This window comes from Erigeron canadensis, chromosome 5, assembly GCF_010389155.1.
Source record: "Erigeron canadensis isolate Cc75 chromosome 5, C_canadensis_v1, whole genome shotgun sequence".
Taxonomy (NCBI): domain Eukaryota; kingdom Viridiplantae; phylum Streptophyta; class Magnoliopsida; order Asterales; family Asteraceae; genus Erigeron; species Erigeron canadensis.
This window is the reverse complement of record NC_057765.1, coordinates 9,021,323-9,093,411: the sequence shown is the minus strand read 5'-3', so window position 1 is coordinate 9,093,411 and position 72,089 is coordinate 9,021,323. Positions and strand designations below refer to the sequence as shown.

Genomic DNA, 72,089 nt, shown 5'->3' with positions numbered 1-72,089 from the left:
GTTCTGTACATTGATCAAAATCCAAGTCATCTAAAACTGCAACATGTTTATCATTTGAAACAGCTCGAAAACTATACTTTCTATTCAAGCTAAAACGCTTTTCTTGCACTACACAAACACATAAATTCACCATTTGGTTCCCCCTTCGAACCTTTAACCAAACAAAACCATCTGCATTCGTTTTGCTAATCCGTGACAATTGTGACTTAAGCTCGGATTTTCCTTTGGTTGGTACAAACAACTTGTCATCAATGTCTTCAAGTGCACAACCATCAAAAGCAGCAATACCTTCAATAATGTCTCCGGGTAACGGCATTGAATCATTCCATTCTTCAACAGCTTCATGTTTCACTTTTTTCACGCAGACTAATGTTTGCGAAAAGCTCATTTGGTTGGTTTTCATGGCCGAAATTTGGATATAGATAAGTGTATTTGTGGCATGGTGGGAGTGTATATTATATATATGTATATGAATTTAAGTACGGATAATTCAAGGAAATGGATTTTTAGTGATGCTAACAAGATCAAGATGAAGATGATATTGAGGGTGTTTGTTTTTGTTATATGATTATCTATTTTCTTATGTTGGTAATTCTTAGGTTTTAACACAGCCGGCTATCAAACTTCTTGTTTCTTTGTTGAAGTTTGAACTAATTAATTTGAATTATTGAATATGTTAAAAAGCATTGTGAATTTGTGATATGGTTAGAAACATTCTTGGCAAGGTGAAATTATCGAGTTTAAGTTATAACAGGTACCTGGCTAATCCGTACATACAGCCATACATGGATGTCTTTTGTTATTATGTATTTTATTGAGGCCTAAAACTTATGAAAAACGAACAGTTTTTTTCCTTGCATTTCTTTTTGTTTATTTTAAGCTAGCCAGACGCTAAAGTTTAATCGAAGTGACAACACTATATGATCAGCCGAGATTCCTTTGGAGATTTTATAAAAGATTGTTTTTAATAGAAATCAAGTGAGATTCATAATCCAAATGAACAAGATCGATTGCTTTTTCTTGTCTCATATTTCGTTAGAAAATGTGGGTCCATGAAAAACACAGATATCACAAATAGAGTTGAATAAGAGGCGCATAGTAGAATTGTGTTTTACGGAGATTATTTGATTAATTAGTGGATCCAAGAAAATATGGATATCACACACAAATGGTGTAGTGGTGGATAAATTAATAAAAAAAATAAATTAAATTCATGATTTTTCTTAATCTTTTTTATTCTTCTCTAAGTATTTTGAACTTCAAATTTTCATGATTCCCAATTTCCCATATATATAATCAACCCTCTTCTTTTTTTTTTTTTGTCTGGCATTGAACATTTTTATATTTGTCTTCATAAACTTTTTACTGATGTAATTTGACGGGGACAGGACTCAAACATGAAGAGATATACATTTGTATATTGATAAGACCATTCACTATTTCTTGAAGTATAAATCCCGTTTCATATTTTTACATTAAAATATGTAAAAGTTAGCGAGTCGATGTGGTAAAATGTGTCGACGGATCCACGGCTAAAAATTGTGATTATGGGAGCACAAACTTATTCCACATATTGTTATTAATACATCACATTGTACAATTGATATAAAACATAGTATAAGTAGTAATATATAGGTGTGATAGTTTTATCAATTATTAATACATCACTACAATTGATATAACAAATAGTATAAGACTATAAGTACTTAATATATAAGTGAGGTAGTTTTATCAAGATATGTGACACGATTATCAATTATTTGTAATTTTTATTTGTTTAATTTTGTAATATTTAAAAGTGAAAGTGAGTAGGTATAATAGATATAAAATCAATCCTGTGTACGTCATGTTCGTTACTATTAGTTTAGTTGTTTTGCATCGTTTTTAACTTGTAAGTTTTAAATAGAGCCCAAAAAGCCCATGACCAACTGGGCTCAATTCCATACAAAACATATAAATTCAAACCCAAATCCTACTTTTCAACCCCTCATCCCTCGGTCTCACACACAATTTACTGAGAAAAATCCCTTTTCTGAAACAACAAATTTACTAAAAAACTTAACAATCAACCAAACATTGTAAGTTTTTATCATAATTAACAATCTGTAGATTTCCAAAATAAAATATACTTTTCTATATTTCATTTCATGTTGGTGTTTTTTGTTTTTTCTTTTAAGGCCATTCCATTTTAGTGCACTTCTATACTTCTTACAGGTTTGTATGCAAAAATATGTTGATGTGCGGCTTAATAATATTCATTCGAACTCTTGATTAATTGGATGTGTTGTTAGCTTTTCAAATAATTTTACTTTTTTTAAGAAATGCACAAAACTTATACACCATTAATTTATATCTAATACTGTTACTTTTCTTCTAAGAGTATGTAATTAAACATTAGAGTTACTTTTCTGTAATTATTAATTTACTAGTAAACTATCACCAACGTTGTGTTGGTAGTATAATCGAATTAAAAGCTATTACATGTATGTACAATTGATATCTAAGCATTCAATGATGCTTTTGATATAATCTTAAACGTTGAATCTTGAATAAATATTTGTGATTTCCTGTCGAAGCATGTCGATTTCTGCTTGAGCACGACCTCTTTCCACAGGATCAAGTGAAGTTAAATCTCTTGCTCTCATTGATATCTTCTTCTCTATTGAATTTAACTGCATTTCAACAAAAATAAAACATGTTTAGTTACGTCGATCTTTGATCAATACTTATTGATTAAAACGTTGTTGTGAGGAGTTTTGGAGGAATATCGGACCTTTCTGTATGGCCAACGTGACAGGCCACTCTTACGACATATTCTTTTGATCACAGTCGGGCAAACCTGTATCTCTTTTGCAGCCGATTCTATGGGAAGATTGAAGTAGTTGACAAGATCTTTTATCGTAAGTTTTCCTGTTCTTTCCCGCTGTTTCAAAAATCAATAGAATCAAATATATGTGAATAATTAGACATGGACTTAAGGAAGGATGATTAAAATGATAAACGAATAGGTGGCCAAATAGAACCTGGACCGAAAGGGTGATCTTGTTTGGAAGTTTTGCTCTACTGGTCTCCGCATTTGGTTGATTTATTTGATTATCACCTGAATAAAGAAAACGTGTTCATCAGTAAAAAGGGAAATGATATGTACCGTTAGCAGTACGCATTGTGCAGTGCGTACTGCATAACATAAGATCGTCCACAGTTTTATAAATGTAAATATGCGTAGTTCTTTCGTGTCAAGCCCTAAACTTCTTTACAACAATAAATCCTAATGAGGATTATCTTTCTATTTTATTTTTTTTTGAACGGGCCGGATGTTTTACTCTATTTCTCCTATACTACTCCAAATATTACTCTTCGATTCCCAGGATTGAACCTGAGACCTCTTATCAGAAGACAAATTAAGTGTCTTACCTCGCCCTAACCAATTGGGTTAGGGGTCATTGGTTTGATTAGAGGATTATCCAAAATTTCAATCACTAAATTTGATCGTATTGAGTAATATGGAACCGGCCTGAATCGTCCGGGATGAGATCATCCGTGACCAAATTATCGTCCCAATGCAATCCGACACATACCGCCTCATAGAAAGGGGAAAGGGGATCTTGCAGAATTATGTAGCCATTCGTTTTTCGTTCTTTGCAGTATTCCTCAAGGAAATTCTTCACCCTACCCAGACTTTCCTTGGAAAAACTGATGGATGATCACAACATAAATATTGTACATACTACAAAATAATCAAATTCACAAAACTAAACTTGCACTCGAATAATAGAAATACATACTCGAACATCTTGTACTCGTGCCCTTGGTTTTGGTTTGCAGTCAGATCGATATTGTACGCTTCAAGAACAGCGTGACATATCACACCAAGTCTTCCATGAATCTCAAGTTTCGTAATGTCAGCACCTGATTGATATCAAAAATCTTATTTTAAACAATAAACATATATGCATTTTTTTTTAAACAACATTAAAATTTTATTAAAAAAACTCTGGCAGGAAAGTAGGAAACTAACCAAAACAAAAAACAGTCAATCCAATCTAGAACAAAGAACACACACACACATATATATATATACATACAACTAATTAATAATTAAATTAAGAAACAAAAAGAAAACGCACCGTTGGTGTGTGATATTTCTCTAAGATTTTGACAGCAACTACAAGTATATGGAGATGCTTGTAATGGCCAAGAGGAAAGTTGAATAGGGTGTCCAAAATTACTCGATTTAGTATTTGTTTCGTTATGATTGCGAGACGTGTTTGGTGGAATATAGCCCTCTTCAAACTCGCTGCCCAAAAATGGGTCAATATGTGGATCATTGGGGTGCATGATATCAGGGTCGGGTGTAATTGATTGAATTATTGGACGATTGACAGGAAATCGGGTTTGGTGTGAAGAACTTGGCAATTCGGTTGGATTAATTGGTGGGTAATCAATAAAATCGTCACTCATTAGATAGTGTTCGTATGCTTGGAGATTTTCAGAGGGGCTATTATAAGGAATAATTGGGTCGGTTTCTGGCGTTGATTGGGGTGGGATGACGGTGGTTGTGTGGCGGCGCTTGGGGTGGGAACCACCACCAAGCGCCGTTGGAACGCGACTACTCAGGATTCTTATGTGTCGGAGAACAGATAGGGATTGAAGGGATGTTGGAAAGTGAAGCGGTATGATTTGGTAGACACGGAAAAGGGAAGAAAAAAGAAAAGACAATGGCGGGAAGGTAGCGGTTAAATACCGTTATTTTTTTTTTACCCCTATGGTCTAAACAAACATAATTGGTAGAGGATTTCACCGTTTATCTATACTATATTATAAATCAAATTTTTCTAAGTAAATTTTATGTTTTAACATTTATTTTTTTAAAATGTTTTAAAATGTCTTTTATCTATTCAATATTTATCTAAAATAACTGTATTACCTTTTCTCTCTCCTCAAATCTCAACCAATCATTTTTTTTCTCTCTCCTACATAAATCATTTATTCCTCCAATTTATTCAAAATCTTTTATCTCAAAAACCGTACATCGATAAATTATAAAAGTTATATAGGTGTTCTTAAATATTCATGTTCTTTCATTAGAGATGTCATTCGATATACTTTCGACAAATTTTTAAATCCAAAGGCGGAGCCCATACTTCGTATATTAAGACAAACGAGTTAAGACCATAACATTGGCGGCCGATCCAACAGGGAGTTGGGTTTGTGGGGATGGGAGTATGGGACACACTTAAACAAACTTCAAAGTGATTTTTTTGTTAAGCCTAGGCACTAATTCAAAATATACGAAGTATCTCTACAATAAAAAAATGATAAATACAATCTACTAAAAAAAAGCCACAACTCGTTAGAAAACCTTTAGCCTTGATTTTAAGGTAAAAACTTTTTAGACATCATCTTTTACGATTTCTGGATCCACCACTAAAGTCAAGCAACAAGGGTGAAGGGTTGATGCCTTGATGGGCTCGGAGACCTGGTGGTTGGTGGTGTGGGTTTTGGTCGTGAGTATCTGGAAGAAAGAGAAAATTTTCACTGCTTTCGGCGGTTAAAAGTTTTGTTTTTATTTTTTTATATTGATGTTTTAATAAAAGACAAAATTATTTCTTTTGAAAAAATTAAATATGTAATTTTAAATAGTTTGGAATATGTGACAAAGTTCAACTTATGTAATGGGTAGTTTTTCTTACACCAATATGTTAAAAAAGGTTTTAAAAAGTTTAGAAAATTTTTAAAAAATTTACAAAAAAGATTAAAATAATAAATTTAAATTTAAAAGAATAATTACAATAAAGATTAAATTAATATGTTTACGTGGACGACATGTCCTGAATGTCTATATATATATAAAAGGCTATCGCCAAGTGCTTACATGGCGATCTCTGAGCGCGCCACGTCAGCTTTTTCCTACATGTCGTTTCCATATCGTTTTGCTTGACACATCAGCCGCCAACTCATATGTCGTACTGTAACACCCCGACAGCGGCGGAAAACTCGGAATGTAAGATAAAGCACACGCGCACATGGATGTTACATAAAAACAACTAAATGAGTGCATAGGATAAGCATAAATAGTCGATTACATAATCAAATAAGCATAAGAGTAGTCATCACACATAGGTCCAACCAAGCATTCAAATAAATGTATGTTAAGTTCCCACGCAGGGGAAATGGTTAGGCATATTGTCAACAAACATAAACGAAAGCATGCAAACTCCAAAACCTAGCCTGCAGTCTGTTAAGAGTCCCATGCTACCAATCCTAGCCACGATTTGCTTGAATACCTGAAAGGAATACTTAAACGAGTCAACACAAAGGTTGGTGAGTTCGTAGGTTTGAAAACATTAGTAATTTTGTATGAGTATGATTTATGACATCAATAGAATACGAGGATGAATTAGTATGATGTGGCTAGAGACCAACTTTGCACATAAGTATGAGTATGTGTATAATCGTGTACTTACAATACTTGGCTAGAATAAATCAATCGTGCACTCACAGTCATAAACATGACATGGCTAGTATGTATCAATCGTGCACTCACAGTCATAAAAATGACATGGCTAGTATGTCACAAAGTAGTCTAACAGCCATAGAATAACAATGAAAGCAGTTACGGCATATATAAAAGCATATTTTGTATTCCTTTCACCCCAAAACATAAGTAAAGAAAAAGGGGCTACGAAGACTCACAGTGATCTGGTACAAGCACAGTTTGTAAGTACAGAGAACAAGCACAGAGATAAAAAGGTTTTATCTATCGAAACCCAAGTACGTCTTGTTGGAAACCTATATACAAGTGATTGATCATAAATAAGCACACGTATTAGTTCTTGTGATTAATTATCATTGGAGTGTCCTTGATGAACTGGTGATTTGGTCCTTAAAGATCCTTGAACGTTTTGACTCAAAAAGAGTTTGAATGATCACACATACATATGTAGTTATAATGATAATGTGTTGAACATGTCGTTACTAATGATTTTCTTGTCTTAAGGACTTAGTTTTGATCGACCATAGAACTTGTGCTTTTAAATGAATTATGAGTTTTAATGTACTGGTCTAGTGGTTAAGTACAAGATTTAGTTGATTTAAGTTCAAGTATGCCAAGTTATAAAACAAGATCGTTTTGTGTCAAGATCTTCCTGGCAAGATCTTCCTAACGCCAAGAACAATTGTTTGAGCAAAACCAATCTAGAAGATTAGTTACCCAAGAAGTGTCATCACAACATCACAATACAACATTCACACGAGATCAAACGAGCAATCGAGAGAGAACAAAGGCTGCCCTAGGACGATCTTGGCCTCAAGATCGTCCCATCTGGGCCGTTTCAAAAGCAAGAACAAGTACAAGATCAACAACAACAACAACAAGGTCTAGATCGATTTCAGGACATGTTAGAACATGGATCTAGTACTTATATGCACAATAACACTAACCAATAACACTTTTACTGAATACAAGATCAAATATAACCTAAACAAGTCGTGGCACATCAAGAACAAGTTGTACCTTCATATTCAAAAATGGGTTTTGTAGATTAAAGCATGTTATGACTCAAATTTGTTTATAAAAATGTTACTAAACACATTTAGACACAAACCCATTAACTATTAACACGATTTTCATTCAAAAATTGGACCAAATCATCAAGAACATAAACTTGAAAAAGTTCATTTTTAATTTGATCAAAAACCCATAAATTGTTGTTGTTACCTGAGATTTGATTCCAGAAATATGTTTTGATTATCACAAGGATGCTAAAAGTACAAACGATTTTGGCTTAACAACCCAAAATCAAAAGATGATTTTAGTGTGTGTTTATGGTGGCTGCACTATGTGTTTTAGAGAGAGAGAGAAGAAAGATGGAGAAGAGAATGAATAGTGGTTTCTCTCTCAAGGGTTTCCATTCCTTTTCTTTTTATACCTTTCTCATAATTAATGAACTCAATAAATGCAAGGACCATTTGCGAAAATTTTGAACTAGAACTTTTATGAACACAAACGTTTATGAAGCGAACTTTAATATTTCGTTGAACTTAATCATGAACTCGTCCAATAAATCAAGACTTAAGATCAATTTGACTTTCATATAAGCACATATTTTAAGTCTAAAGCACGTCAAAAACTTAGATAAATTGAACTGTTTAATCGTTCTAATGGCGACAGTACAATTCTAGAAACTTATTTAAAACATTTATAAGACGGCAGTACAATTCTAGAAACTTATTTAAAACATTTATAAGACGGTTGTTACACGTACAGCCAAAATAGTTATAGTTTCTTATTTAATAGATAGAAAAAATGTTGGCGTTTGGATTCGAGACCGCGTAGCATGTGTTTTATGCACACCATAATGCCTATCCTTCTAACCAAATTATTGTTAACAGTTTGTCACTCCACACTTCTTATAGTTGTAATTATGGATGGCTACAACTATTAACCTTATTTAATTTTATTACCTTATCTGGTAATATATCTATTATATTAATTCATAATATCCTATCTCTCAAAAAAAAAAAAAAAAAAATTCTTTATGTACTCATAAATCTTATGATGAATTATCATTTTTTTCTTTTAATATAAAATAATAACTCCATGTATTTTGAAAAAGATATTAAATAAATTTTACCACTTAGACTATAATTCCATTAATTGAATTATCGGAGTATTTTATTAACTAGATTATTTTTCTTGTAACGCACGGATTAAACATATTAACTTTTCGCTATAACTTATATTAAATCATTAGTTATGGATGAAACACGTTAAGATTTGATGATACTATTATTTTAAATGATATTTCGTATCATAAATTATTAATAGGATTGTTAATTACATCTCTCTCCCTAATAAAACAAGGTTCCCTAACTAAAAATTCTTTCAAAATTTGCCACGTGTCAGCCTCCCCCACTTCTTCTAAAAAAATCCCGCTTCGCGTAAAATTCAAAGACAATTCATACTAACGAATTCCAGTTCCCTAATTACTCTTCCACTTTTTAACAAAGCTTTCTCTTATACTCCGATGAAGATCTTTGCTCTGAACCAAATATGCCAACTTTACAATTCTTCTTCTATCTATTCAAATCTTTTTTTCTCTCTCTTTTCAATTCATTAATGCTCTGTGAAATTAGTCTCCAGTCAATGATAAAAGAGGTATTCGTTCTCTATACACTTCTTTTCCATGTTCTTAGATTTCTATTTTAATTTTGTGTTACACTTCTCGCCGGAAGGATTTTGGCCGGAAAAAACAAATATCAACAATGACTCAGAACCAGGTATTAACACTTTCGATTGAGGGTTTTAGAATGATTTTCGATTTTTAAAGATGCTCCAGTTTAGGGTTTTCGCCGGATAAGCCTCTATCAACACCTACTTAAAAATCAGGTATCTCCAACTTTCAGTTTAGGGTTTTAATCTGTATTTTTTCCTTCAAGGTGTCTCATAAATCTGATTTATATAGATTGAAAACAAAGATTTGAGATAAAGATATTTGTTTTGGTTGTTATTGATTTGATTCATTGTTATTGATTTATATGAAACGCGGTTTTAAAGATATATAGAAATCAAAATATAAAACATGGTTTTATATTTTATTTGTAAAGTAAGTTGTATCATGTGTTTCTTCCTTAGATAATGTTACTGCTCATTCTTTACGGTTCAAAAATGTCATTTGTTTGGTAAGGGTCGGGTTGGGTAACGCCCAACCTAATTCATATGGAAACGCTCTAGAGCCGTTATCTGAAGCTTTTTTAACAACTATAAATTTAGATTAATTTCTATAGTAAGCCGTTGTATGGGTATCTTTTGTTATGAATGTATGTGGTAGTGTAGGGTGCTAGAGTTCTGAAACAATAAAGACGAGATAAGCAAAAAGTTTCCCATGAATAATTAACTCACTATCTAAGTAAGAAATAATTCAAGTCACTATTACATATTGTTTGTGGGAGTGTGCTATTGTTTCAGTTCATCTTAATTACAGGTTTTTATTTTTAAGACCTAATTCAAGTCACTATATATGGCACCGCCAAAAAACTCAAGGTTGATAGAAAAGAAAAAGCAACCAACAGTTATCGTCGATTATAGAATGATATAGTCGATTTCAAAATCATATCAAACCAACACTTATGAATCACCTTTTTCAATGGTGTGAAGATTGGTGAAACTCAGAGGAATGTGAAATCTTAATTCAAGGAATACGTTCTCGCCATGTTCTAAGTTCCACTTAAATTTTTATAATCGGTAAAAGCTAACATCATATTCTTGCTTCAGACTTAGATCGATTGTCTTTCATATAAAGAAGACATATAAGTCAATAATGAACACTATATCCAGAGGTTTGCTTTTCGTTTTCTTTACGATGAAATATTTATCAGTAGCTGAGTAGTTGAGTTTGGAAGTGACAAATTAACCGGGTGGGTTGAATAAGAGTTCATAACAGTTTTGTCTCAAAATGGAGGAGTCTAAAGTGTTGGTCAAAATGGGCAGCAAACAATCCATTTTTTTAGCTTTACTAATAAACAAGGTGCTAAATATATTTGGTGAACTACGCTATTACAAAAATAATCCGAACTTTTAATGTAAAGTAATTTAAAGTAGAGGTATCTTTACAAATACACTCATCGTTTAATTTTAACATTCATATGACCAATTTAAGAAGAAGTTGGATATTATTCTACCGAGTAGTTATTATCATTGTTTTAGGAATAGCATTTATCTATCATGTTACTACTCATTTACCTTTATAAGGTTTCCGATATCAAGTGTGCTTGGGACTGCATATTTTAAGTACGTATAGATAATAGTGTTATTTGGAAGCCAAAATGCAGTTTGAATTGTTTGGGTACTAGAAGCATCTTTATCAAAACAGAGGTAGCTAAATGGGTGCAGGTGAGTTGGGTGTTGGGTCAAAATAGGTTCACATCAATATGGGGACTTTTTAGTAGACATCGAATATCATGTACATCTACAGGTATAGTTGACAAAACTTGTCGTTCGAGGCTTTACATTAATCCTTATCGTTGTTGCTATTTTGGTTAAAGTTCTAAACAGGAGTGTATTTCAAAAATGACAATCATGTTTATAAGTCATATTTTGACATCTAGAACATATATCAGAAAGAACACAAGGGAATAAATGAAGTCTTCCATGAGGTTGTTGCACTTTTTGACTATCTAAGTGATCTTCTTGACGAGTTCACAAAGTGTTTGCCGTCTTCTGTTGCTATTGCACATCGTGCTTCTTTAGGGAGACATTATTATAACCGTTATGATGAACGAAACTCAACTATCACTCCAATCAAGTAAGCCTAAATCTGCAGGCAAGGTTGAAGACTCTGAGTTTAGATGTGGGCTTTGAAGTCAAGTATATATGGAGTTTTTTTTTTTATTATTATTATTGGGGAAGCTAATTAAGGCACTTTTACAAGTTAGTACCCATGTTAAACGATGTGTTTATGACTACTAATATATTTTTAACTTGAGTGAATACTTTCTACTATGATTGATTAGCTCGGATATGAAGATACGAGACATAAAGGTTGTAATTGGTTTAAGTGTAATCAAATATAGAAATTTTTACTAATATTTTCTTAATCATGCCCGGGTAGTCACCCGGGTTGATTAGCTAGTTGATTATAAAATAAGGATTATGCTCATTTGAACACTAAAATTTTTGTGAAAATTGGTCAAAACACACTGTGATTATAGTTTAACACAATGTGTTTTTAATTTTTTTTTAAAAGCATATTGTGTTAAGTTCATATCATAGTGTGTTTGAACAATTTTCTGATTTTCACACGCTATCAAAAACACACTGTGATTTAAAACTTAACACAATGTGTTTTTAGATTACACAATTAAAACACATTGTGATATTCAGATCAGAGTGTGTTTTTGCCAGTTTTATAGTTTTCACATAAATTTTCGTTTTCAAATGAACATTTCACTATAAAATAATATATAAATATTAGAATAATTTTGAATGTAGATATTAGTTGCTAAAAGTTTTTATAATATAGATAGTCAATGGCATGTTAAATTTGTATAATATCATAATTTAGTAAACATAAATAAAAGATGTTGAAAAATGATGATGTTGTCTTTTTTAAAATAGTTTATTTTTTTAATTAATCTAAGCACCATATACATATTAATATAGTTTATTTAAATATCATAAGATACTAACAAAGTAAAACTAAATACTTATAACATATTTTCACTCATTTACCCTTTACGTTAGATGATAAGAATCTTATATAAAGTCATAACTTGATAGCAATGTACGACATAAAACAAAAGAAAATATTTTAAAGAAATAAAAAGACAAAAAAAAGTGATTTAAAAAATGATAATATAAAAGATAAGGATATTTTTCATATTTATATCATTAAAGTAATTATCTTATATATAATTAAAAAAATTGTAGGAATTAGTTTTCATAATAAATGATTTATTAAATTAGAATTAAAACTATAAAAGTTTTAACAAACTAATATTCTAGGGATTTTTTTTAACGGTTAGAAAATAGCGTTTAATGAATAATATAAAATTTGATTTTTTGGCATTGTCAAATACAAAGTGTAAATTACATTAGGGATTGTTTTCTTTTAGTCATTAACACTGTATTTTCGAGTTTTTATTAAAGGGAAAGAAAAGAGAAGATTGGATAGGAGAAGAAAGGATAAAAAATTATATTTATAAATTGCATTCTTGATTTTTCTCAATTAAAAAAAAAAGAAAGTGAATAAAAAGATTTAAAGGCATTCTTGAGTTAAAAGAAAAGGATAAGAAAGGATAAAAATATATAATATTACATTTATAGCCCCATAGTTATTATAGTTCATATAAAGGTTTGAAGGGTATATTGATAAATTTATAACTTATCCTTCAAAATCATGTCAAATATGGAAGGAAAGTTTTAAGCTTTAAAACTCCTCACTTTTCCTTTCCATCACTTTCTTTTCTTTTAATCAAAAAACTCAAGAATGCAAAAACATAAGTTTTCTTCTCCTTTCCTTTCTTATCCCATAAAATTAAAACTCAAGAATGCGCCCTAAGTGTCAAGTGTACTAAGTGACTAAATGTATAAATAATATTTGTATGTATTAATTAAAATATAGATAATTAACAGTTATTTTTCTGTATTAAGTAAAAAAAACATGAAATTTAAATGAAATTTGTACCAAATTTCACGTTTCATCCTTAGGTTCATGAAACTATCTTTTATGTCCCCAGCTTTGAAACTTCATCAAACGTTTTGGTCCACACGATTAACAGACGTTAAAAAGGTGGTCACGTGACTTGCACGTTGAGGTTATGATGGTCATATTTTTAATAGGACCAAAAGTGTAATTAACTCTTTCAATAATTATTTTTTTACACCTAATAGTACATATATGTTGGTGGATTTGATATGTTGCATTTGGATGGATAGGTAGAAGAAAAAAAAAAGACAACACCTAGGTTGATGTTCCCGGATTTGTTTTGTAAGTATAAATTTGGGTTAGATGTATTGCTAAAAGTAGGCGGAAAAAAGGGATTAATGTAAAATTTGGAAAAAATGTAATGAATTCTTTTGTCTTAATAGCATTTGGTAGTATTTGTTGCACAAATGATGGTGGATGATGATAGTAAATATATGTATTATTAATAATAATATTAATTAAATTATGTAGGGATGAAACGACAAAGATATCCTCGGACCAAAAGTGTAATATTTTTTTAACGCCTGTCAATGACGTGGACCAAACTATTGACGGAGTTTCAAAGCTGGGGATGAAAAACATAATTTAATGAACCTAAGGATGAAACGTGAACTTTGGTATAAACCACAGGGTCGAAGTTTGTAATTTACTCTATTTTATTTATATGGAAGTATAGAAAAAGCATGCTAATTTATATTAGAGTAAACGGTCGAAATCGTCCTTGTGGTTTACCCTAATAATCAAGTTTCATCCTTAACTGATTAGTCAAAATTTATACATGACCGAGTAGTTACCCAAATTGATTAGTCAAAATTTATCTAACTTTTGGTTGTTATATGTAAACTTTCGTTATAACACAGTTTTGCCAAATAAAATTGAAAAGGTCTTGAGTTTGTATGACTCAATGGAAAAGTATAGTTATGTAAAAGAAGTAACACAAGATGTTTTTGTATCATCTACACTCCTGTTATAACTCTTTCTATTTTTATTTCTTAATATTTTTATGACTATCTTCAAGAACCGTCATAATTAAAATTTCAGAAATATATTGCTTTTTTTCATGATTAACAGATTACAGGTGATCGTTAGAACCATTTTTGTTTGTCTTTCATGCAAAAAAACCATAGTTATTGTAATGTAACCGAATATAAAAAATAACAGGTCATGATTCACATAATCATATTCACCCCACCAGTGCTTATAATTTGCTTTTTTTTTTTAACTAATTACATATTCATCGAAGAAAATACATTTTTGGCAATATTACTTTTATTTTATGTCATTTACGATAAATTATGTTAGAAAATAAAAAAGATCATTGCAATGCACGGGTTTCACCTAGTTTTATAATACAAGTTGTAGTGTTTTCTTTTACAATGACTTGACAATGAGTCTGAGAGAGCGAGAGATAGTTGTTGTAGGATTGAGTTGGTTCAAAACAAGTCCATCTCAATTGAATAAAGGCCCATTTTCAAGTCTTCAATATCAAACTGGGCTTGACATAGACCAATTTGCTAACCCAAACTCAAATACTCAACGTCTCAACCTTAACTAAAAAGAAAAATGAGCAACTATATTTTATTTTGGAAAATGACTAATCCTCCTAACAAAATAATCTAAAAAACTTCCTTAACACTTTAAGAAAATGACATGTGGTATCCACTAATTCTCTTTCATAATCTTGTCTCCTGATTTTTCCACATATCATCATCCAATAGTTAGGAGGATTTTTAGGCTATTTTCTTAGGAGGATTAATCATTTCCTTTTTATTTTTATAGGTAAATTTTCCTTCTATGTAAAATTTCCTTTTATGGGAGATTTACATATATATCATATTTTTAATATTACATATCTATTCAAAGCATGCTTTAAAAGCATTGTATTTATGCATTAAAAACTTATATTTTAGATAAAATATGTAATTATGTCTCTTACTTTTCTTCAGCATGAATTGAGTCAATGAAAAGAGAATGCTAATTAATCTAATGTTATTTAAAAAAATTAATCTAAGTCGACTATGTGCTGTTTTTATATTTTTGCATAAAGGAACGAAAATGAATAGTGAATTAAAGAAGGTGGGACAAAAGGTGTTGGCTAGGTAGGAAGGGACAGGAAGACAAGAGGAGTTGAGAGTGTGTCAGAGTCAAAAAAGCAAAAGAAAGATCGAAGAGATCGGATGGAAGAAGATCTGATCATCTGATGCCCGATCAGATGATGGTTTTATTTGGCTGGATTATGCTACTTCTTTTTCAACTTCAAATTTTCTTCAACATATTATTCCCTTCCTTTGGGATCTTCACCTCTCCAACATCTCTTTCATAACCCACTCACTACACTACCTTCTTCTCTTTTGCCTAAATTCTATTACTCCTTTATGACGTTTTTCATAAAGAAATGATTTTTCTTTGTTTCATTCTTTTAAAATATGCTTCGTTAGTCTTTTGAACAGATATAAATCTTTAAAATTTAGATTGGAAGACATAATTAGTGGAGAAGATGTTATAAACTAGTGTAACTAAAAAGAAATTAGGAATATATTTTAAAAGAAAAAGTATAACTCCCCTTTTTTATTTTTCTTTACAAATTTTATAAATGTTTTATTCGTCTTTCGATCAGAAATAAGTCTCTATATTAGTGTCGACTTAATAGTGGGAGGCGAAACAATAGTATTGGTCCCCATAGACTCGATATATTATATGAGCTTAACGTCTAGACTTTAGATTTGGTATCATTATAAAACTTGTATAGGTATAACCTATTAGGCCACAACAAACCCTTGACACTTTCCCCTTCTTCCTTACTGCCACATCAGTTTTTCTCTCTCCTAAATCAGCTCTTCCTCACTTAGGGTACTAGGAGTGGTTGGAAAGATTTTATCAACCCTCTCAAATCTAACCAATAATATCCATCCACCTTACTTTACCTTTTCAACCCTCCCACTCAACCATCCCAACATTTTTTAGTGGCATTCCATAAAATGTTCAACCCTCCCAACTTTTTTTTTCTTTTTTAAATATATCAAATACATAACATTTTATTATTAAAACACAACATATTAATAATAAAAACACAATACTACATTTAAACAACTAAAAAAAACACTTCAACATACTAAAACATACTAAATTAAATTTTCAATCGGTGTTGGCTGAAAAGCCGGGTCATCGAAGGATGCCAAATCTAGACCCGATACATGCTCTGTAAGATCATACCGGAGACGATGATGGACGTTTTCGTCATGCAACTCCGGTAAAACGCTATGATCATACACTATCGGTGTCGGTTGGTCCATTATATGAACCGGTGAAATTTCCCTCCCGTCGTCCTTAATGATCATGTTGTGCAATATACAACACGCTTCAACGACTTTGCCGATCTTGTCTAAATCGTAAAAACGAATCGGGCGCTCCAAAATCTTCCATTTTCCCTTAAGAACACCAAAAACCATTTCAATATGTTTTCTTGCCGCTTCATGTACTCTCTTGAACTTCTTTTCTTTTGGATCGACAGGGTGTGGATAAACTTTAACAAACGTAGACAACCTAGGATAAATCCCATCAATTAGCAAATAGCCACGTTTGTAATAGCGACCGCGAACAATGAATGATGAGTTTGGAGCCGTCCCATTTCGAACTGTGTCATACAAAGGCGACTGATTCAACACATTAATATCGTTATTTGACCTGGGAGGACCAAAAAACAAACGCCATATCCATAAATCTTGTGAAGCGAAAGCCTCAATCATGATCGTAGGGACTTTATGATCCCCACGTGTGTATTGCCCTTTCAAACTCCTTGGACAATACCTCCATTCGACATGCGTACAATCAAGACTACCAAGCATCCCGAGAAGATGATGTCGTGCTTCATGCGCCTATTGGATCATAGCTATGTCATGGGACGTCGGCCTACGTAAAAACTCGCGCCCATATATATTAATGACCGCATCACAAAAGTTGATAAGACATTCGCGTGACGTGCTATCGGCCATGCATAAAAACTCATCGAAGTTATCCGATGGTTTACCGGTCGAGAGTTGCTTGATTGCCGACGTGCATTTCTGTATCAGCGAGAAACCTTGTCTATTCCTTGCGTCCGTATGTTGTTGAAAATACGGGTATTGAGCTTCAATGTCACCAACAATCTTTAAAAACAACCGTTTACTCATGCGATAACGATGATGAAAGAAGCATTCGCCGAATTTTGGCGGTTCCGCGAAATAATAACGCATTAACTTTTCATGGGCTTCTTCTCGATGTCGCTCGATGTATGTGCGGGTGTCATTAGAGGAACCCCAGTCTTCTAGCTCTTCCACCGCCGCTAACGCGTCTTTAAAAAATAAAAACGAACTACCCGTTGATAAGTCGGGTAGCATAGGCGGGAGGACGATTTCGTTGGATGAAGATGAAGTAGACATCTTTATTATGTGAAAGTGTATGTGTTTTGTTGAATATATTGTTGTTGTGTTTGAAATGGAAGAAGAATTGGTTAAATAAAGGTAAAAAGGGAAAAAAAAAATTAATCAAAGCTTCAAACGGCTATATTGTTTGACCAAATACCCCACCCCAACGTTCCAATTTGCACGCTCCTTCCCATTTTCAATATTATGAAGCCCGGTTTGTGAAACCTTCTTTCAACCCTCCAGCCCAGCCCGCTAACACATGGATTGGTGAAATCGGCGGTTTGGGCCCAAGATGCTCCAACCCGTTCCCCCACTCCGTATGCCCTTACTACCAATCCTACCTCTTTCTCACCTCTTCCTCAAATATATATAATATAATCTATATAAAAGCCACACACACATATAATTTATACAAAATTGGACCCACCTCTCCCCGTACTCACAATTCCTCAAACATAGGGCTTTGAGGAAGAGCCCTTGGAAGAGCTTGTTGCCAATGGTGTCCTCGTCGACACGGTTGGGGAAGAGGCTCACGAAGAGCCGTTGGCCAAGGCCTTGGAGTTTGTAATAATTTCAGCACATTTTTTTTTTATAATAATTCAGCAACACAAATCGAGCTATTTTTTTATATTAATTTGTATACTAATGAACTGTCTCTAAAATTCATCTCATTTAAGGTACTAAAAAAATAATTTGACACCGACTACATTTTCCCTGCATTTTTAGATACAAAGGTCTCCTTTGACTTCAACTTTCATCATCGTGATAGTATAATTGTAATGTAATATCAAGTTTTCAGAGATTTGTAGGGTACATTGAGAAAGATTAATTAATGGGAAAAGAGAATATACGTTATTTTGGTATATATAAATTTACTATTATAATATTACAACTAGATTATTACCCGCGTAATACGTGGGAAATATATATAATTAATGACATGTTAAAATTTTTATAATATTATAACTTGATAAATATTTAACCAGGTAAAAATTAAACAACTAAAAAACATGAAGTTACATTAGTGGTCGTTTAAATTTCGGTTGACACCGTCCAGACAGTTGAAAAATGGATACATCATCTATTAGAGATCTCACTAAGTAAGATTTTCGTTTATTTGGATGTCTTTCATTCATCCGGATATGTCCGCATTGTCATTGTATATATGTTTTGATGTTTTGTTCGAATAATTTAGCTATAAACTAAAATTACTAAGCAACTTAATTATCAATATATATATATATATCGCAGGTTGTGTTAATCTAAGTTAAATTTATGCATAATATCATTGCAATTTTTATACAATTATTATTCTGATATATAAATGTGATAGCTTTATTATAGACTCCATATTTGTTTTTAGTCCAAAACATTGATTTAATAAAAATGTTATATGATAAATATTTTATACAAAAATATAACCAAAATTTATTCGTTATATGATAAAAATCCTATACAAAAATACAAATTACTAAGCAACTTAATTATCAATCTATATATCGCATGTTGTGTTAATCTAAGTTAAATTTATGCATAACATCATTGCAATTTTCATACAATTATTTTTCTAATATATAATTGTGATAGCTTATTATAGACTCCATGTTTTTTTATTAGTCCAAAACATTGATTTAATAAAAATGTTACATGACAAAAATTTTATATAAAAGTATAAACAATATTTATTCGTTATATGATAAAATTCCTATACAAAGATACAAATTACTAAGCAACTGAATTATCAATTTATATATCGCATATTGTGTTAATCTAAGTTAAATTTATGCATAATATCATTGCAATTTTCATACAATTATTTTTCTGATATATAATTGTGATACCTTATGATAGACTTCATATTTATTTATTAGTCCAAAACATTGATTTAATAAAAATCTTATATGATAAAAATCTTATACAAAAATATAACCAAATTTTGTTCGTTATATGATAAAAATTCCTATACAAAAATATAATTTAACAAAAACATATTACATTAAAAAAGAAATAAGTTTTATCGTTAAAAATTAAAAATAATTTAAAGATTAAAAATAATGTAAAATATAAAAATATTAGTTTCCAAAATTATATCATTAAAAACATTAATTATTAATGTCTACAAACTTAAAAAAAATAATAATAATAATCTAAAATTATTAAAATAAAATAAAATCTAAAAAGGTTAAATAAGGTGTATGACATCATTATTTGATTTAATGGCTATAATTAAAAGTTGAACTTCATTTAAGGGTCTATACTTTTCTAATTATGAATTAAGGTTTCTCTTTTATATATATATTTAGAGATATATGATTAAAAAGAAAAAAAGAAGATATACTGTATTTCAATATCTCTTATGTTAATAAAACAAAATTGTTTTTTAAAGTTACTATATTTTTAGGAAAAGAATGAAATAGCAAGACCTCATCCTTTGCTAGCACAATTTTTAAAAAGAAATGACATCATAATTTTTTGTATTTTTATTTTCTTCTTTTTTTTTTAACCCTAAACTCAATGTTTACTTTTTTTAGCTATCTGAAACTTTCATTATTTTTTCTATCCCCATATAAATATTCTTAAAACATATATACAATGATAAATAAATAGTCATCAACATTAACATTAAACCTTTTTTTTTAATTAAAATTTTGAATTTTTCAAGTTTTTTTTTTCTAATATTGATTTGAATTTTTTTCCTTGTATATAAACGAAAAATGTCTAGGTTAGAACTGTTTTAACTTAAAAAAACCCGAGTTTGATTAAGTAGTACTAACAGTGTTGTAAAACTCGGTCGACTCGGCCAGGAACTCGGGATCGGAATTGGAATCGGGGGTTAAACAGGTCGAGTTGGCTGGAATCGGGTCAAAACTCGGTCAACAACTTGGTCGCTTGTAAAACTCGGTCAAATTCGCCTGGATCGGTCAAAAATCAGGTGGGTCGGTCAAGAATCGGCCTGATCGGGTCAAAACTCAGGTCAACTTTGGTCAAAGTTTATTTTTTTAAATAAAAAAAATCCTAAATTGGTTTAAGTTTATGATTCTAATGAATGAAGTTCGAACTTTGAAGAATTATATTAAAGTTTTAAACAATTATGTTTTTAGTTTGAAGTTTATTCCATATAATTTTAAAAAATATAAATTTTCTATATAAAAACCTGATTCGGGTTCTCCCTGATTCCGATCCGAGTTTTTAAAAACTTGTGACTCCCCCACTCGCCGATCCGATCCCGAGTCACGAGTTTCCCAACCTTGAGTACTGGTATAAAAATGTAAACTAAACATTCAACAAGATTAGAAATTTTTTATGATAGATAAGAAAAACATATGTGGGACCTTTTGAAACAGATTCGTATCTTCCAATAAATAAAAAAGAGCCCCCTAAATTTCTTTTTGGAAAACCACAACCATTAGATGAAAAGTAAAATTGAAATGTAACCTTTAGATCACTTTGATGACCTTATCTTCCTTTTTTAGATTTTTATCAATTAATAAATATTTTATAATTAGTTGATTAATTTAAATAAATTAATAATCAACTAACTAACTAATACAATATTTGTTCCAAATGAGTACCTAACAACAATGTTCACTTGGGTTCTTATACATTTTTTTTTTCAATCTATTTGTTATTATTTTTTTAAGTTATAACAAACTATATTCTGATGGATTGTTTAGTCTTTTTTTGGTTCTGTTTTTTCATTGTTTATATTGTTTTAAACTTTGCCTTTTTTAATATTTATTTTTTCTTTTCTTTATTTTTTATTAAAAATATAGATTTGATTCATAGTTATTCAACGTTGAATATATTTTGGGTTTTAAATTGATAAGTATATGAATTTAAGTTTACAATTTTTATCAACATGAATTTTAAATTTATCTTTTTTATTTTACCAACTTCTCTAAAGAAGAGTTCATAAAAACACATTATATACAAAAGTCATGGTCATAAGTTCAAATCTTCAAACCGCATGTAAAGTATACAAATTTTAAAATTAACATAATACTCACGCAATATATTAAGATGAATATATTATGTCATACAAAATCGTTTATATTTGTTGAGAAATACATAGCGATAAGTGATATATAGTGGTATGTCATAAAAAATATTAATATTAGCTGAGAAAAAAATATACTCCGTATGATTTAACAAAATATTATAAATATCTTAATAACTCATCAGCCCATGTAATTATGTGTAGTTCTTGATCTATCTTTTTTTAAATAGACACGTTTGTTTTGTTGAAGGATTTGAACAAATCTTTCTATCTTCATATTCAAATTATCACTTAGTACAATTATTTTTAAATAATTTCTTTTGAAACATAAAAACATAAAAACTTAATTTTATTTAAACTAAAAGAGTGTGTGTACGATGTCGCCACAATGACGAGTGATGGTGGTAGCGACAAGCAGTGTAGGTTATTGATGTAAAAAGGCTAATTTAGTTATCTTTAGAGGATAAGAGATGTTGTATACTAATTTCATTAAATATATTATAAGTATTTAAAACATATATTATAAGTATTTCAAGTGAAGATTTTTAATATAATGAATAGAAATGAAAAGTATTTTGAGGTTTTTAATTAGTTAATAAAAAAAAAGGAAAATGTATTTCCATAAAGACATTTGAATCATTAGTGATTTTTTCTTTGATGTAAAAATCCAATAGTTTTTGGTGAAAAAAAATAATTTATAAATTAACCCATTTTAATAGGATAGTTATTAACTCGACATCACCAATACTAAAAATATATATAAATAACGTGTGGTAAATCTTAAAAAGTTATAAATATTCGGTTAATCAAATTTAAAAACAAACTTTGTAAACTTTAATTAGTATATGAAGCAAGTGGTGTGATCGATGATTGATTCACCGACCGTTGACGTAGGATTATTTAATGTACCAAAATATAAAAATTATAATATTTGACAAATTTTGAAAATGAAAGAATTAGGCTAAACAAAAATATAAAAATATTTAAAAGTATAAGTCTCAAAATTCATTTCACAATATAGTATATATAACATCCAATGTTATTTAACACTATAGATTAAGGAAAGTGTATTTCCAAAATTTTACTTTTTGTTATTAGAATAATATTAATTAATTTATATTGATATTAAAATTTTTATACGTCTTTCATAATTATATTAGTTTTTTAAAGGTTAAACAATCTAATTAAAAAATTATACACGCAATTAAGACAATATATGTCAGACATCCTGATATTCATGAAAAATTTACATTTATTAAATAAATATAAAATTATGTAACTAAATAAATATAAAACATATATTTAGTTTTAGTACAAATAAAATTTAAAGGGTTATTACTAAATTGTGATTTTGTGTTAAGCATTTATGATATCACATAATAAATATTTATATTATGCTTTTTGTTCTATATCGTTAATATGTTAAGATATTTAAATAAAATAATACTAACTATTATTATATAGTGGATACAATGATATTTAAAATAATGAAAATATCAACATTTTTAACATTTTTTTTATCTACATCTGTAAATCTTCGATATGTTATTAACTATATATGTTTACTTGCGTATTACGTAGATTAATAATCTAGTATATAGTACAACAAAGTGAACAAGCTAATTTATATCTATACTATCTTATAATAATTATCACTTTCTCTCTCATAAAAGTGTTAGATGGAAAATTATCATTTTACCCTTTATAAATTAATTTACATCATTAATCATTTTTCTTCTAAATTATATCTACTATCACTTTACATCAATTACGTTTACACAAATTACTTACAGAGTTGCACCCACCATGGACATTACCACCACGTCCACCATCACCACCGCCAATCGTCGTCACCACCAAACCGCTGCCGCATCGCGCGGGTACAATGCTAGTCTACTATAATGATTATTCACCCCCTATTTTAGGAAAGGGTTAGAAAATAGTTAGATGAGAAATTACTAGATTGCCCTTAGTAAACAACCCTTAAGGAAAGAGTTATTAGATATTACCAAAATTACCCTTAATGAATTAATTTACACTTTAAACCTTTATCTTCTAAAATATCACTATCACCATTGTATCAACTTACACGGTTAGACCACTCGACACCAATTGTCGATGTCATCGATCACCACCCGTCACCGACACCACTAAACCACCGTCACCGTTACTGCCGCCGCATTACGCGGGTACAATGCTAGTATTAATCAATAATCAGGGACAATAAGTATAAAGTTTTTTTCACCTTAAGTTTGTTTTTTTCAAATTTAACCACCGATTTCTTTTGTTATGTTTTCCTTTTTATTAACTTTTTAACCCCTTAATATTCAACTAATTCCATTTTTTTCAAAACGTTTTCCGCTTTTCATAACATTCGGAGACAGAATTCCACAACAAAGTGTGGGTATTAACTCTCGTTCAACCGTTATGCTACTTGTGGCAATTAAGATCAATTCAACAAACACATGGACCCCAATAGACGTTAGCTTAGCCACCAACAAAATGTAGACATTGTTTGACCAAATCCTAAAACCAACCAAGTATACAAATAGGAAAATGATCCAAAGTGTATAAATCAACCTCTCTCTAACTTAATTAATTAATTAACCAGTCTAATTATTTTCATAAACTTTATATGAGTTGATCCTATTTGCATATAAGTGTTTGTTTTGGAGTTAATGATAGAACTTTTTTTTCTTAAAGTTAATCATGGTCAGCTTAGTTTTTCCTTTCAAATAGTAATGACCCATGTTCAATATATCGTTATATAGGGTATATGTTAGACTTCACCATTATATGGTTAGACTTTTCTGATTTCATATCGCGACTGAATGTTCGGAAAAAAAATCATAAACTTTTAAAAAAACACGAATCGAATTTCATATATGTTTTAGTTCGGTTTAAAAACAAAACATGAACGTACTAAAGATTGAATCGCAAGAACAAAATAAGTTCTAGCTAATGTAATAAAGATACCTATTATTACCCAAAAACTCTCTTTTAACAATTACAAACAGTTAAAAGGAAAAAATTGTAGTCTTCAAACTTGGTAGAGTTGAATAAATAAAAAGACTTCCAATATCATGATCGATTGGAGGACCACTAACAAATAAAAAATAAAACCTACAATTTTTCTTTATCTTACAATTTATAACTTGAAAGAGTTCTAGCTTCTAACTATTACTACGCAAATTAACATGAAACTTCTTAAATCGAACCTAAAGGGCATGGGTGCAGTGCATATGTTTGACATATTGGTAAGAATTAGTTGGTAATGTTGTAAGCCAATGAGAAGATATGATGTCATGTGTCCAGCAGAATAATTTGCTAATTTTTGCTAAAAACTTACTAAAATAGAAGGTGTAGTGCTAAAACCTTGCCAAAGTATCAAAAGTTGACAAACACAAAAAACAAAAAATAAAAAAATAAAATGGTGGGGTCTTGTACTTGAATTTATGAACCAAAAAAAAGTCAATACTTGCCACAATCGGCCGATTGTAGCTGATGAAAGGAGCTAATCTTACTTGTCAATAGAGGGGTCGGCATAATGGAGCCAAGAGCCTATTTTTGCCATCGGAAGGAGCCGATGCAAAATACCGACCGGACATTTGCTTCTGATGCTCAATTAGTTGAGCAAATTGTTGGAGTGTAATCATTTTATTATAAATCGCATGTCCGAGAATAATTTAAGTCTACGGGGTTACACGAAATGACACGGTAACTCGATAATATTAATTGATATATTAAATTAATATATTGATTAGTTTGATCACGAAATGATTAATTAAACATAATTAAAGGGTTAATTATATTTAATTGAGTAAAGAGGAGGATTAAAATGTGAAATTGAAAAATGGATTTGGGCCCTAAGTCTTAAGGGGGGGCCGGTCATATTAGGGCTTTTCTAAGCCTTAATCTAGCTTATTTTCCAAGCAAAGTTAACCCTAATTATGTCCTATAAATAGAGGGTTAAGCTTAAGGTATTACACACTTTTTCACATAAGTTTTCTCTCCTTTTTCTCCCTTTTTCTTTGAAGTGGCCGAAAGCTCTTTTCCTTAAGGGGATTTCGACTTCAAGTTAAGGGTTTGAACAAATGGTTGTTCGGTTAGTGATCGGAGTACTAGCATACATTATTGGGGGTGTTTAGTGTGCGATCGTAGAGGGGTTTTGCTTTAAACCCTCAGCATTAATAATAATCTTATTATTATTATCTTTATTGGAGCTTTGCATAAGGTACACAACTCAATTATATTCTTTGTTAATTAATTTAATTGCATATTTGTTTCGATTTCTTTCGTTGTGTTTATTCGTGATTATGTATGTTTATGTGCTCATATGCACACAAATTAATCAGAGTTTAGTCAATGATCGATTGTAATTTTGTGGCAACAGTTAGGAATGTGCGAGGTTGCAGTTGACGCAAGAGTGACGACGGGTTAACCCACAAAAAGCAGACAAAGTGATGGTTCTGTCACCTTCGATCGATCTGGTCCTTATATTTCTGAAACGACAGCGTTGCATGGCGTGCGCGTGATGATAGAACCATTTCATAGGATATTGTCGTCTTTGCCACGTGGGTATGGCACTGTCGTGTTTATTGCACACGTGAGTTGCAATGTAAGCAAATGTATTCGTTCTATCCTCCTTTATTATTTTTGTCTTTCAACTATATAAAAACAGCCGACATTGATTCAGGGGTTTAATATATAGTTTTACTTATTCTTTTTTGTTAGCAACTTCATTGACTTAACAAAAGAGAAACGATCGAACTAACTTAATTGTATTCTAAGTGATTCAAATTGAACAAATTTTGACTTTTAAGTGATCATCTAACCAAACTGAAAACGATAAACAAAGATTAAATCAATTAATACAAATCAAAACCGTTCTAAGTTAATCCGAATTTACGATGGATGATGGACAAATTAAATTGATGTTTAAAATGGTTCTAACTTCTTTAGGTAATAAGAAGCTGATTAAATTGGTAGTATTTACATTTTAGTGGTTCGTATGGAAGCTTAAGAATGAAGTTATTTCTAAGCATGGTCTGTGGGGAATTTCGCATATATAACTAACAGATAACTGGATACAAACAATCTTTGAAGACACACAATCGTTTTCAGATTGAATCAATTTGGCGATTCACCCAAACTATTCAATCGGATACAATCAAAGATTAAGAATTTTCTTTGTGTATGTTTTTGAGAGAAAAGAACCAGATGAAGAATAAGAGAGAATGATCAAACCTTTCTTACGAGATGTATTCTCTGATTATATTGGCTCATAACTGCCTAAACGGCAGTTAATCATAAAGGTTTTTTGAATTGTCACTTTTAGACCCTCAAGTTTTGAAAATAAATTTTCAGATGGATTTTTACTATAGCAATTTAATGGAAATAACAAAAAACCCTTGGACCTTGCTAGGGGCTGCCGCCCCTTGGACCCCGCTTTCAAGAGCGCTGTCCTCTGACCCCCGTACCTTAGGGACCTAAGGTCATAATAAATTCAAATAGGTGTGCACTCTACACTTCCAATCTATATAATGTATTATTATGACATTATCGATCAAACAAATTAATTCAATTACACTAAAATATCTAACATGGTCAACACAAAATGAGATAATGTTTGACTTGATTTTGGATTAATCATATATAGTGGTTTATGTAAGATGAGTAAAAATGTTAGAATGGCTTCACTACTACTCGTAGTAAATTCAGTATAATTTTTCAAGTAACAAGCTTCCTTGTGAATTATCAAGGAATTTCATACCAAACAGATACAAGATAATGGCCAATTTGTCAGTGATAAAATAATAACAAGGAATTTGTAAGGGAATAGCGACAACATGGATCTCTTGATAATTTCTAGGAATATTAGATGAGATCGAATAAGGCTAAGGGCTTGTTTGTTTATATAGTCATTAAGTGACTGAATAGAAATATAATATATGTATCGATTAAGTAAATATAGTTGTTTTTTTATTTATTAACAAGATACGTTATCCGGGCATTGCCCGGGAGACATTATATTTATTGTATTCCGTACTATGTAAAAATTATTACATGCTTTTAGAAACATTATATAGCTCAAAACCTGAGTTGATATTATTTTTTAATGAGTAAGCAATTATAAATTAGAAAAAATCGACAGTATAACTTTATAACAGATTAATATATTATATAAATTCTAAAAGATAATAAGTATGAACGTAAAATATTTAAAATAAAAAAACAAATTAATAATACAAACATAATTAAAGTTAATTTCCCAAATCATTGAAAATAAAAAGTGAAACAAAAATAATCCATAATAATAAAACATAACCAAAATAAACATTGAAACTAATAAGTATTGCAAACAAATTTTTCGGAGATGGTTAGGTGTATATATTCAAAACATACACCCTATTGTTATGTGTATATATACTATGTAATAGTTCACTTGTAATAAGATGAGATAATCTTAAAAATGTTACAAACTTAAAAAATAATAATATGCAATTAAAATAAGTGATCTTTTGTAAATAAATTGAAAGCAATTTAAAAGATCAAAACATAATTTGTCAAGCCCAAAACATAAGAAAATCAAGTGGCCAATTAAGAAAATGAAAACGGGCCCAAAGAAATAAAATGGCCCGTTACTATTCTTTGCACGCATTTCCGTACCTTTGTTTTTAATATATATATATTACTAAGTGATCTTTTGTAAACAAATTGAAAGCAATTTAAAAGATCAAAACATAATTTGTCAAGCCTAAAACATAAGAAAATCAAGTGGCCCATTAAGAAAATGAAAACGGGTCCAAAAAAATAAAATGACCCGTTACTATTCTTTGCACGTATTTCCGTACCTTTGTTTTTAATATTTATATTAATTAGTCAATAACAAACATATTTGATTGGCTTAATGAATTAATTCAATCAAAATTAAGTCATGACTTTTTAATTAAGTCATTATCAAACACTACCTAAAGACGCTAGTTGTTCCTCCGGTGGTATAGTCGTGTTTGGATTGCTTGGTTTTCAAGTTCGCATGTTTGATGTTTCAAAACTGGCTTGATCAGCAAAAGTTGCATTATTGTATCTATTTCATGTGTTTATTTCCAAGCAGCTTAATTTACTAAGGGGTGTTTGGTAGGAGTGAATCAAAGAGAATGAAAATGTAATAGAGAATGAATATAGTGAGAAAGAGAATGAATATTTGGAAAGAAAATCGATTTTGTCGTTTGGTACAAGCAGAGAATAAATATATAAAAAATATTAAATTTTAAATAATAATTAAATTTAATACATATAACATCACTAAAACAAAAACAAAAAAATTTAAAAATTTTCATTCCCATCAATTCTCTACATTTCATAGAGAATTGAGGGAATGCAGTCGATTCCCTATTCTTGATTCTCTTTCTCATTCTTCATTACAACCAAACATGAGAAGTATTTCTATTTCCATTTCCACCATTTCCATTCCATTGTACCAAATACACCCTTAATATTTTAACGTAGCTACGTTCATCATCCTGGTCGGTGATAGTCACACCCTTAAGGGGGTGTTTGGTATGAGTGAATAAAAGAGAATGGAAATGTAATAGAGAATGAATATAGTGGGAAAGAGAATGAGTATTTGGAAAGAGAATCGATTCCGTCGTTTGGTACAAGCAGATAATGAATATATAAAAAATACTAAATTTTAAATAAAAACCAAATTTATTATATATAACATCACTAAAACAAAAAAAAAAAAAAAAAAAATTCCATTCCCATCAATTCTCTACATTTCATAGAGAATTGAGGGAATGAAATTGATTCTCTATTTTCGATTCTCTTTCCTATTTTCCATTACAACCAAACATGAAAAGTGTTTTTCATTCTATTTTCACCCTTTCCATTCCATTGTACCAAACACCCTCTAGTACCCTTTCATCGGGCTTGTAAAGGGAAAATAAGTCTCAGGAGTAAAAAGTCGTTAAATGAATTGTTATTCATATGTACTCATAGCCTTTTAACGACTTGCAGGCCGGTTTATTTGTTTAGTTGGATAGTAGATGTTAATGTTTTCCATCCTATCCACATAGATTTTTGGATGCACATATAATAAATAATTCGTCAAACACTTGTTGGCAGAACAGGACAACACCAACCCATCACAATGAGGAAACGATGTCCTACAAAGGGGACATACATGAGATCCTAAATGTTGGTTTGACCACCATTTTTGGTAATTTTTAAGTGCAATTAAATTTCTTTTTTATATAATCATTTTCCTCTTTTGACATAAAGTGTACAAAAATAAGAAAGAAAAGAAAGCGTAAACGTGAATTAAGAAGGGAATTTATGTTAACACAAATTAAAAATTAAGTTAAAAGCTCATATGGTTCAAGAATTATATGCATAAAATACAAGTTAATCACATAAAAGACTATTGATGCAATAGATTAATTAATGAAGGTTGAACAATGGAGAAGATCGAGCATGTGATGTTGGCTTGATAAATGGAAGCAAACTTGTCCTACAAAACATATATGCAAGTTAAACAATTAATGCAATGTCTCCTGAGTTGAGTGTCTAAAAACACATATTAAAACACCCTTTTCCATGGGCACACAACTTGATTAACTTTTTCCAAACCAACTTAAGAAAGGGTCATATATATTAATCTTCATTATTATAGCTTAAATTGTTGCCAACAAGTTTTGAATTTCAACTATGATTTGGTTCACTTGATAATAAGAAACTACAACGAATCTTAAAAACATACAAATATGGAATTGTATATGTCAAGAATGTTTTATTATAACTTTTTGTTTGTTTGGATATAGGGTCGATCCATTTTTGAACATGATAAAGTTTCAATAGGTTTACATCGAGCGATAGGTTGTTCTAGAAAACAGGGCATTCACGTATGTCTTTGGGTCACGTTCAAGATTGTCGAAATCTTTTGATCCCCTCTGTCAATAATATAAGTGAATGGGAATATATGGTTTTGGGTTCAGATTCTTGGAACTTCTCTATATTGACATTCTTAACTTTTAACTATGTTATTCTGTTTTGATGTGGATGTGTTACGCATTACTAGTGACAAAGGTATAATTCAACAAAAATTGATAACTTATTTCCAAAAGAATCGGGAATATTTTAAGTCTTAACTCTTGTTGGCATATCGGATAGATATGCTCCTCATAGCTCTTCATTTACAACTCCAAACTAATTTGTTGCACATTTTACATTTTCTCATATTGCAAAACCAAAAACTAAAAAGACGATTATGAGACCTTTTAAATTTTGAAATTTTGACAGTAATTAACTGATTTGTAAAATTGTAACATATTGTATATTTAAACATTGAAGTACAACCAAAATCTGTCTTTTAATGTTTTTTTTGGTGTTAAACACAAAAATAAGTACAGTTGATCCTGGTTGCCAACCCACTAATTTTGCACTTTCCCCAACCAAGATCCTTTACTGTCTTATAAAAACCCCACCTTTCGACCCCATTCAAAGATCAAACTAAATCTAAATTTTCCCCAAAAAATATACTTAGAATATGGAATTTTTGATATGAAAATAATATCAATGGGAACCGAATAACGTAACTTCATTCACATACTCATCAACTAAATATGTACACCCAAACATATGTCCTGTAAAAACCAAAAAAGTTTTATGAGCAAACTATTATTTCTTTTTCATTTATATAATATACATATATTAAATTAATACACCTTTAACACATAAAATATATTATTATTTTGGTAATAAAAACTTACAGAAAAACATAAAATCAAGCACTTAGAAGTTACATACTTACATGTCAAACATACTCACAGTGTTATGCAATTTACTTTTGGTTATGTTGTTCATAAGACTTATCGATATATAAAAATATCCATTTACTTGTTTTAAATTCTTGTATGTTTGAAAAAGGAAAAAGATCTACATGTTCAAATAAAAACCGAACAATGTGCTTCTAAAATACTTTTAGGTAATGAACAAAATCATATAGATGACATAAACATAATGAAAGAATACTAGGTTTAATAACAGAATTTACAAAATTATGTTTATTTTAGTTTAAATATTCGTACAAGACTGATGTATGTCACAAAAGATTAGAGTTGGGGCTGTGGTCAGAGGCTTCGAGCTGCAGCTTATAAATGGAGCTAGGAGCTCAAGCTTTTATTTCAACTTTTCTTCCACCAATTTTTATTTTAAAAATCTTTTAGGACTTTTAGGGCTTTTTGGGACTGAGACTTTTGATTTAAAATGTATATTCAAACAAGGTCACCATTTTAAATGGAGTTTCTTTTTAAAAGTCCGAGGCCTTTAAGCTCTTAAAAGTACCAAAAGCCCTCTGTCAAACAGACACATAGGAAGTTTAATTTTTTAAAAACCAATATCGTTGAGTCTATAACTCTTGAATTTTTTTTATTTTTATTTTTATATATATCTATTTCTTCATTTCAAACACACCTATATTTGTTTGTAAGCATATGATTTGTCAAACATAATAAAGAGTCTTATATTATTAAAAAAAGAAAATGGGTAATTATGTCTTTCTCCATGTGTGGCTTGTTAATCAAATGCGTATCTTAAGCAAAGTGGCACTCACCGTGCACGCGCGCATCTTAACTCTATAAAAGTCTTCCCCCCTTCCCTGTTCATTCTCATTATACATTCTCATTCAAGTTTCAATTTTCTCTCTTTATATTAAATAAATATAAATTATTAAACAAGAAAAATAGCAAAACAAAACCCACATCTCACTTCTTTCTTCTTTTTCTCTCTTTATCCAATATACAATCATACTCAAAGCATATGGCAGAAATGTACAATTGGGATAAATCACATAATGAAGACAAAAAACCAAAGAGAAATACTCAAAACCCATCATTTTCTTCATCTCTTCTTGATGAAATCTACCGTTCTATTGATGGAAGTGATGAGAAATTTGGTGAGTTTAAGCTAAGGAAACCAAAAGTTGTAAAGAAACAAAGTGTCAAAAATGGTGGTGGAGGGAGGTTGAAGAGTGGCAATGTGGTGGAAGATGAAGAAATAGCGAGTTTTCGAAGAGCTTGTTTGGTTGAAAAATGGATGGATATGAAGAGTACTAATGAAAAAGTGGTGACAAGTCGAAGAGGGACTACTTCACTTTCGGAATTTGATAGGAAATTGGTACTTGATAATGACCCAATGTTCTTTAGTTCGGGTTCCAGCTCATCTGACTCCAGCTTCGGATGGCATTCTGAAGCTGAAGTAGTGAAACCAAAGCCTTCCTGTTTCGGCCCATTAAACAGGCCCAAACAGGTTAAGACATCACGTTCTGTTGACAAAAAGCAGCAGAACGAGGTTTATCAGTTTGATGATGATCAAACAGATAAACATGATGATGATAGTGGTTTAATTCGGTCTAAATCACGCGCATTGAAGATTTACACGAGTTTAAAGAAAGTGAAGCAGCCGATCTCGCCAGGAGGCCGGCTCACGACCTTTCTTAATGGTCTTTTCACAAATGGGCATGCCAAGAAATCAAAAGATTCAACTTTAGAAGAACGAATTAGTCAAACAAGGATCGAAAGAACTTCAAAATCAACAAATGTATCTACATGTTCATCAGCCTCTTCATTTTCAAGATCGTGTTTAAACAAAAATGCACCAAGATCAAGAGACCAAATAAACAATGGGACACAAAGATCCGTTCGGTTTTTAGATCATGAAGATCCTCGTCCTCACAGTCAGAAAAATGTGTACAATAAACAACGTTTTGAGAAAATGCCATCTACATTTCCCTGGCCAAGATTGGAGAAACCGGATTTGAAAGAGTACTTGAAAAAGTATGATGATACAAAATTCGATTCTGATGATGAAGACGAAGATATGGCAAGTGATTCGAGCTCGGACTTATTTGAGCTCGACCACTTAGCCATTTTCAAGAAAGAGCAATATTGTGAGGAGCTCCCTGTGTATGAAACTACTCATTTGAGCACTAATCGTGCCATTGCTAGTGGCTTAATTTGCTAGTTTTGTTATAAAAGAGTTACTCGTACCATTTTGATATCTTTGATTTATGATTTTTACTTTTAATTACTTGGTTTTTTAATTGTGATTGATATCTAATACACAAGCTAACTATTTTTTTTTTCCCAATTGTATGTAAGTTAAGTAATTGTGAATTTTCATGACGATATATATCTATGTTTCAAGTATGTTTCCCAAGTTTGCCAAACTAAGTTTAAATCATTTAGCACTTCTTGGATGGATGGGTGAATTTCTCATTTTAGACTAGCTAGCAGTTTGCCAGTTGTAATTGTGTTATTAATGAAGTTAAACTTTCGGAAAAAAAGAAAAAGAAAATAGAAATATTAGTTAACTTGATGGCAATGTTATTTGGCGATTTAAAGCATATTTCAAAAATTGTAAAAAGGAATAAATGGTGATAAAAGGAGATTGGGGGGGTATTGAGAGTGTTTTTTGGTTGATCCCAAGTGGGACTGATGAGATAGTGATAGAATTGAAAAGTAAAATAAAGAGGGGGTGATTGGTAAAAGAAGATAAAAATTAGAGGTAAAAAATGGAGATTGGAGAAAATAGGGGTGTAAAGTGAAAGGCAGATCTTCTTGTTATTCACTTTGGGGTTCGGGAAAGTAGTTTGATGGGAATGGAATTACTTTTGCTTTCTTCAATGTTGTTCTTCTTCGATCGCCCTGTCTCACAACTTCGAATATTTTCATCCTTCACCTTTACCACTATATCTATTTAGCAAATTATATCCATTTAACATGTGTCTAATTGTAATTAAAACGTTTCAAATTTAGACTATGTATTTGCAAATTAATAAGAGTGTTTTCTTTTTTAATTTTTATATACACAGTGTTTTTTTTATTTAAATTATGTATAGTTTTTATATCTTATTTAATGTAATTTGCTTTTGTATATCATAGATTGTTTTGATGTGCGTTATTGTTATATAAACTCTATAATGTGGTGTATGACTGACTTTGTGTATGTTGAAGTTCATGCCTTATTACTTTAGTGCATTTCAAAATTTAATGGTTTTTCATCTTTATGGTATTTGTGATTTCATATTTACTCTTGAGGGAAACCTGTATATGAACTTCGTAGTTTAAATAATGGGTTTGTATATTTAAAGATACACTAAAAAGTACAATTAAACTGAATATAAGTATGGACACACATAAATATTGTAAACACTGTAAAATAAGATATAAAATTTGGAACGGATTTTTTACTTATCGGCTATTTGAAATAGGCATTCTACTTCGAGGGAGCTCACTAGCATAGACCCGATTAAAACAATGTATGATAGACCTTTAACGGTTGTCGTTCAATATATACTTTTAACGGTTGTAAAACCAAGATACACGACATCCTTCTATGCTAGCTTGTAATGCTCGTCAGTAGTCTCAGTATCTATGTTACTATGTAGTTATATACTTATCTATAATATAACTAAAAAAAAGGTTTGGGGTATATTTGACACTTCTAATCCCTTTCTTAAGCCTAAAACTCTCTCTTCATTAATCCTTTATTTTTTAATATTTTTTTAATAAAATCTAGGCCGACTTATTTAATAAAGAAAATCTTTTTTTTAATTGGTTATGTATTTTTCAAATTATATACTCTACACTTTTTGTTTCAAATTATAGTATAAAATTGTTATTTGTGTTTGTCTTTAGTTTAAACTAGAAAATTTTGGACCCCGCGTTGCGGGGTCTCAATTCCTTTGTTGAAACCAATGTTTTGAAAACCGGACCGGACACTGAACCGGACTCACAAAATTTTACTGGTCGGATCGGTCAGACCGTAGTTGGACTGGGTTTTTGACGAAGCATACATATTTCCATGTAATACCTAAAGTCCAAAAGATTTCTAGTTTAAACATAAGATAAGTCCAATACTATTAACTTCAACCATCAATTATCAAATGTCATCCAAAACAAGAAGTGGTAAAACGAGTTCCAAACTGACAAACCAATGTCTAATACAAAACAAATAATTAAACAAGTTCTAATACATGTTCCAAACTCAAATGTCATCCAAATTCCAACATCAATACATAATATCCAGAGCATCTTCTTATCCTTCTTCAAGTTCCAAACTCATGACAAGTATCCAAATCATCATCATCAAGTAAAACGAGTTCATCATCTTCATCACTTAAAACATCAACATACTGACTTTCTTCACCTAAAACAAATAATAAATGGATGTAAACATAATATGAAAGAAAACAAATATGACATTCTAGTATATATTTTAATACTAACCTTGAGTTTGAGAAGTAGACACCTCAACATTAGTTTGGCTCAGCTTCAAGCATGTTTTCTAACTCATCAATATCAAGTTCTCCTTCCGCCTCCTCATCAACTACCCAGAACTCGGTCTTATCAATGCATTCATAATCTACGGGATCACTCGACCGTTTATTATCCTTGAGCCTAGACAAGTATTTATTAAAAAGTCAAATACTTTAATCACTATATCATTCGTTCTTTTATATTCTGTGTATGATCGGCCATATACAGATTGCAACATATAATTTTATAGTATGATACTATGATCAGCCATTTCTATTTCTAACTTTAACATAAATTTTCAGCCCTACATGATCAGCCATATACAGATCAAATTTAGACTTATAATCTAGTCAGATTTAGACTAAGCCTTAACAATAACTTAAAATCTCAAATACTTTAATTAATGACTATACCATACCTATTTTGCAACCGCAAGTTATAATGGACATAAACAAGGTCATTAAGCCTTTGATGCTCCAACCGGTTTCTTTTTTTAGTGTGAATTCTTTCAGAAAAACTCCAATTTCGCTCACAGCCGGATGAAGACGCGGTTTGACATAGAATCCTAATGGCAAACTTTTGCAAATGTGGAGCACTACCACCAAATATCTTCCACCATGCATCTACCAATAATTAAAATGCATACCAATATATTTTAGAAGAATGTAATAAATAATAGATGTCGTACTAAAATAAAGAACACAAATATATATGGTTAGAAATCTTACCTGGACGCATTTTCTTGCGAGTAGTAGCTGCCATTTCCATACCAAATGAATCTTCAGCTTCACCAAACTTGTTTAACTCCATTGTGCAATGATATGCATCACTCGACTTAGAAACCATAGCAAGAACCCCTGCCATCACCTCGGGATCATTCTTAAAGTTCACTTCATCATATTGGAAGACTGGATTAAGCCAATAAGCTGCTGCGTGTAAATTCTTACGCAACATATTATCCCATCGTGTGTCAATTATATCGGTGTAAGGCTTATACAAATCTTTCTTATTGCGAAATAGCTTTTCAATTCCTTGTTTTGCCCTACTTCCCTCATAAACATAGCCTAATGAAGGTTTCTCATCAGAATCACAAATACACAACAACTTCAATAATGGACTCATCACGTTCAAAGTTATAAGACAGTTCTTCCAAAATCCTTGATCTAAACAAATTTGTTTCACATCTCTCGCTTTTTTCAACTTAGACATCATCTTTTGATAATCACTAGAAATGACCAAAGCTTCCAAATCAGATCTATGGTCATACAAGCTTTTGAGTGCAATGAACGAGGTACCAAAACGCGTGGCACCCGGACGAATGATTTCAGACCAACCCTCCCTGTTTCTCAACCAATTTAATGGCCATTTATGATTATATATAAAAACAGTCACTCTCGAGGCAAGTGTAATCAAATTGGAAACATGAGGCATGCCAGAGACATCCTTTAAGATCATATTAATACAATGGGCAGCACATGGAGACCAACAAATTGAAGGATATCTTTCACTTAGCAATCTACCCGCAGCTTTGTAATTAGCAGCATTATCAGTAACGAGATGAACAACATTTTGAGGACCAACAAATTCTACAATCTCTCCAAACAAGTTACATAAATTATGAGCATTGCTCTCGATGCCAGATGCATCCACAGACTTAATGAAAGATACTCCTTAAAAAAGAAAATGCATTCAGATTAAGAAATACATAAACAATATATAAGATTAAAAGAGATACGCTTAAAATGTAAATAAAAGGTATACCTTTCGAGCAATACACCATGAAGTTAATGAGTGGCCTTTGCCTCGCATCTCGCCAACCATCACTCATAATAGTGCAACCTGTTTCTTCCCATTGTTTCCTATAACCAGCAATAATTAGAGAAACTGATGTTTTAGCATCTTTGAGTAATGTGACACGCATGGAATGATAAGACGACCATGTATATCCATGACCCATACTCGCAACTTTGCTCATTGCTATTGGAAAAAGTGGAGAATTCACAACATTCATAGGTATGCACGAATCATAAAACCACAAAGCAATGGCTAAATCAGTATCATGTGTCTTTTCTTTCGTTTGCATGACACATTTAACCGAAGGTTGAGAAGTATCTTGTATGCCTTGTTTGAAGTATGATTTCATGGTTGAAGCAACTTTCTTTTTTTTTTTGAGGCTGCACCGGCACTTGGAACTTCTGCCCTTCTATATTCATCTTCATCAGACCCATATGTCACATAATCACTAGCTAATACAACGATCTTTTCCTTTGTCTTTTCCCTCGTTTCCATTAAATTGGCTATCATTAAATCTTTTACATCAGCTGGCACATTAAGACATGCAACTATGTTGCCTCTTTGATGGGCTAGATGTTGTTTTATTCGATTTATTCCACCACCATGAAATTCGCTCTTACAATAGATACAAGTAAAAGTAGTTTTTCCTTCAGCATCTTTGACCCATGTTACATGCTTCCAACCTATGTCTTTTTTACCTCGATGACTTGTAACTGATGGTGTTGACGATCGTGACGACCCATCGGTTTCCATGTCTTTCACACACTGATCACTGTAACGACAAGTTTCAAACTTTTCATTTGTAGATGTACTAAATATACTAATAACAGATTAAGCATTAGCAACTAAATATACTAAATATACTAACACAAATTTAACAAAAAATAGGCTGCTTAAGCTAATAAATCATCATCATTATACTAATAAATCATCTTCATTATCAGAAATTTATACTAACACAATTTAACAATGGCTGTTTAAATATACTAACACAATCTAACAATGGCAAGCAGTAGCAGAAAATAAGTATACTAATAAACATAATAAATTTATAAATCTGATTGAAATTCACTAAATATACTAATAAACATAATTATTAAGCAATAAATCTGGAAAAAAAAAACAAATTACTAACTGAAAAGGATGAAGTATTACGTTAGATGGGTGGAAGCCGGTGGTGGAGCTGTGGTGGATCTGTGGTGGACTGGTGGTGCATCCACGATAGCCCGGTGGTGGAGATGGCTGGAGGCCGGAGGTGAAGATGGGTGAAGGATGGTGGTGGCTAGGGTTTCTCTGCTGATGGGGGGAAAAAACGTGCCTGGCTTCCTTTGTTCAGAACTTTAGATATGATTTAGGTTAACAAATGGGGAAAAATAAGTATACTTTGACTCTTATTTGACCGGGTCAGTCCGATTCAATACCGATCCGGTTCAGTTCAGTCCGTTTCAGTCCGGTTCACTTGCAGCTATCAAACCGGGGCTGGTCCGATCGGATCACAAAAAAATCCCGGTCAGACCCCGGTCCAATCGGTCAGACTGGCCTGGTTGAAAACATTGGTTGAGACGGTTCGTTATTTTAGTATATATGCCGTGAATTTTTGACAGCTTAATAGAAATAATTTTGTCATTAATATGTTTGTTTAAAAGTATGCAAGAAAACAAAACGTAACCCGTAGTAGAAACCTGAACGGGATGTGATATGACAAAAATATTAATATATTAATTCAGATATCAGGTGAATGCGATATAGCAAGATGCAAGTAGTGGTACGGGGTGTATCACAATAAGGTTGAATGACAATTAAAAAGTGTGAAAAAAACAAAAGAAGTAACCCGTAATAAAAAATCCGAAAAGGAAAAACAAAACTAAAAAAGAAAAAGACGTGACAAAATTCAAACAGGATGCAATGTGGCAAAATCCAAACTATAGGAAACGTGCGATGTGTCACTTTATAACCGATGCGACGTGTCAAGTTTTAATAAGCATGGTGACTATTGATAACCATGCCAAAAAAAACGAAAGAAAAAACTCAAAATGGGATCCGTAATGTCAGAATCTAAATAGTGATACGAGGTATATGATGAACCAATAAAAGAGATCATATAAGCAAAAAAAGGTATAAAAAAACCAAGAGAAACCAAAAGATAAATAACCTTAACGAAAATAGAAATAACAAAGGAAAAATTAAATATTGTGTAAAAGTTATCAATATATTAATTCAGAACACAAAAGCCAAAAAACTATGATGAACATCAAGAAGAAACCCTAAACGGGATCCAAAATGGCAAAATCTAAATAGTGATGGGGGTATACGATGAACCGATAGAAAGAAAACACAAAAGCAAAAAAACTATGTAATAAACCAACAAAAACCGAAAGAAAAATAACCTTAACGGGATCCGATATAGCAAAATCCGAAAAAACGCGGGGTATTGGTGGACCAATAGAAAGAAAACACAAAAGCAAAAAGAAACTATGTAGGAAACCAAGAAAAACCGAACAAAAAATAACCTTAACGGAATCCGATATGGCAAAATCTGAGAAAAACGCGGGATACAGACGAGACCAATAGAACAGTGCCACGTGCCTTGTTCATTGGCCTTGGCATTAATGATATTACAATATAACAAACATCAAATTTTTTATTTAAATAAAGTTGAAAAAAATAGTTAACTAGATTCAATATTTATATGAAGTTAATTTTCATATATTTCCTTCTTTAGTTTTCGTAAATATAGTCTAAAATTATTGTTTGTGTTTGTCTTAAGTTTAGATATAACAAACTGCAAATTTTATATTTAACTAAAGTTAGAAAAAAAAAAGTTAACTGGATAATATTTATATGTAGTTAATTTTCATATGTTTTCTTTTTTAGTTTTCGTAATTATAGTATAAAATTGTTACTTGTGTTTGTTTTAAATTTAAATATAACAAACTGCAAATTTTATAGTTAACTAAAGTTGAAAAACAAAGGTTAACTGAATTCAATATTTATATACATGGAGTTAATTTCCATATATTTTCTTCTTTAGTTTTCGTATTAATTAAGTTGTGATTAAGTGTAACTTTTATATTTAACCAAAGTTGGAAAAAAAAAAGGTTAACTGGATTCAATATTTATATGGAGTTAATTTTCATATGTTTCTTTCTTTAGCTTTCGTATTGATTAAGTTGTGATATTGGTCATACAAATTTTTTCATCTTCTGATGTTGGGGTACACTTGGCATCCCTAATCTCCCTTTTAGGGCCTAAAACTCTCCTTTGGACGCTTTTTCTAGGATTTTTTAAAAACTTTTTTTTGTTAAAATACATGTTTTTGATTATTTTAACCCAATTTCTCTATTCTCTCGATATCACTATTATTTATATTTCACTCCAACTTATAGTCTAGATACTTTGCATTAGTACAGTAATGTCAACTTATAAGTTGATAAAATATGATACTGTTGTTTTGACGATTTATAGATTATTATGATACTGTGTAGTTGAGCTAATGAGGACTCCATTAATTGTAAGTTTGTAACTACATTTATCTTTTGATATTTTTATTATGCCATTTTTTTCATGTTGTTGGATTATTATATAGGGCTAATTGCTTAAAATGTCATTCAATTTGTTACAAATACCTAGTATGGGGTCGAAACAAAAAAGTTCTCTATTGTGTGGAACAAAACCGGCTAAAACGTCCTTAGAGGATCAGTCAAAAGGTAGCCGGTTAACTTTTATTTGTTATTTTTCATTTTTTCAAAATTTTTTTCTTAAATGGAAATTCCATGTCACTATGTTAATTTAAATAATACAAAATAAACTTTAAATTAATGATTGTCCCCTGCATCTATTATACATACATCGATATATGTATGTTTCTTTTAAGTTCTAATCCTCATATACACAATTCATCATATATATAAAATCCAGAGCACATTGGAAAAAACCTATATAAAAATCAAGATATGGTGATGGTGGCCGGTGAATTGCTGGAAGTTGCAAGCTATATATATATATATACACGCCATTCATAAACTTACAAAGATCAAGGATACCCATATGGAAGTAAACCAAAATAGATCTAAAAATAAGATCTTTGACGGAGAGGAAAACTTTTTTCAAGAAGAACTTGCCGAAAAGTTCGCCGGAAAAAACATTAGCCACCAAAAATCAACGAGTCAGAAAACTGAAACCGTGAACATAATCAGAATCATGTTGCAAAGGAAAGTTACAAATTTGTATAATGAATCAGAAAAGGAATTAAGAGATGATGTTAACCCAGAACATGGTGCGAATAGTTGTATGTCAAACATGAAACTTCTATAGTTCTATATACCGCTGGTGTACAGAAACCGCAAGTGTTATATATATATAATTAACAAATACGGTTTAAGTGGGGTCCAAGATATATACATGGAGGCCAAGTAAACAATGACCGGCTCCACGTTATGCTTCAGCCGCTACAGTCTCACAAAAGACCTTTTAGCCGGTTTTGTTTCTCATAATAGATAAGTTTTTTGTTCGGACCCCGGAACAGATATTTCTGACAAATTAAGTGACTTTTTAAACAATTAGTCCTATTACATATGCTATGATTTATGTGTGTAATGCTCTCTTCATTGGAGGCCCACTATATGCCCCAAAATGGCCCGATTTTTTCAACAAGTTTACAATGAGGGCTAGCTATTGGACGATTTGAGCAAGGTTATACTTAAATCAAAAGAATATTTACATTGAACATGGAAAATTTAGATGGGATTTATAAGACATGTCACTTAGGGAGTGTTTGGTTGATTGAATTCTTAGAAATTCTTTGGAATTGGAATTTGAATTCCATACTTTCTAATATTTGGTTGGACAAACCTATAGAATTGGAATTTCAAACTTTCCTTCAAATTCCTCAAAACAAAGAATTTACAATTCCTTCACATATTCAATGGAAAGTTTTGAATTCCGATGGAATTCAAAATATTGACAAATAAACCCTTCTTGAGCAAAGTTACAAACCTCTTGTTTCTTCTTGAAGACTTGAACACCAAACACTTTTGATACGGCGTTGATTCTAACATTTGACAAAACTATAAACTTTTTGTTGTGCCGCCACTCACCACCGTCAACTGAGCACCACCACTGTTGCCATCGCCACTAAACTACTGTGGTCCCTCAACTCACTTCTTCTTTTCATCAATCGACTGAATACCAGAACCCTGTTCACCGGCCACCGCGGTTGAACACCATCCACCACCACCGTGACTGCTGCTTATAAATTCCGGCTATTAACCACCCCGTTGGTGCTGCTTATGAGTGGAATTAAGGTTTTTTATGTGGGTAAAATAAAACTAACAACTTACTGTTAATGAACGTTTTAGTATCAAACTAGATTTTAGATCCGTGTCCAACACTGGACACGAGACTTACGACATTATTAATATTAAATATTAATACATGTAACTCGTAAAAGCTTATAAAGTAAAAGTTAAAGATATAAGTAGATACTGAGTGTTCAATTCAAATACAACCACTACTAAAATCTTAATATATTTACAATAAATTTAATTTATTTTTATACATATGATAAAACGATATATATTAGTTATTATTTTATTGAATAGATATTAGCTATTATTTTATTGGATATATATAAGTTATTATTATTTATTTATTATATTCAAATTATTAGGTAAAAAGTGTAAATTTGTGATGGAAAACAAAAAAGTGTAAATTAAAGTCAAAATTGAAAACAAAAGTCAACATTAAGAAATCGTAATTTATATATATGATAGAACATATTATTGGATATATATTAGTTATTATTTTATTGGATAAATATAAGCTATTATTATTTATTTATTATATTAAAATTATTGGGTAAAAAGTGTAAATTTGTGATGGAAAACAAAAAAGTGTAAATTAAAGTCAAAATTGAAAACAAAAGTCAACATTAAGAAATTGAGAGCTGTGATTGGTCAATAAATTATTAGAACAACTGTGATTTAGTATAATAAAAGATTATTGTTTTTTTTTACTTGTTTTTACTTGGTAATTGAAAGCAAGAATTTGGTAAAGTAATTTTGGAAGACACAAATATGATTCCGATGGGTTTGTTGGGAATAAAGCTGGGGGTAGGTCCGATATAAATCATATTATTATTATTATTATTATTATTATTATTATTATTATTATTATTATTATTATTATTATTATTATTATTATTATTATTAATTTTGTCATTTAACATCATTTATATTTAAAAAAATTTAATTGAATTCCATCGAATTCTGTCAACCAAACATAAGTCAGATTTTAAAACTTTCAAATTCCATTTCCTTTCAATTTCAATTCCTTTAACAAATTTCAATTCCTTTAAAAACATTCTACGAACCAAACTGCCCTTTAGAATAGTCGGTCTTTACTGTATAACTTATTTTGAAACCCATAATAGGTGTATTTGTATATTAATTTTGTCTTAGCCGTTGATTTATATGTATTTGACAAGTTTTTTTTTTTCAATATATATTTATATAAATTTATGTTTAAGCAAAATCTATAAACTAGATAATTTGAAACTACTTGTCCATAGGGCACGTTTGGAGACTAGTATATATGTATGTACGCTAGTATAATAAAACTTTAAGTACAATATAGACTAAAATATAGAGGCTATACATATATTTATATTTTGCTAGGAAAGACCGTGTGTCCCCCATAATATTAGTAAGAGGTATCATAGAAAAAAATTATTAAAGTAATTCAATATAGTTCTTTTTAAAAATGGACATATAATATAAAAAGGGTGATAATCAAATGAGAACGAAATTAAAATGGAAACAAATGAGAATACTTAAAAACTACATTTGATGCATTAAAAGTCCATAAAACTGACATAGTGCATAACTAATTATCATTATTTAAGTGTACACATTGATCCGTCAAAATCGAAAAAATCTCGTTTTTTATTGGATGCATCATATTGATGAATATGCATTCAAGATGGATGCACAAAAAAGAAATGTGATTTTTTCAATTTTGACGGATCAATGTGTTGTTAAACACTTAAATAATGATAATTAGTTAAGCACTATGTTAGTTTTATGGACTTTTAATGCATCAAAATGATGTTTTTAAGTATTCTCACCGTTCTTATTTTAAAAGTGTTCTCACCGGAGTGTCCCAAATGTAAATGTGGACATTTAATTAAATGACTAGAGGGAGTAGTCTTTACAATCCTTATTCCTTAATAGTTAATACTTAGAATTTATATATTAGATGGACATTCAATAAGGGGGTGTTTGGTAGGAGGGAATGAAATGTTAGGAAATGGAATCGATGATGTATCTCTTGTTTGTTTGCAACTAAGAATGGAATGTGAGAATTAAAATTCCATTCCCATTCCGCCTAATTGATTCTTTACAAAATAGAAAAGAATGGAGGTGAATGACAATTTAAGACAAGAGCCACTTGTGCGGTGGAATCAACAGATGGAGCAAAAGGTAATAGGGTATAAATATGCAACGTCATGTGCATTGCACATGATCAAAACTTTAAAAAAATTTAGGAAACCTAACCCCTCTCTGACATTAGGCGGCTCAAATTTTTTTTCCAGAATCTCATCTAATAATCCAATCGTTGCTTCTTCAAATCTATATGATGATGCTCTCACTGATATCTTCATGACACAGGTAAATCATATTTTGTTGTTTTTTCTACAATGTTCGATATATACATCTTTTTGATGGGTTTCAGTTTGTGAAATCTGTGCATGATATTGCTATCAGTGGCAATCTTGGACTTGGTGATAATATTGTTGAGAGGAAATCTTTGCAGCAGAAAAACACGATCTTGGATAAGTTGCTACTAGAGTTTCTCAGTTTCCTTTTCAATAAGATTTAAATTATAAACAAGTCCAAATTTTTTTTTTTTATAAAAAAAGTCATTTCCATTATCTATAATTAACCTGACCAAACAAGAGAAGTGGTTGATTTCTAATTTGTAATAATAATTCTCTAATTATACCAAACAAAAGAATCATTCCATGTTTTCTAATTCCATTCTCTTTCCATTCTCTCTGTTGATTTCATTCTATATCATTCACTCGTACCAAACACCCCATAATGGTGTTTGCTTACATTTTAGTTAAATAAGTTGACTTTAAACATAATTATACGTATGACAAAACATGTATGTGAGTGGTATATATATGCATGTTTGTTTGATTATTGTTTTCGGATTTGGTTTCATAATTTTACACCCAATATTTAATTATAAAAAAGATTTTATCAAATCTCGAATTGGTCGTGGGTTTGTTTTTCTTCAAATTTTTATTTTCTGTTAAAAAACAAGTTTATAAACATATGGGTTAGGTGCGCCAAATGTAACCAACTAATCCTAAAAAGTTATAGTATGTACGAATAGAAATCGATCTTTATTTAATGCACGAACTTAATAAAAATGTTCAAATCGTATAAAAATCTATAAAACCATAATATAGTTTGTTCATTTTAAATTATATTATTTGAACAACGAGTTAGTTGTTAATAGTTAGCATTTGAAAACCACAGTAACACCCCATTGGGTAATATGCGGAGCTTGAATCACGCATGTCTGGAATGAAACTCAGGACTCTAGACCCTCCCCCCCCCCCTTCTCATTAATCCACTACTATAAATATAGGAAGTAAGATTCGAACCTTGATTGATTTTTTCAAAGTATAAGACCTTACCAATGAGCCACCAATTCATTGACAGTTCATTTTAATTTTGATACAAAGTAAACAACAATATAGTAAAAATGTGTAAATCATATAAAAATCAATAAAACAAGATGCTTTGAAAGAAAAATATATTAATTTATATATAAAATAGCAAATTTAATTAATTAGTTGACATCGAATCCAGAATAACAGTGTCAACTTAAACAATAATATAGATTGTTCAGTTATAATTGGATGTTTATTATATAGTTTAACAATAAAAAATAAAAACTATAAGCACAAAAGTTAATGTGATATTAATTCATGAACATAAGCATGATTAGTATATGAGAAGCATGCAAAGATTGTATTGATTTCATTCATGAAATAATAGTAGTGCCCCACAGGCCCACACCAAAGAATCTCTATTTCCCTCATTATTTATGCTAAAAGAATTACAACCGCGGCAACAACCACAACCACAATAATCATACATATAAAAATATAGTATTCTGTAATAATAAGAATTGAGACTTGAGAGTATGCTAATGATCAAACTATGCATAGGACTCAGTTTATAAAGAACTCAAATTATCACGCTTTATAGTGCCAATTTTACGTCACATTATTTTCCACTAAGTTTACTAGAATTTCAACCTAAGAACAAGGAAGTCTCATTCTCACATTATCAACCTTTCACTACCGTATCAACGGTACACAATTTTCATTTATTTTAAGTCACAAAACTAGAAAATAGAATAACCACAACAACAACAATAACTATGATAAAAAAAAGATGCTAAAATATTACGAATCATAAAAATATAACATTACAAATCCTAACAAATTGAGTGTAAAGAGTTTGTGGTGAGTTTATTATGTAAAATGTTTGAAATATGTGTATTTACAAATGAATGAAAAGTGGTTGAGAAAAAAAAAAAAAAGGCAAGTTTTTTTTATTAAAAAAAAAAAACCATATAGGTCCCACGATTACATGAAATTTTCACGTCCTCTTGGAGATAGCTCGCGAGAACGTGAGCCCAGAACACGCGGTGAAACTAAAGTTCCGAGAACATGACACGAAAATGTGCGAGAATTTGATTCAAAACATGTGGTGATTATTCCATATGACGAGAATTTGAGCCCAAAATTTACTTATTCGTACCGGCCAAAAAGTCTAAATATGCCAAACTATATGGTTGTCAACTAAACACTTATCATCAAAGGGATGATCATAAAGGATTTTTATCTAAACATCATCAAATGACATGTCAAATTCTAATTGCATTGGCATACACATGTTGATTTCAGATGTCAATGCTGCATGACACACAATGCCAAAAGGAAAGAAATGATATTACCGCATGCATATATAGTTGTCGACTTGTTTTTAAAGACTTGATTTTTGTCTGTGATTTGGAATGTAAAAGTCAAAATATTAAATCATGTATATATTTATATTTTCATATATTAGTATTTTTATAGCTAAAAGTTCATCAAACTCAGATGACTCTAGAGCAAAGTCAAGTAATCGATCTGCCGATTAAGTCGTCTTGTTTTCATTTTGTTTTGACTCGACTCATACGAGTTGATTTGTGACTCCAATAAATTTGACATAAACTTGACACCAGCTGCTTAGCCTATTGAATGGGGAGATCCTAAATAATTCCTTTAATTGGTAAATTAATTTCCATACAAAATCATATAGTGTAAGAACATGAAAGAGTAAAAGCAACATAATAATGTTGAAAGCATGTGAAATCATAAATTTAGTATGAAGTAGCTAGATTGATTAAATATACTAGGCCAATGAGCTTGTTTATAGTACCCACAATATCCTTATTATTCATCATTTGCTCGTTATTGTTTTGATAACGAGCCAATATCACAAAGGCTGACTCGTAATTATTTTGTAACGAGTCCATTTATTTTTCTGATAACAACTGAAACATAACGATTTCTTTTAGTTTTTGTTGAGCGAGGATGTGATGGATCCTAAACTAGTGATGGGTTGTTATGAATTAAAAATGCTATTAGGGGTTATTAATGATAGATGAGGCGTGAATTTTTTTAATGTGATACAAGATTTTAGGAGTGAAACATAATCCCTTTTAATGACATTGGAAGATGAAGATTCAGATTGGTGACCACAAATCTTAATCAAATTTAGAACAAGTATGCTTCTAGTTAGGGCAACGATTTTTCTTAGAAATAGATAACCTCGAGTAATCGAACGTTACATTTTATTAAACTTTAAACAAAATTAAATTTAATGGACAAAAAAGAAAAATGTTGAAAGTGGAAGTGAAAATATATAAAGACAAAGTTGAAAGAGAAGGAAGGGAGAGGGTGTTATGTTTGGTGATCCCGAGGTGAGTTTCCATGAGATTGTTTGCAGCTTTAACTTTCCCAAATTCACACTACAATAAAGTAAAAGCAACATGATCATGTTTCTACTCTATCTTCGATCATCAATAAAGCAGTAAATTTTTGTCATTTCAATAAAAGAACAAAAAAACAGTACAATATCAAAAGACAAGAAGTGAATGGAGAAGACCACTGTTTTGTATATAGTAAGAAAAAGGTTAAAACAAACAATTACAATTTATAAGATGATAATTGTTTTTCTTTTGTAGTTGAATACATGTTATATATGTTTAGAGTGACAAACTGATAAGGGTAAAATGATTTCCGATGATTTCTTGGATTTTTGGTAGATTTGAATAGTCTCTCGTTAGTCGTATAGACAGCGATGATATAAGATAAAAAGATATCGTGATTTGATAACGCATATAGAAGAATACGGCCAGGTAGGAGCCTTTGCCTCTTGTAAACATATGTTATGGGTTTGATCATCATACTTAGTAAGACTGCAGGTTCTTATTTACATTTTGTAGATACTGAAAGCAGTCTCTCTAACTTTGGTAGAGATACGTTTATCTACATATCAGCCTCTCCATACACCGTCGAAGACGGTATTGGGACCCAAAACCGGTGGAAGACGGCATTTTAGGTGGTCGGTGCAAAAAGTTATCTATACTACTATATAAATCAAATTGTCCTTGTCCTTCACTGATTAACTCAGTGGTTGGACACCTGGAATTTTGTCCAAGAGGTCACAGATTCGATACTCTCGGCCTGTGATTGCCCGTCAGGATTTTGTCTTGGTTTTCGTGGAGCTTTTACCGGGTGGGGCGGGCAGGGGGGAGGGGATCGGGTAGGTCCACAGTATCCAGTCAGGATATCGGTGATCCGGCCCTTGCTGTTCTAAAAAATAAAATCAAATTGTCCTCTTTTTGTAATTAAGACTTTAAAAATGACCATATCACCTCTCTTCTTTATTCACTAATTTAAACATCTTTATCTATATACCCATAATACCCTTATTGAAATCACTGTTGTAAAACTCACCGAGTAGCGCCGAGTACTTTCCGAGTACTCGCTACAAGGTAGGTTGTCGAGTAAGCCGATTACTCCGAGTACTCCCCGACTTGGCCACTTTGACCCCGAGTACTCACCGCATACACCCGAGTACTCCCAACTTGCTTGTCAACCGACCTGGGAACGATTAGCGACTTCCAGAACCTTGATTGAAATAACTTACAACATAGATCCTTCAACCCTTAAATAACCATATTAACCCTTCTTACATCAATTAATTTAGATCCACTACACATTGTCGTCGCCACTACTGTCATCGTCACACCGTCGTCGCTACCGTCATCGTCGCTACATCGTGCAAACATCTGTCTATATTAGTTTAAGCTAATGGATTTTAAAATTTAAGGTTATATAATGCATATAATTCCCAAGAACTTATGTAAAATTTCTATGAACTTATGTAAAGAGGGAGTTGATTGAACCTAGTTAACATAGTTTTTTAACAGTTCAAGTTTGGAAAGACCAAATGAGATTTTAGCTATTTCTCGCTTATCTATATCTATACTATATTATAAAGTAAATAACTCATGTCTAAATTATAAGTTTCAACAATTACTTCTTTAAAATGTTCTTTTATCTGTTATATATTTACCTAAAATAATTATAATACTCTTTCTCTCTTCTAAAAGTTCAGCTACTAATTTTTTTATCTCTCCTTCATAAATCATTTTATTCTTCTAATTCATTCAAAATCTTTTATCTAAAAAATTAAACATCGATAAATTATAAAAGTTATATGGATGTATTTAAAGTTTCATGCTCTTTTATTAGAGAGATCATTCGATATACTTTCGACGAAATTTCAAACCCGAGGGCGGAGCCCGTCAGATAGATCACCTCATCACCGCCACCTCCATTACATCACCACCCCGCAATCACCCCATCACCGCCGAAACGCACAGTAAGCTTCTCTCGTATTAATAATATGATAAGTTTGCATTCTAGTTATTTTGAAAAAAGACTTAATCTTGATTATTAGACTTCTCCTAACGGCCTGTCATTTAATTAACCAACGAGGCTCAGTTTTTAGAACCATTGCTAGTGGCTTGTTGGATGCATCGGTTAGGCGACGCTGAAGACTGAATTGGATGGGACTGGCTTCGAGGAGTGTACAATATAAAATGAGAACTGATTGATAATAATAATAATAATAATAATAACTAGTAAAATTAGGTTTTGCTTTAACTGTCCAGCTGAAACACTTATTATTCTAGTGTAATTAAGTTAAATTTTCATCCGTTTAATTAAAAAATATTATCTCAAAGATAGATATGTTTCAAGTATGTATATATATATATATACATGGGCAAAACCACGTTAAGTTAGCTGTGCAAGAAAAACCAAAAAGGGTTGCGACGTGGTAAAATTCAAAAGGTAATATGGAGTAAGACAAAAAACAAAAATTATTAAAAATATGGATAAGCCAAATCAAAAATTGAGATAGACGAAATCTTCAAAAATCTTAAATAAAAACAATATGATAATTAAACCCGCAAAAACGCTTGACATATATATATATATATATTTTAACGGCTAAGTTTTATTGATAAAAGCTAGCAAGAAACTAGTAGTACAAAGATATAAAAATTAAAAATCAAAAGAATACCATTTTTCTCAGTCTAAGCCCGCTATTTTTGCTCTAGATGATATCTAAAGAAAACTAGTGGCTATGATCTCTTCCATAATCCATCTTGGGCATGTCGGCTTGTTGGAGAAAACGACGTCATTTCTTGCCTTCCATATAATCCAACACGTTGTGAGAATTAAAAAGTTAACAAATTTTTTAGAAGTGTTTGGACCCACTTGTTTGTCTCAAATAGGTCTTTAGTTCTAAAGACAAAGATGGGTGGTATTCGGCACTAATTACTAATGAAGTGCCATACTTACGTAACCATGTAGCACGTAGTGAAGAGATGATCATTTGTTTCTTCACACTCGTTACATTAAATATATACGTTAAAAAAAAAATTTTAAGCAGGTTAGCAGGCAGCTACACTGCTATCTGCCAACCTGTTTCACTATTCATGAATTTTACCGTTCATCATTCATTACCTCTTAATAATAATAATAATAATAATAATAATAATAATAATAATAATAATAATAATAATAATAATAATAATAATTAGAGTTAATTACACTTTTGGTCCTTGTCGAGGGTTAAAAATTACCGTTTTCATCCCTACCTTTCATATATTACCGTTTTGGTCCAAAAAACTTTGCAGCGTCAACGCTTTTAGTCCAAATCACAAACGGAAATTAACTTGCTCATCACGTGACATGCATGTGATGGGTATTTTAGTCCTTCCCTTAAACCAGGGACCACAAGCGTAATTATCTAGGTAATAAGAGACTTATCTATATATGTATTAATATTAAGTATTAAAAACTAATAATAGTTTATCATAATCATCATTACCATCATCTGATCTTCTACATATAAAAAACAATAAAATTTCAAGATATTATAAACATCTATTCATACAAAAAGCTTTCCTATTTACAATATATATACTGATATACATAAAGGAGAGATCAAAAAACTCTCAGATCAAAATCTTCCATACATATAGATACAATAAAAAATACATGAACATACATATATACAAACAACTTCAATATCTCATAAAAAATAGCCACTGGATCCGGTCGAATTCCGACAAATCGAGCCACTGGATCATTCCCAAATCTTTAGGGGTTGTTAGGGTTTTGCTTCCCTACATATCCATGACACACCAACATGTCCCATATATTGAGGATAATAAGAAAGAAAATGATTCAAAAGTTCCGGCCTGATTCCGGCCAGATTTAAAGATCCAATACTCTCTGTCGGAACATAGCAACAGCGTCGGGGTTTCTAGCTACTCCATTCGCAACACAGCAGCAACGTTGCAAGTCTAGTGATGTCTTCGTATCTTAACTCTCTGCCGGAAAAATGAAACAAAAAATTACGCTGGTAGCGGCGGCTTTTTGTGGTTAAGGATACAATCTGGAAAATTATATATATGGAGATTATAGTTGTTGATTTAAAAGATCTGAAAATTGTTATTTTTTGGGATGTCTTTTTTTGAAGATGTATATATGTATGTATAGATATAGTCATATATATATATATACATATCGATATAGATATGAATATAGATTGAGATTAGTGATGATGGTTGATCTGTAGATCTGGATATTTTTGTGGTTAAGGATGTTTTTTATTTGATGATGATGAAAGATACACATATGCAGATAATGAAAATGAAATATTAGAAAATATTGAATTCTTTTTTGTTAGGGATGACTTTTTTTAAATTACAGTTTTGGTCCATGTGAGAATAAAAAGACTAAAATACTCATCACGTGCAGGTCACGTGATAGGTAATTAACGTCCGTTTCAAGATTTGGACCAAAAGCGTTGATGGAACAAAATTTTTTGGACCAAAATTGTAACAGATGAAAGGTAAGGATGAAAAAAGGTAATTTTTAACCCTCGACATGGACCAAAAGTGTAATTAACTCTAATAATAATAATAATAATAATAATAATAATAATAATAATAATAATAATAATAATAATAATAATAATAATGATATAAAAAATGAAATGATATTGTTAATAAGTGTGTCAGTTGGTATGTTAATTAGCTCCAAAATTTTGATGTGATATTGATGTCACATAATAGACGGAAGAAGGGAAATGAGTATCGTTGGAAGTAGTCTTAACAATTCTTCACTATTTCATACAACCATTTTCAATTTTTCCAACTAGGTAGCCCGAAACGCCAGATGGGCAGCATCGGCTTTTAGAAGCACGTTTATGTTTATTGATAAAAAATAGAACCTCAAACTTTTTCAAAAGAACAGGTGGTATTCGTTTAGTTCAATATGAAAACAATCGGTTAAAAAAAAAAGTTGCCACATATGAAATATTATTCATTTGTAAATAACTTTTAAAAAAACTCAAAAGTCAAAAGAGAACAAAAAAATTACAAAAAAAAAAAAAAATCGAATACATTTATATAAAACAAAATTTTACAAAAAATAGCTAAAAACTTTTTTAAAAACATTATAGAAAACAAAAAAATTTTAAAAATGTGAACATACAAATAAAATATTAAATAAAACATAATGTTAAAAGTAATTCTACAAAAATTATAATGTTACAAAGTATAAATTTTTTTTTACAAAATACAAAGCCAAAAAAGCAATAAATTAAACAAAAGTTAAAAAAAAAGAAGCTAAATGCATAAAAAACATGTGAAAAAAAACAACTCATATGTCATTTTTATAAATTATAAAATTTAAGGTGAAAAATTTAGAATAAGTTATATAAAAACCAAAAAGTTACAAAATACATATCATTTCATGAAATACAAACTTTAATGGTCTATAAAAAAAAAAAAAAGAAAAAATCAAAAGATGGCTGAAGTAAACATCCCTCAAAAATTCAGGGGACTTTATATCTCAAAAAGCAAGGAGAGAAAAAAATCAAAGTAGGTGCAACAAAGACTTGAACCAAGAACCTTTTGAGTCAAAGGGAAGATGCTTATCACTCTATCTATCTTAAGTTTTTTGTTATTTAACTGTTCATAAAATATATATATATATGCTATGTGTTGTTTGGTGACAAAAAAGACAAAAAAACACTATTCACATCCTATTCTCTTATTAGAGAAAGTAATTGTTATTTAGCTGTTCATAAAATATATATATGCTATGTGTTGTTTGGTGACACAAAAAGACAAAAAAATACTATTCACATCCTATTTTCTTATTAGAGAAGGTAATTGTTATTTAGCTGTTCATCAAATATATATATGCTATGTGTTGTTTGGTGACACAAAAAGATAAAAAAACACTATTCACATCCTATTCTCTTATTAAAGAAGGTACTACTCTTAGGATTATTTCATTTTAGACTTGAAGCTGATTTGGTTATCTAGTTTGAACCATATTTCTCTAAATTAAAAATTTATTAGGGTTTTCATATTTAATTGTTCGTTCTGTTGTCGATTAACCCCGGCATGAGGCTCAGCCAAATAAAAACCACGTTTGAATCAAGATTTGCATCTAAGAATGCAAAATTTAAACCAAAAGAGAAATAATAAATATAGAAACTTGGACTAAGCCCACCAGTGTTTAGTATGTTATCCTTGATGGGCTTAGCCAAGATACTCTTCAATATGCCAAATGGGCCCAAGTCTATTGTATTATATGTCAGTTTTGAGTTTTGACTGACATCGTGGTGATTTTTTTTTCCTAGACACGCACACACACACACATCAGGTTGTGAACTACTGTTAACATTAGAAAAGTTATATGCAAACAAATATATTACATCATTTCCATGAAAAACTCCTGGAAGGAGTCTATCTATATTTCAGTTATCCTATACCTCATCTTTGATAAGATTAAACTTTTGTTGATTTATTGTTGTTGTCCTCATGAACTAAACTAAACTTAAAAGGTCTTTTCTGGAGGATCACTATGTTTAAGTAATAAGAATCAGGAATCCTTTACACAAGACAGGTACTCCTATCACATAAATAGACGCATGTAACAAAACTCATATTCGGTAAATTCAAATTACATGATACATAACTTAAAGATTTTAAGCAGCATAGTTGAATTAGTGGTAAACACCCTTGCCTCTGGAGACAGAGGTCATGAGTTCGATCCTCATCTCATGCAAAGGTTAGAGGGCCTTTTCTACCATTTAGGTAGAAACTGGAAGCAGCCTCTCCACTTAGGTAGAGGTAAGGTCTGCCTACATCTTAACCTCCCCCATACACCGTCGAGGTATTGGGGCTCAAAACCCGCGAAAGGCGTCACTGAGCAGTTACTTACTTTCTATAACTTAAAGATTTTATATAGGGTCTTTAAAGATTGCTTAGCAAGTTAATATCTCCATTAGGGAGTAAATTGAGTAATCAACAAGTTTATTCAGTATGCCCCATTGCCATTCTATCCAATTTATCGTCTATAGCGATAGTCTTCAACCAGCAATGAGTGTGTCATCACCCCTTGCCGAAAGTAACTAAATGACGTTGTTTCGATGTAAAAGAAGTTAACAAATAAACAATTATTGTTTACTCCGACTAAAATGGTAGGAAGAAGCTGAAGCTTATATAAAAATTAGTAGGTATTGTGCAAGAAAACCAGAAAGCTCAATGCCAATGCTAAAAACAAAACCATCTATATTACAAGCTCCGCCCATTGCTGGCTTCTTGAAAGCATCTCTTTTGTCCAAACCTTCACATAAAACCACCAATCTACCACGACATGAGTTTAGTTTCTACATGGGAATTCAAGAAACACACTCATCATGAGTCGACAACAACCAACGAGCATCCCAGTTACCTCCAACGTTTCCTCTTCCCGTCAAACAAGCAGCGGTACCAGCACCACAGCCAGAAGTTCTAGAAAAGGATTTTGTAGTGCTTTTGGAGATTGCATGACGAAACCAACCATTGCTGCTTCACCACCTCGTCAGTCTAACTCCAGACTCGAGCTTCAGGTAAAACATTATATTGTGAAACATGTAATCGCTACTTATGTTTAAAGTAACATTATTTGCAAATCAAATGAAAAATGAAAACGGGGTAAGAAAAACAGGTAAACTTTTAGCATGGCCGCATGGGTCACAACTAGCCGAGTCAAGTCACGTTGGACCAACGTCTGCTTATGCTCAGTTTATTTCAAACAAAACACATTCATTAACCCTGATCATTTACATTTTTTCTTTTTAATAAGCATGGAAACTCTGGTTTCCGACTATGTTCGTTGAATATAAGAGCTTAAGGTTGTCAAACATTTACTAATGATGTTGGCTTTTGGGTGGTGAATTATCCTGAAGGTGGAAGAGCTACAGAAACAAGTGAAGAAAGAGAAAGAATTGAAGTCTACATACAAGCTGAGGTTGGAAAGAACACAAGATTATCTAAAATACTGTCTACAAGTAGCACAAGAAAATGGGTTCTTGAACCTTATTCTTAACAAAAAAGATAACCCTCAAGAATCGTCACCCGCTAGTCCCTCGTCTGCCATCATTCAAGCTTCCACGAATCCTCAAACCCCACCAACTGTTCAACAGCATACTGATCTTTCAGCCCTCATCGAGCAAGCTAAGCTAAATGGATGGTACATTGATCCACAAGAGGTACATATATAAACCCATGTGTGGAGGCAACACTTTTGACTTAATTATTAACTTGGGTTGTGTTTTATCATAAACGGGTCCAACAAAGAGATTAACCAAATGGGAACTGTCAGATCGGTCATTGTGATTGAAAGTCGCTCACAAACTACATTAAATTCAAACAATCTTATATCATTTTACTGAAAGATTTATATCCTTGATGCAGTAAGAATGTCTTTTGAAGCCTTAAAAAGATTCTACAAATTGACGCCTAAATGATTGCGGGTCAACCACCCGGATGGGCCCATTGTTGACCGTACAAGAAAATACCCGTTTGAAATATAATCAATTTATTGTCTAACCTGCCCATCCTGTAGCCTCTACCCATATCAAATGAGTTGATAAGAACTAGAGTAATGAACAGAAATGTAAAATATGTAATACCTGTCGTTCCAAAAAAAGCTGAAACAAATTAAACTTTCATCCATTTGATGTCATTTAAATATTAACTGCACATAATCCTATAAAATTGTCTTTAATGTTTCATATGGTACAAGATTGAACTCCACCAGAAAGTAGCTCAAGGAAGCACAGCAGAGATATACATAGCCACCTGGAGAGGTTTAGATGTTGCAGTAAAGTGCATATTTCCCGACTTCTTTAGGTTAAACGACAATGGAGTCAACTTCTTCGCCCAAGAGGTGGAAACCTTATCCAGACAACGTCATACCTACGTGCTCCAGCTAATGGGTGCTTGTCTTGAGCCACCAAATCATGGGTGGGTGGTTACTGAATTCCTAAACATGACTTTGAAGGACTGGCTACACGGCCCGGGTAAGAGAAGGAAAGAACGGGTCACTACACTCCCCCCTTTTAAGGAGAGATTAGCCAAGGCACTAGAGATTGCCCAAGGGATGCAATATCTGCATGAACACAAACCTATGATAATACATAGGGACTTAAAGCCTAGTAACATATTTATAGATGATGCTTCTCATGTGAGAGTAGCAGATTTTGGGCATGCTCGATTCTTGACGGATGAAGAAAAAGCATTTACGGGTGAAACAGGCAAGACTTGCATCTTCTTCTGTTATTTTTGTGTACAAAGTAGAAACTAGATGTTGAGATTCTTTAACAAGGTTGAAGATGGTACCCTGTTGTGACAAAAATCCCAACACAACGTAACAGATTGAGAGATCCAACCCAAAATGATGCTTTTGCAAATGCCCAGCCACTAAAAGTAGCTAAATGGGCAGGCCGGACGGGTTGGGTAACTGGTCAAAATGAGTAGTTTTGGTACAAGGTGGGTACAATAATAACCTAATCTTTTGTGAAAAAGAACATAGGAGGCTGTAATCATAAAAAACACACTTTGAAGACTTCCAACCCATTAGGCCTACTAGAGCTGTTTCTCTATTAGCTGAAGTTATATTTGAACCTTTTGACCCATGAGGGATGAACCATAACCAAAGTTTTTAAACTCCCAGCAAATATACAATTCGATTTTTCATATACCAGGTTTTATTGCATCATGAACACCTACTTTATTCAACTTGACCTAGTTTGTTAGAAGGTTCAATATAGTTACCCAAGATTTCCAAAAGTTCTAAATACTAAAGTTCAAAATGTCCAACCAACAACATGAACACATGTCCTAACCCACATTTTAAATTTTTGATAAAAAGAAATATACTCTATCACATCAACTGTATGACTATATCTTGGTCTTAGGCCTTAGCCTGTTGTTCTTCCTACATGGGTCCTGCTTCCCCAGTCTACCATACTTTTCAGTTGATCTAACATTACATGCCTCCACTCTTGTGTTGTAAAGTGTGAGGTGCATGTTTGAAGCCTAATCAGCCAACTATTTGAACTTCTGAGGCATGAATACAATACTATATATTGTTTTTCAGGCACATACGTATACATGGCACCAGAGGTGATCCGAAGTGAGCCATACGATGAAAAATGTGATGTTTACAGCTTTGGTATCATACTTAATGAGCTTCTAACGGGCCAATACCCATACATTGAGACTGACTATGGTCCCTCCAAAGTATGAAACTAAAACACACTACCATCACAACCAGTTACACTTTTTTTCCATCCAGGACGTTCCATAAAAATCTGGTTTACCTTTGTGTTTGATAATTAACAGATTGCATTTCAAGTTGGGGAGGGCAAGATAAGACCAGCCCTACCGGAGCATGGAGAGAACATTGAAGATCTGATTGAATTGGTTCAACTCTCATGGGATGAAGACCCAGAATACAGACCATCTTTTGCGACAATCACTCGTGGTCTGAAGATGATTTTTAATAGATTTAAGAATTCTCAATAGATTTTCCCATCAATCAGTTCTAAAGAGTTTTAAGTTATAAAGTACTATATGAACGTAGCAAAAGACTTCTTGGTGGTCTTTTTTTGCCCCTAACTTTTTCAAAGTTGAATTGATTTGCGTTCCATTTAAAAAAACTATTGTTGACAATAACAGAAGGTTATGTAACATTAATTATACAGATATGTCAATACTAAAAATTTAACATTAACATTACTAACCTATGAGTAAAAACAGTTTCACAAAGAAAGGAAAAGTAATGACAAACTATGAAAAAAATTGATAGATGTAAACCATACAAATCTAAACATCACAGTAGATGAAACTTAATTATAAGCACAACATAATCTTGACTTACTTTTAGGATCTAACTACTCAGATCAGAAGTTAAGAGTTAAGAAAACAAAAAGATGAAAAGATAAAGCATGATGTACCCTTGCATGATTCAAATGGTGGCTGAGATACTTGATGCTTCTCCATTGTTCGATCTGGATAATATCAGCCTATAAGGTTATCTACAAGCCGGATCTAGTATAACATCCTGTCCTAGTTCAAACTCTTTTCATCTACTAATGTTTGCATGATAAGATAGAGATCATGATGAAAGGGAGGGAGAAATCATTTTAAGCAACAATGGAATATAATAAGAAACTTCACACCGACAGCCAAAAGGAGGCAGAAATTAGCAAAGATAGTATTCAAACTTAAAGTGAACAATAAACTTGAAAGCAGAAATTAGTTATTAAAATAAACAAAAAGGACTCAACATGGCACACAAAGCTTATTCAAGATAACTTGGTCGCATGGGGATCATACAGTTCTGAAAAATATTCATTTATGTTTACAAAAGAAGACATATCAATTCTATGTTAGATGTCATATACATAACCATTGAAAATCGAACATAAATAACTTGGATTTACAAAACCAACGAGTTTTATTGTAAAGAAAGTCCAAATCCTAAAAGAGGTCCCATGTTTTGTCATAAGAAAGGGTAACCAACCCTCTAGAGGGCCCCAGACTTGTCCTGTGGCCAAAATGAGAAAGGTAAACTGCATAATACTATAACTAAAGGGGCATCGGGACGGGGATTTGTACCTCTGACCTCTGCTTTTATGCTACATGTTCCCCACTGCATGCTTTGTTATAAAGGATGAGCTAAACCAGACATGAATAAATAAGTTATCTCCAAGTCCATTACATATAGACATGAGAATTTTAACCTGTTCATATGAATACAGATCAATTTGGGTTCAATTTAATTGATAACGGAACAAACATGTAAATAATTCAGATGAGCTACAAAAGAAGCTAGTCAAATGGGTTCGATGGGTCAAAAGTCGGCATAAGAGTGTTAAAATGCCTATAAACTATACCCACCTATATTGCTTTACTTATAAAAATATGATTCTTATGTTAACACTTAACACCAAAACTATTTAAATAATATGAAACGCTGGACAAAGAATGGTCAACCCAATTCAACTCATTTTCACAAGCACTGAAATTATTCACACCTGAGTGCGTCTGGACCTGTTACCCAATCCAAGCCATTTTCCAACATAATACTCTAGCATAATACATAAAATAAATACAAAGATTATGATGACTAACATGAGCTCCAAGGAATATTCCTTGTTTACATCTCTGAAAACTTAATCGTAACACCAGAAGATCCACAACTTGGGCAGATGGAGATAACTATTTATTAAAATAACCCAACCCATTTCTTAAAAGTCAATGCAGCCTCCCTCCTATTTAGCTGTGACTCCGTCTGAACTTTAGGAGTCTTCCCCTTGCAGAATGATTTGTGGTATTTTAAGAAAAGTGTACGATACTTGTACTTATCTACAAACATTTTCCCTTTTTCCATCATCTCTACAACTTCATTAGCTCGTATAAAAAATCCACCCCTAACAAAAGTATACAGTACGGAGTCCAGCAATTCTTGATCAAACTTCATTCCATGATAAAAAGCAAGAACCTTCATCTCGCCCCATAGTTCGGTAACTTCAGTATACTTTCCTCCAATGGCCGCATAGCCAGTTACTAATGAATGAAAAGTTTGAGCATTCGGGGCATACCCTAAACTCCGCATCTTCTTAAGAGCCTTCTCGGCATCTTGCATTAGCCTTTTTCTACTGAAAAAGTGAATCACATTGTTCCAATCATGAACACCACAGTCAACTGTTTGACCCTCCTTGATTTCCTGTAATAGTTTTGCCATCAGTTTAGCTTCGCCGCTTCCCACACAACCTTGAACCAACATATCAAATTCCTGTTGACCGGTCCCATCTAGTTTAGCTTCTTTCATTTCTTTAAACAGATGTAGAGCTCCTTGAGTATCTTTATCATCCACATGGGACTCGATAATTGCTTTGTAAGAACTTGCATCTAGCTGGACCCCAGCTTTACGTGCATCTTTAAGGAGAGATTTGACTTCTGCTGTCCTGTTTTCTTTACAATATGCTTTTAAAAGGGATGAATACACAGACGAGCCTGTTTTAACACCAGAAAGTCGCATTTCATCAAGAACATCATGTGCCTGATCCAACCATCCAAGAGAAATGCATGAATTGACAACCTGAATCAAAGGCGAGCAATCAAGAGAAACAGGGGAATCCTCTTTCTCTACCATGACTAAAAATGCAACTAGCTCTTTTATATTGTTAGCTTCCAAGAAACCCTTGACCAATTTCACGAAAACTGTCTCTGTTGGCTGGAGAATGCCGTGTTCAGTTGTGATAAGTTCAATCCGGGTCTGAAATTTCATTACTAATGTCTTGAGTAGTTCTTTAGCCTCTGCTTCAAGTTTTAGAAACTTTCTGTCTCTATAAAACTCTTCATAACTCAATGTCTGTCTTTTGAGCGGTGTAGAGCTCTCTGTATTGGCCAATTTTTCATGGGTCAAACTCGCTTGAGACTCTATTTCGCCAACTTTTGCCACTTCAAACTTGAAGTTGGATATACCAAGAGAATTTTGAGCTTTCTTAGCCTTCCGAAGCATTTCAAGAACCATGTGCGATGCAGAATCTAGATCACCAAATTTCAAGTGACAAGAAAGCAAACAATTATTGAACTCCCTGAACTGCCCATCACTTAAATCATGAGCCTCATCCACGTATCTTTTAAGTTTTTTAAGCTCTTCTCTTCGTCCATTTCTTTCGTAGATATGACCCATCATGATCAACATAGTAATATCAGTTTTCACTCCAATTCTAGGTATCATGTCCAAAAGCTGCTCTGCTTTCCTACTTGTGCCAAAAATAAGGCATCCCGCCAATGCAATGTTTATAGCCGTCGTATTAGGCTTCATAGCAATCAAACTATCATTACTCTTTTTACGTGGGTCCACCCTCCCATCTTGGAACATAAAACCAATCTCAATAACCAATTCAGCAGCCAGGTAAGCACCGGCAGCGGTCTGTGACATATAAGCTAATACAGCAGACAAAGCAGTCACTGGAGGAAACTGTTCGGTTTCAACCAACTTCCTTACAATAGTCGCTGCATTCACAGGTAACCCGTATATTGCAAGAGATAAAGATAAATATATAAGAGTTTCCTTCTCTAACAAGTTTTGCTTGTGCTCGTCCATAGCCTTTAATACTAGATCATATGACCTATCAAGCCACTGAAGCTCCAGACTTTGAGCAAAAGTCACAAGTAGCTTGTTTACTATAGATTTCCTAGGAAATCCTTCCATGTTCATGTGTTGTTCGTGTAAGTTCCAGGCATCATTAAGTCTATTTTCATCAAGTGCATTTTCCAACTCCTCACTTAACTTAGCTGGATCCCGAGCTTGAACCAAGATTGTGCTGGCCATGGTCGAAAAAGGTTGCCCGTTTTGCCACTTTCCACACAACACGTCACCCCTTCGATGAAAGACCTCACTACAACACGAATATCGTTCGTTCTGACATCTTGGTGTGGTGTCAGCATTACAATTACCGCAAGAAAACGTGCCTTGAACAACATACAGAAGACCCTTTGAGTTCCTCCCACATCTAAGTCTCCTAACCAACATTGTCAATTTTCGCAAGTTTCTAGCACTCGTATAAGCTCAACTCGAAAACCCACCTAGCATCACAACATTTTAACAATTATATAGAATGTAAAGCAGAAGCTTTATATAAAGAAACTTTGTGCAATTAAAAGATAATAACTTGATTAGTTTTTATGCAGACAGTTTTGGTTGATATGCTCTAAGGGGAATTTAATCAAACAGTTGGCGGGCGGAAAAAGAAAAACCCAAATAAACATACATATATGCGTGATATGTATCGATGAAAAGTAACACGATTTACTTTATAATTTAGGTACTCATCATATGCCAATTTAGGCATTCAATTGTATTTCATTTTATTTTAACATTTGAAGACCCTACTTTTATTTCCTTGACACAAAAAGGGTTTTTTGATAAGTTCTTCAGTGAAAATTGAACTTCTTAAAAGAATAAGGATTTTAAAAAGTTAAAACAAGAGATGAAGAAGATTTTAACACTTATTTTCTTAAATGTCTAATCCCAATGGGAGTTAAACATCGAGTATCTTGATGTGATAAAGACTCACCTTTGAATGGTTAGACCGGACATGGTCGAACTTAATAAAAGCACACCCAATTAACTAAAAAAGTATTACATTAAATAAAAAAAAAACATTACGTTATAAAAAAATAAATTAGATTACTTAAAATAACAAACTAGTCCTTGGTATGGTGAAACGGTGGAGATTTAAGAAGCCTCGAGTCAATTTGGTTTTCTTTTTAACTATTAAATAACTAAATGATTAACTAATGTATGTACGTATTAAATTAATATAGTTTAAATTAATATAGTTGTCTTTTCATTTATTAAGTTTAAAAATAAACAACTTTAATTAACTTAATGAGTTAGGTAATTTTTTTATTGTAAAGTCCATTAAGTCCTAAACAAATGGAGCCTTAGTAAAAACTGGGTTATTGTTGTATATGCAATAAATGTTGGTAAATCAAGAATTGTTGATATTGTTGCTTGTTTTGGAACATGACTGGTGGGAGTGACGAATAGGATCCTTGATATGGTGAGGTGGTAGAGATTTGAGGAATCGACGACGATTAATTTATGGGCAAGTAGTTAAATGCCACCACGTAGAAATCATCGGCATGTGTTTGATTGTTGCTTGATATGGTTGGGTTGGGTTGGGTTGAATGAAAGAGTGTGTAACAAAAGTATGAGATTTGAGTTATAGTATGTGAAAAATGTTAGTTGGATAATTAATATATAAAAAATATTGATAGTTGAAGGATTGAAAAAAATAAAATAAAAATAAGGCATTTGTCAAATTAACGGTCAAAAGGCGGAATCTAACATAGTTTGAAATCAATTTTTAACCAATTTTTATATATTTTAGAATTAAAAGAAAAAAAAATCCACTCTCGTTCAGCTTGGGACATGTCACGTGGAATGAACGAGGAGACGAGTCGAACACTATGGTGTTGACTCGCCCCTCTAGAGCAGACAAACACGAGACGAGCGTTGCACGAGTACATAGTGTAAAGTCTCTGAAAATGGTTTTGTATGACAAGTTTCGGTAGAAAAAGCTTGAAAGCAAGTCATATTGTCGAAATAAATAAATAAAAAACACACAAAAAAGCAATGCTAGAATGCAAACACATGTTAAATAAGAGTGGAAGGAATTGTGTGAGACGAGGGTGTGGTACCACATGAGACAGCGACGTCTCTAATAGTGTAAAATGTTTTCGGGATGTGACTCGAGAATAAAAGTCGAGCCTCTAAGATCACAAGTCGGTTATAAAATGTAACAACATCATATTACGACGATAAATGTTTTTGACATTGAAAATGACTTTATGAAGTCTTCAATCTTTCTTTTCTTTTCTTTTTTTTTCATTTTTGACTACCAACTAAGTAATGTTGCAATTTTAAAATTAACGTTCATGATATTTATAAACTATTCAAGATTTAATCAACAATGTCTCAAACTATATGTTGCCCTAAATTAATAAACAGTTAAATGAGTAAATAAAATATATTTATTTCAATGTTGTAATTAAAAGAAAGGATAGTTTGAAAACAAAATTGTATTAAAATGGAATCTTTAATGCTAAAATGAGTGATATTGCTGGTAGTTGGGATACTTGCATCACGTCGCGTCGTGTGGGATCTTTGGTTGCGAGTTGTCTGGGAAAAAAAAGAGGGAGTGAAGTTTCCTAGAAGGTAAGTAGCTGAATGGTTGATTTTTTATTATATATATTTTTTGTGTTTGACTTTATATTTAATATATATAAAATATTTTATATTTCCTAAATTTTATTACATATAAAATCAAAAATCATTACATATAAATATATAAAATCAAATAAAGTCTACACATATTTCATATTCTTACCTCGTTTGCACCATTGATACATTTTTTTTAATCCTATTAAAATCATTAAACATATGGATAGTTTTCAAAGAACGATATACGAGTATGTTTTATAAATATTAAAATAAAAAATTTTAATTCAAAAATGGAGTAAATTAGACCCCTTGTTGAATTACTTACCTTTTTATACATTCTTGGATCAACATGCTGAATCATCTTTGACTTAACTTTCTAACCACTATTGTTTTAGTCATTCAACTACAGATAAAATGCTCTAACAATACATATATTAATATTCTACTTTTCAAACTATATTAAATTAATATGTTTAATTTTTTTATTACCCTTTTGATTTACATCGATCTCATATGACACGTATCATCTATTTTTTATTTTTTTTATATATCATATTTGATTTTCTTATATTCTTCTTAAAGATTAATACTTTATAGAAAAAAATTACACTTTCTTGATTTGTTATTACATAGTGATTGTTTTAAAAATTATATCTTTCTTTAACTTTTTAATACTTGATTCTAACAAGTATAAACAATTATATGTAGGGTTTCTTAATTTGTATCAAGTAATATTATGATCCATCTTCTATTATAGTTTATTTTTATAATTGATTTTCTTACAAATAATTAATAACATTGTATTGGATTATAGTTTAATTTAACATTATGTTATGAAGTATAACTGTACTTGATGATATATGATCAAGGTTGAAAAATATGGTTATTATAATTTACTGTGAATCATTTGAATGAGCTCATCGAAGATATTTTGACAAACATTTATCATCGTGACATGAAAAATGTTTGAGTATTGTATATCAACTAGCAAATAAAGATTGAATTTTTGCTCCCAGTCACCATATACAATATCATGGCAGATCAAACTATGTTTAATAGGTTGGCTGATATCGATGCATCAAAGAAATCTTGAAACATCCAGGTTAAAATCGTTTTACTTTGGAAGCAGACGTATAAGTACAACCCAACAATGGTTCCATTTGTGTCTTTTGAAGAAGGAGACGTTAGGGAAATCAATAACTTCGCTATGACTTCAATGAAGAAGATTACATGCTTGTGGATCATAGGCACAATCACCTTATACAAAACCAATACTATTTGTGTATCCAATTATTTTGAGGATACCATGGATCCTTATAATTTTGTAACTACATGTAGTCAACTACTTAGACTACTTCCCACATTAGGCTAACCTTTTTAGCTTTCAACTTAATATGAAAAAAAGCATGGTGTAATCTGTAATAAGTTTAATCATTTGTTACTTTACATGGAAACTAAAATACACTTGCCGGGTGAATGAGAAACCAGTGTGTTAGTCTTCAAAATTATACTTATACCATGGTTGATTTATGAAAAAACAACTAGTTAGTTGTGATTATTCTTCCATTTTTTTTCTATTATTATGTCAGTTTTTATAGCAATTTTAGTTATCTTTTATGTCATTACTAGTGTTAATATCCGTACGATGTACGAACTTACTATATTTACGTTATATAATTACTTATTTCGTATATATAAAATTTTATTTTAACATAAAGTTCGGATATAAAGCTTTGATTGCGTAAAAAATAATTAAAACTCTTTTCGTTCCAAAATAATTAGGGTAAATTACAAAAACCATACCTGAGGTTTGTTCGAAACTACACTGGTCATACCTACAATTTAAAAATTACGCGAGACATACCCAATGTTGTTAAAAACTTACACTGACCATACTTATCGCTGACAGTCGTCTATTTGGCCGTTAAGTCAAGTCACGTGTCGTTCATGTGAGGTATCAAAATTGTAATTTCTAGTATACTTCAGGTATCATTTGTGTAATTTACCCTAATAAAAAATTATTAAGAATTTTAGAGTTTTATTTATACTTCAATTATTGAGTTTGGTAGATATGAAAAAAAAAATAAATAAATAATTTAATTATGAAAAAAAAGTTTTTTTTAATGAAATATGTATCGAGAAAATTAATTGATACAATAATGCATTTATTATTATATATATCAATATTATTTTGTTATGTGTGTATAGTGAATATAACAAGGATGATAACCATAAAAACCACTAAATTTTACTTTTATATTATTTTATTGTTTATGATTTATTCTTTTTGATAGAAACCTATATATAAAAAGATACAAAACAAAAAAAATTTTAAAAAACAATATAACTTTTTCATATGGTTTTTGTCATCCCCTGAGATTAGAGGGGTAAAGCAAAGTTGAAGACTCGTTACGGTTTTAAAATATTTCTCAAATTAGCAATCTGTAGCATTTTGGGTTTGGAGTTTCAGAGAAAAACATGTTTTTTGTTTTATGCATCCATCTTGGATGCATATTCTTAAAAATGATGCATCCAATAAAAAAAGTAATTTTTCCGATTTTGACGGATCAATGTGTTGTTAAACACTTAAATAATGATAAATAGTTATGCACAGTGTTAGTTTTATGGAATGTATCAAAATGATGTATTTAAGTGTTCTTAACGTTATTATTTTAAGAGTGTTCTTGCCGGAGTGTTACCCTATATATATGAAATTTAATATAGAATATCTACCCACTTTAATAATTGAAATATAAATATAATTATCTTAATAATTTTTTATTAGAGTAAATTACACAGATGATACCTGAAGTATACGCGAAATTACGATTTTGATACCTCACATGCAAGGCACGTGACTTGACTTAACAGTCAAATAGACGACCGTCAGCGATAGGTATGGTCAGTGTAAGTTTTTGATAACGATAGGTAAGTCTCGTGTAATTTTTAAATTATAGGTGTGACAAGTGTAGTTTCAAACAAACTTCGGGTATGATTTTTGTAATTTACCTAAATAATTATGGAGCATCTACTTTATGACAAATAATTGTCAAATTAAACGAAAGTTAATAAAAATGCATACATCCTCGTCCTTTTAAAACATTATTATCCTATAAGAATTTCCAGACAAATATAGATATAGTGGTTAAATATATAGTTTAATTAACTAAACAAGTATTTTCTATAAGGAGGGGATTGAAGGTTTAGTGATTTGTTGGTTAAATTTGCCTATTTGAAGCGAAACTAACTTAAAAAAAGAAAATTAAAAAAAAATCCTTATTGTATAAAAGATTAAGAAGTAGACGACTAAAGTGTTAGCATCATAGCCTACGTACCTTTAAAGCTCTACGTACCTTTATTTAAAGCTTTAACTACATGTAGAAGATTCCAGACCTTGTTTTCGAGTAGTTATTTCTTAAAACTAAACGTATATGGTAGGGTATTAGGGGTTTATATTTATATTAGTGCTTAGACCCCGTGTGATGCATGAACAACCCTAAATAATTTTTCTTAAATTTTATTTTAAGATTGTATCAATGAATAATATAACTGAGTTGGACATAATAAAAATATTCTTATGAGTTGATTAATTTAAAGAAGAAGAATGCTAGATATACCTTGCGATTTATTAATGATACACGAGGGCTTAAAAAGCGTGCATTGCACGTCGGAGAGAAATTATAAAATGGATTTCCCATAGTAGGCGCATATAAGAAGGATTATGTTGGTTACCTGGATGTGATAGGTATTATGAATTTTCCCCCACTTTGATATATAGACCCACGTGGATGCGCTATAACCTTAAATAATTTTTTTAACACCAATTCAAGCATGTATGTAGCGAAGTAAATGTACTCTTATTACAACTAATGACTATTTTAAAAAAAATTAATGACTTAAAATGCATAGAAAAGTCTTATTTAGCACTAAAATAAACCATATATACCTCATAATTTTCATCACAAATTTGATAGGTTGTTCTTTGTATAAGATTTGAAATTTGTTGATCATTCATTTTAACTCCAATAGCACCAGTGGCATCTACAATCCTAACTTGCATATTAAACCTACCAAAAAAAAAAAACAGAGATACAATTGTACTACACAACTTGATGATTATAGAGTTTTAATATGAAATATAAATATATACCTAGGATTGATGAGAACTCCTTCCTTGTTACATGAACAACAAATCCACATTTTGTTGTCCCTTAAAGCATCAATAATGTCGACTGCATTCATGTAGAGATTGGTCAACTTAACTTCTTGAGAACAGTTCACACATTCCATTGAATACCATAACTGGTCGGTTGGAATAAAACCGATTGCTGCAACAACAAACACTTTATCAAACTGTTAAAATGAAAATGTTTATACATTATAATGCCAAAAAGCTAGTTATAAATTCGAAAGAAAGTTATGTTAAAAAGTAATCTAATCAAAAAAGAAAAATTCACAAACAATGAATACTTACATGTTCGTCCATCAGGATCATCTCAATACTACCTATGTTATTAACATCTCCATATAGAGGTTGCTTCCATAGCCGCAAATTCTAACCGTTATCGTACATGGCTTATTATTTGGACGCAAGTTTCTAATTGAAACATGGTTTAGTGAAGCCATGCTAAAATTGATCTGTTATGTGTTTACGTTTTAAAATGCCTTAAAACTGAATGGAAGTGGCCTTATATAGACATAGACATGCAAGGAAGTAACCGCCACAAGCAATACACAAACGGTTACATATTCAAATTTTTGAAAATTTGAACTTCTTGAAAGCATAACTAATATGTTTTCAAAAATTTGAACTTCTTATAAAAGTAACTAATCCGTAGACCTTCCAAGGAGCAATATTGTAATGATTTTTGGGCTTTCTTGCATTTTTAAGCATGCCACATAGGCAATAACTAACAAATTTTGAAGTGAGATTTATATAATGTAGGGATAATATTAGGAATGAGTGTAAATTTATGGTTAATTTCTTACTCAATATTTATATCGTATTAAAAAAAATTGAAATTAATAACCGAAAAATAAGAAATACCTCACTTAAATTCTCATATTCTGACATTGTTATGTATCGACAATGTTTGACAAAAGTCATTGGTGACGCGTAAATATGTAGATTCATAATTTCTGTTTTGGTTATATCACATGAAGTTACTTCTGTAGTTGCTTGATATCTACATGTATTTATAAATTAAGAGCTTTAATGCACAATTCATTCATGATATAAGAATTATCTTTTTTTTTGGACACTTTCATATAATTTTAGGTCCCATGTATAATACTTCTTCACATATAAACAAATTTCATCAACTTTATCGTCCATTAGCAATCTTGTACCATATGCAACATCGGATATAATTATATTACCTATATACAATAGATTTACACGTGTAATTAAAACTATAAAAAACATTTAAGTTAAACTTACAAAATTATACATTTCGAATTTAGTAAAAATAATCTAAATATAATTAAAACTAATAGTTGTAATCTAAATACATTACCTCCACAATTTCGAGCTCTCACGAATTGTAATATCATAACCAATATAGATAATTCATAACATTGAACAACCCACATAAATATATCCACATAATGATTATGTAAAATACATTCAATCTTCTTTCCACTGAAATAGTTAAAATATAAAGATATTAGTGAATACATAATAGTATGAAATCTAAATGATTAACTGATTATTATTAAGTATATATCGATGAATTTAATTGCATATACTAACCTCTTGTCTTGCAACACCAAACTCAGTCTCTTTAATTTTTTTTCATGCCATTTAAAACACAAAGTATCTCCAACATCTACAACTCTTCCAATTACATCTGATTGTACGTAACGTTTATAATAATATATAATTTATGATCATATCTTGCATATATAAAATCAAAATATAGAAATATTAACCAATATGATATGCTTCATATATATACAGTATAGAAAAAAATATATAAAGTAATCTAATAAAAAAGAAAAATTCACAAACAATGAATACTTACATGTTCGTCCATCAGAATCATCTCAATGCTACCTATGTTATTAACATCTCCATATAGAGGTTGCTTCCATAGCTGCAAAATTCTAACCGTTATCGTACATGGCTTATTATTTGGAAGCAAATTTCTAATTGAAACATGGTTTAATGAAGCCATGCTAAAATTGATATGTTATGGTTTACGTTTTGAAATACCTTTAAACTGAATGGAAGTGGCCTTATATAGACATAGACATGCAAGAAAGTAACCGCCTCAAGTAATACACGAACGGTTACATATTCAAATTTTCGAAAATTTGAACTTGTATAAAGCATAACTAATCCGTTTTCAAAAATTTGAACTTCTTATAAAATAACTAATCCGTAGACCTTCCAAGGAGCAATATTTAGATGATTTTTGGGCTTTCTTGCATTTTTAAGCATGCCACATAGGCAATAACTAACAAATTTTGAAGTGAGATTTATATAATGTAAGGATAAGCATAGGTTTAGTATATAAAACCCAAAACAGAAGCCTAATTAGAATTCTATTTTTTTTACTTCCT

At 31.3% G+C, this 72,089-nt stretch overlaps 7 protein-coding genes across 8 annotated transcripts in view; 2 read left to right on the top strand and 5 right to left on the bottom strand.

Moving 5' to 3' along the window:
- Positions 1-403, bottom strand: part of LOC122601147 — a 1,692-nt gene extending 1,289 nt beyond the window's left edge. Inside the window, exon 1 of the mRNA XM_043773915.1 lies at positions 1-403. This exon is cut by the window's left edge and continues 6 nt beyond it. Coding sequence (XP_043629850.1) covers positions 1-403 — 403 coding nt within the window.
- A 15,927-nt stretch (positions 404-16,330) lies between these two features.
- LOC122601146 (protein ALP1-like) lies at positions 16,331-16,954 on the bottom strand. The gene has a single exon (XM_043773914.1). It carries the CDS (start codon positions 16,952-16,954, stop codon positions 16,331-16,333), a length of 624 nt encoding a protein of 207 aa, XP_043629849.1.
- Positions 16,955-17,083: 129 nt separating this feature from the next.
- On the bottom strand, positions 17,084-17,626 carry LOC122601144. Its single transcript, XM_043773913.1, has one exon. It carries the CDS (start codon positions 17,624-17,626, stop codon positions 17,084-17,086), a length of 543 nt encoding a protein of 180 aa, XP_043629848.1.
- Positions 17,627-32,320: 14,694 nt separating this feature from the next.
- LOC122599371 (protein BIG GRAIN 1-like A) lies at positions 32,321-33,665 on the top strand. The gene has a single exon (XM_043771877.1). The coding sequence runs from the start codon at positions 32,427-32,429 to the stop codon at positions 33,627-33,629; it is 1,203 nt and encodes a 400-aa protein (XP_043627812.1). The 5' UTR covers positions 32,321-32,426; the 3' UTR covers positions 33,630-33,665.
- A 2,948-nt stretch (positions 33,666-36,613) lies between these two features.
- LOC122601143 lies at positions 36,614-38,069 on the bottom strand. The gene is made up of 2 exons (XM_043773912.1): positions 37,688-38,069; positions 36,614-37,596 (listed from the first exon to the last, which is right to left on the bottom strand). Exons 1-2 carry the CDS (start codon positions 38,067-38,069, stop codon positions 36,614-36,616), a joined length of 1,365 nt encoding a protein of 454 aa, XP_043629847.1.
- Positions 38,070-56,151: 18,082 nt separating this feature from the next.
- LOC122601142 (serine/threonine-protein kinase STY17-like) lies at positions 56,152-59,305 on the top strand. The gene is made up of 5 exons (XM_043773911.1): positions 56,152-56,343; positions 56,683-56,985; positions 57,522-58,032; positions 58,878-59,020; positions 59,123-59,305. Exons 1-5 carry the CDS (start codon positions 56,152-56,154, stop codon positions 59,303-59,305), a joined length of 1,332 nt encoding a protein of 443 aa, XP_043629846.1.
- An 818-nt stretch (positions 59,306-60,123) lies between these two features.
- Positions 60,124-63,936, bottom strand: LOC122600315 (pentatricopeptide repeat-containing protein At1g03100, mitochondrial). Of its 2 annotated transcripts, XR_006324031.1 has the most exons (3): positions 63,874-63,936; positions 60,917-63,382; positions 60,124-60,525 (listed from the first exon to the last, which is right to left on the bottom strand). XR_006324031.1 is itself a non-coding variant. In XM_043773023.1 (2 exons), exon 2 carries the CDS (start codon positions 63,327-63,329, stop codon positions 61,011-61,013), a length of 2,319 nt encoding a protein of 772 aa, XP_043628958.1. In that variant the 5' UTR covers positions 63,330-63,382; positions 63,874-63,936; the 3' UTR covers positions 60,771-61,010. The 2 variants fall into 2 exon arrangements, 1 of the variants encoding a protein (XP_043628958.1); XM_043773023.1 differs by lacking the exon at positions 60,124-60,525 and having other exon boundaries at positions 60,771-63,382.
- Between the last annotated feature and the right edge of the window lie 8,153 nt (positions 63,937-72,089).

Bases quoted from the DNA above. Each gene is read 5' to 3' on its own strand.
- LOC122601142 (XM_043773911.1), top strand. From the start codon at position 56,152: ATGAGTCGACAACAACCAACGAGCATCCCAGTTACCTCCAACGTTTCC. The intron at 56,344-56,682 runs GTAAAACATTAT...ATTATCCTGAAG, and splicing joins ACTCCAGACTCGAGCTTCAG to GTGGAAGAGCTACAGAAACA. The intron at 56,986-57,521 runs GTACATATATAA...ATATGGTACAAG, and splicing joins GGTACATTGATCCACAAGAG to ATTGAACTCCACCAGAAAGT.
- LOC122601144 (XM_043773913.1), bottom strand. From the start codon at position 17,626: ATGTCTACTTCATCTTCATCCAACGAAATCGTCCTCCCGCCTATGCTA.
- LOC122601146 (XM_043773914.1), bottom strand. From the start codon at position 16,954: ATGATTGAGGCTTTCGCTTCACAAGATTTATGGATATGGCGTTTGTTT.
- LOC122601143 (XM_043773912.1), bottom strand. From the start codon at position 38,069: ATGAAATCATACTTCAAACAAGGCATACAAGATACTTCTCAACCTTCG. The intron at 37,597-37,687 runs GTATACCTTTTA...TTCTTTTTTAAG, and splicing joins CATGGTGTATTGCTCGAAAG to GAGTATCTTTCATTAAGTCT.
- LOC122600315 (XM_043773023.1), bottom strand. From the start codon at position 63,329: ATGTTGGTTAGGAGACTTAGATGTGGGAGGAACTCAAAGGGTCTTCTG.
- LOC122599371 (XM_043771877.1), top strand. From the start codon at position 32,427: ATGGCAGAAATGTACAATTGGGATAAATCACATAATGAAGACAAAAAA.